At 44.3% G+C, this 72,089-nt stretch overlaps 1 long non-coding RNA gene across 3 annotated transcripts; it reads right to left on the bottom strand.

Annotated features, from left to right (window-relative positions):
* Positions 1-19,180: 19,180 nt before the first annotated feature.
* Positions 19,181-48,690, bottom strand: LOC132244661 (uncharacterized). Of its 3 annotated transcripts, none has more exons than XR_009456363.1 (5): positions 48,440-48,690; positions 43,566-43,663; positions 30,924-30,977; positions 21,964-22,113; positions 19,181-20,403 (listed from the first exon to the last, which is right to left on the bottom strand). It is a non-coding gene; the product is annotated as an uncharacterized LOC132244661 (long non-coding RNA). The 3 variants fall into 3 exon arrangements; XR_009456364.1 differs by having other exon boundaries at positions 21,964-22,092; XR_009456362.1 differs by lacking the exons at positions 19,181-20,403; positions 21,964-22,113; positions 30,924-30,977 and having other exon boundaries at positions 41,394-43,663.
* Between the last annotated feature and the right edge of the window lie 23,399 nt (positions 48,691-72,089).

Raw genomic sequence — 72,089 nt, 5'->3', positions numbered from 1 at the left:
TGTTCTTGACCTGCTGCTCACAAACAGGGAGAAATTGGTGGGGAATGTAGTAGTGCATGGCAGCAACCACAAGATGATTTTTTCAGGATCCTGAGGAAAGGAAGGAAGGTGAGCAGCAGAATAAAGACATTGGACTTCAGAAAAGCAGACTTTGACTCACTCAGCAAACTGATGGGTAGGATCCCCTGGGAGGCCAGTCTGAGGGGGAAAGTTGTCCAGGAGAGCAGGCTGTTCTTTAAAGAATCCTTACTAAGGATGCAGGACCAAACCTTCCCAATACACAGGAAGACTAGCAAGTATGGCAGAAGACCAGCTTGGCTTAGCAGAGAATTCTTCCGTGAGCTAAAACACAAAAAGGAAGCTTATAACAAGTAGACACCTAGACAAACAACTAGGGAGGAGTAAAAGAGCATTGCTTGGGCATGCAGGGATGAAATCAGGCAGGCCAAATCACAATTGGAGTTGCAGCTAGCAAGGGTCATGAAGGGTAACAAGAAGGGTTTCCACAAGTATGCCAATAACAAGAGGAAGAACAGGGAAAGTATGATTCCTTTATTCAATGGAGAAGGCAACCTAGTGACAGAGGATTTAGAAAAGGCTGAAGTACTCAATGCCATTTTCATCTCAGTCTTCACAGGCAAGGTCAGCTCCCAAACTACTGCACCTGGCAGCATAGTTTGGGGATGAGATGAGCAGCCAACAGTGACAAAATAACAGGTATGGGACTATTTAGAAAAGTTAGATGTGTACAAGTCATTGGACCAGATGCAATGCACCCAAGGTTGCTGAAGGAATTGGCTAATGTGATTGCAGAGCTGCTGGACATTATCTTTGAAAATTCATGGTGGTCAGGAGAAGTCCTGGATGACTGGAAAAGGGTAAATATAGTGCCCATCTTTAAGAAAGGGAAGAAGGAGGATCCAGGAAACTACATACCAGTCAGCCTCACCTCAGCCCCTGGAAAAATCATGGAGCAGGTCCTCAAGGAATCCACTTCTAAGCACTTGGAGGAGAAAAAGGTGCTTAGGATCAGTCAGCACAGATTCAGCAAGGGCAAGTCATGCCTGACCAACCTGATTGCCTTCTATGACAAGATTAATGGCTCTGTGGATGCAGGGAGACCAGTGGATGTAGTGTACTTTGATTTAAGCAAGGCTTTTGATACGGTCTCCCACAACATTGTTGCAAGCAAGCTAAGGAAGTACAGGTTGGATGAATGGTCTGTAAGGTGGATAGAAAACTGGCTGGATCATCGGGCTCAGAGGGTAGTAGTCAATGGCTCAATGTCTAGTTGGCAGCCAATATAAAATGGAGTACCCCAGGGCAGTGGCGGCGTGTAGCGTGTGCATGAGGGTGCATGTGCACCCCCTGAGAGTGCTGGTGCACCCCCTGACAGGTCACGCTCCCTGCTTAGGCAATGGGCAGCAGTGGCAGGCAGGAGTGCCAGTGCCCCCCCTCTGAGTGCCGGCCGGGGAGTGGGAGCACCAGATACTCTGCAGCCACTTCTGGGAGCTCTGTGGCTGCTTCCCGGTTGGCGCGATCTGCCGTGGGGGACCACCCCCAGTCGGCGAGATCAGCCCGCCCAGTCACTGACTGGTCACTGGGAAGGGCCCTGACTAAGGTGGCACCAGTAACCCATGCCAAAGGGGTTGGTCCTGGGGCTGGTTTTATACAATGTCTTCATCAGTAACCTGGAAGATGGGATGGAGAGCACCTTCAGCAAGTTTGCAGATGATGCCAAGATGAGGGAGTAGTAGATATGCTGGAGAGTAAGGCTAGGATTCGAAGAGACCTGGAAAAATTGGAGGATTGGACCAAAAGAAATCTCATGAGGTTCAACAAGGACAAGTGCAAAGTCCTGCACTTAGGACAGAACAATCCCATGCACCAGTGCAGGCTGGGGGCCAACTGGCTGGGCAGCAGCTCTGCAGAAAAGGATCTGAGGGTTACAGTGGACAGTAAGCTAAATGTGAGCCAGCAGTGTGCCCTTTTTGCCAAGAAGGCTAACGGCATACTGGCCTGAATCGGTAGGAGTGTTGGCAGCAGATGAAGGGAAGTGATTATTCCCCTCTATTCAGCACTGGTGAGGCCACATTTGGAGTACTGTGTTCAGTTTTGGGGTCCCCATTGCAGAAAGGGTATGGACAAATTGTAGACAGTCCAACAAAGGGCAACAAAAATGGTGAGGGGGCTGGGGAACATGACTAATGAGGAGAAGCTCAGGAAAATGAGCTCATTTAGTGTAAAGAAGAGAAGACTGAGGGGCAATTTAATAGCAGCTTCAACTACCTGAAGGATGGTTGCAAAGAGGATGGAGCTGGACTGTTCTCGGTGGTGACAGATGACAGAACAAGGAGCAATGGTCTCAAGCTGCAGCAAGGGAAGTTTAGGTTAGGCATTAGGAAAAACTTTCTCAGTAGGGGGTCTAGTAAAATACTGGAACAGGTTACCCAGAGAGGTTGTGGGATCTCTATCTTTGGAGGTTTTTAAGACCCAGCTAGACAAAGCTTTATTTGGAATGAACTGGGAGGGGCTGGTCCTGCTTTTAGTAGTGGGTTGGACTTGATGACCTTAGGGTCCCTTCCAACCCTCATTTTCTACGATTCTATGATTGTATTTTTGGAGGACACTCTCAATCAATTAATTAACCATTGCTCTTGCATTTGAGGAAACTGATATGTAGGCTTGGCAGAATTTGATGATTTTTTTTTAAAAATTTCAATAGTTAAAATCTATTTTTATTTTTTAAGCATTTCTTTCACCTTTTATTGATTTTTATTGATGTTTATTAGCTTAAATTTTTAGGAGTGGGCATCCAGCCCAGGGCAGGAAGCAGCTCCCTGCTCCCCATGGCTGCTTAGGGGTTAAGCCCCACCTGGCAGGCACCAGTGGAGGGGTGGCCTGGCCTCTTGACAGCCATGGCCTCCCACCCTTCCAGGCAGCACAGGGGCAGCAGATGGGCCCTGGAGCACCTCCATGTAGCCTGTCCCAATCACGATGCCTCTCCCCATGTTGCTAGACCTCCTGCCTGGCCCAGCCCCTGCATGCTGTCAAGCAGCCAGGTTGCTCCTCAGCTAGTGCCCACAAGGTGGGGCTTGGACCCTGCCCCAGATTTCCTTACCCCCATCCCAGGGGTTTTTTTTTTTACTTCCCCTTTTTGCAGTTATTACTGATAGATTTTTTTCCCATTGGTCTGTGACAGGTGAAATTAATGTTTATTGATAAAAATCAAATCCTGCCAAGCCTCCTGATATGTTTCTCAGTAAACTGATATTATGTAAAAGACCAGAGTTCACCATTCGATTAAAATTGATCAAAAATTCTTCCCAAGTCTTCTGTCATCCCAAAGAACAACCCAAATAGCCTTTAATACTGCCAAGAAGTTCCCCATTAATTTCTGAAAGAGTGCAGGTGTATTTCCTAATACAAAGGGCATCCTGCTAAAAAAGGGTAAGACTCCCAGTTTCATCCAGATGGCTGCTTCACACCTATAGCCTCTTGCTTGGAGTTACTTTCTAAGTTTGAAGTTCATACGTGCTTGGTTAAATTGCTACAGAGCATTTTAGGAAACTCTGGATATTCCCCACCAGTATGTTCCAATCAGCAATAATGAAAAACCAAATAAACTAATCATGCTGTGTTCCCAGGGGCTTCTAATGCATGTAGGAAGTCTCCTGGAATTCTCTAATGGTTTTTTTATTCTAAAGAAAACTAATGATTTTGCTCAGTCCAGCAGTATGAAAATTCAGTGGGTTAGAAGGAATTCTATGAATAAACAGTGAAACATATTGTATTTGGCATTTATAAGCATAGTGCTGGAGAGGCAGCCATCTTGCTGAAAAATGGTATTTGTGATACCGTGACATTACATTTTATTTAATATAGTAAGATTTATTGATTATTTGTAATGGGTCAAAATGTTCATTAGTGAGTGTTTGGCATTCCCAATCTTCAGTCTGTGTGGCCTTTTTTAGCAATGTCAGGATTCAGAAGAAAGGAGCATAATTTTTCCTTTATGGTTTTGCCTTCAGTAAACTATTGCATGATTTTGCATAATCAAACCTGAATCTACAGAACAGAGATCTGTTGCAAAGACTTCCATTGTCTTCAGTGGATTCTAGTTCAGGCTTTCACTCCTTAATATTCAAAATGAGTTGTCTCATTGGAGCATGTGGCAAAAGACAAAAGGTTTGCACTTTTTAATCTACTGATTTACATGCACAATAAAACTGCATAAGATCTGATCTTTTGTAAAACGGGACCCACTTAGAAGACATTGTATGCTTGCCATCTTTTTTCTCTGGATGTGATGTTGATTCAAAGAATGGACTGGGTTTTAATGGGGGAAAAAGGCTGTCTGTGTATTTAAGAATGTTAGATGTTATTTCTCAATATAAATAATATGTCAGTATGCATTACATTGAGCATTTGAGTGGACAGGGAATGGTCTACTTACGGAAACTATTGTAATAATTTTTTTCCACTGAAAATGTCTCAATTTTGAAACTTTGACTTGCTATGTAAATACCATGAAGGCGTTACCAGCAGGGTGAAATTGACCCTGTGCAGAGGCCAGTGTAAGGGCTGAATGCCAGTTCAGTTTGGCTTAAGCCTATTTTTATACTCCTAAAAGCACTGGAAAGAGAATGCCAAATGCAGAACCCTGATCAACCCCTGATTGACCAATTGCTTTTAAGCCTACATCCTTAAACAGAACTTTTTATGATACAAAACATGGATGAGATGCATCACTTTTCAGTAAAAGGGCTGCCTCCAGAGCATTATGTCCAAAAATATGAAATGTAATAGTTCCATTAGGTATAGATGGGACATAAGTGATAAAATAGGCTCTGTGTTGGCACTTCTGTACGGAGTGAATTTCATCTTTAATGGTTTAGGAAGCTAAAACAACTCCTAGAAAATAAAATGAATAAAACTGGGAAATACAGACCTGAGTATATCCAGTAGGTCTTTCAGCAAGTTCTAAGGAGTTCAGTTCCAGAAGGAAGCACATGGATATGGAGACTAGAGAACAGACAGAATTAAGTATGTAGTGGAGAGAAAAAAAGAGAGACCGGTTATGTATTACTTGATTTTCAGTTACTTAAAACTCTCTCACCAATTTATTTTTTTAGCTGGAAACTTTACAAACTGTAAGCACATCGAAAAACATATGCATACTTTGTGAATGCATATGCAGCTAATTACATGCTCAGATCATTAGTTAAAGGAATTCATACATCCCACAAACCAAATGCTTTGGGACCAAGGGGTTTACAAGCTATGGAACCCATATTACATTGGCTAAACCTTGTAGGAGATGCATGGCAGCAAGAAGAAAAGACACACATGTATCCAGCAGCTCTAGATCCTGGCCTGCTCACTGCCAGCCATAGCAGGTACATGCTTTCAGTTACAAATGCAGTGGAGCAATCAGTTCAAAGGGAAATGTGCCTCAAATTAAAGGGGTAGGATCAGGCATATGGAACTCTGCGATCCCCCCTGCTTACTTACAGCACTGGGTACCTTGCCCAAGCCCTGTGTAAAATTAAGTCTACGAAAATAGATTCCAGTCCAAGGAACATTCAGACTTCTAGGCTGGGCAAAATTGGTGAAAGCTTCTGACAGGGAATGGCTGTGGTACATCCCTGGAAGCAGCCTTGGAAAAATTTTAATAATTTTATTAAGTGAACAGCCCTAGCCAATTCTTCATAGACATTTATTAGGGAGAGTCTGCATGGCCAAGAAATCTTCACAGTGAATGAGGTATATCTGGATTCCAAAGGCTGCAGAATGAGTTGCCTTGATGAATATACTCTGTTTTTAAGTTGCCTAAATAAAACTAGCCATAAGTTACATTCCAACTAATAGACCGCCTCTTCAAATCATGGCTAGATGTCTAAAGAAAACCAGTTTGATTTTTCAAAACTGCTAAGACCCTGAAACTCCTGTTGATTTCAGCGGGATTGGCAGGTGCTGAGCACTTAGGAAAAATCAGACTGCTCCTGGTTAGATGTGTAAATATGGCACCAGGGTTTGAAAACATTGGTGCCGAGGTTGGGGTTCCAGCAAGCTGGTACCTATCAAGCATTTGCAGTCCATAGCCACCTTACAGAACTGAATAATTTAGATCTGGTGCTCTTGGTCTGGCTGTTATATCTTGCCTTTTTGTTTCTCCACCCTCTCCATTTTAATTACATCCATTTGTTAGTCATCCTGCTGTGTTCTTTGACCCCACTTTCATCCCTCCTGGTTGTCACTTTTTTCCTTGAGCACATGCTCTTGCTAGAAAGAGAAGACAGAGTGAAACATTAGACTGCATGTTAAGATGATTAAAAGGCATGTAAGAAAACCCAGGCTGTCATTTTAATCTCCTGCTAATGTCCATTGGCATGTCTTTGAGATACGGTACCGTGCTGACAATAGTGATGGACAGAGTGTGAGATTGGCCCCCTGAACCCAAGGGCCTCACAGGAATAGATTGTGTCTAGACCTGGTTTGCATCAAGGGCCAAACCGGATAAACTGATTAGCCAATTAGAAATAGTTCAGCCAATGGAGTATAAAGACCAAGAAAAGCTGAAGCCGGAGGTCATCTGGATATCACAACTGATTAATAGTATAGCAAAGATGTGGGATTTAGGAGAGGCCAGTTTTGAATGGGGAGAGGAGAAGCTCGAATACAAACACTGATGACAAATGGAGGGTTTTTTCCTTGTCTTTACCCTAGTACCTGAGTGAGGAGAAAGATCAAAACATCAACCCTAAACATGGGCAGGAGTGATATTTAATCCTTCATGTATCTGTTTCCAACAAATCCTTTAAATGTCAAATAATTATAAAAAAAAAAAAGAGGCTTCCTACTCTAGAGGCCTCATTTCTGATCTTTACCAGTGTATCCTTTTTGCTGGTTTTATTTCCACTAGTTCACATTATATATGGATTACACACCAAACATGTTTTTCATCACGAAACACCCAGATTTTCCATTGTAGGCATCATTAATCAGGGATCATGTGAAGCATAGTAGTTTAAAATTATGTATTTGGAACTCCATACAAAATAAGTGGAACCAGTGCAGAGGTGATAATTTTTAATAAATGGAAGAAAAAAACAAACCTAAATTCCCATTGGAAAGGCAGCATTTTTATATACCCAGCTCTCTAAATTCATGTTTTAAACAATTTATGTAGTCAAGGGAACTGGCTTCTTAATATCCAACACCAATATCCACTCTGTACAGAAGGCCACATGTGGGGGGGGGGGGGAAATCAGTCTGACTGTCCTAATGAACTGCATGATTGACAGGATAACATTCACTAAGTATAAGTGTAAGACACAGAAGACAACTGCATTTCTGCCGCAAGAAACATGTAACCTAAATATAATGGGATAAATTCTGCTATCACTTGTTTACCTGAAGTCAGTAGGATGGTGTGAGGTGTAAGAATCCATCTAAGGTGTAATGAATTATAATGTGCAAAACAGAAATGAATACACACCTTCCTCACTCACCTTTTCCTCACTTGCTGCTGCTCCCCTACTCTCCTGCTGGGCTATTTGCTGTCCATTAACATTCCAGTGCAGTCATGGGAATGTCCTGGCCTACTGGAGTCATTCAGCAGCACAGCAGGTGTGTCCTACCTGGACATTCAGTAGCTGTCAAGTGATTCATTGTCAAACACCTTTAAATGGTGGAGAATAACATCACCACCATGCAGATGGAATGACCTATTTGAATGTATAAGAACCATGTCTGGGATTTCCAAAGAAGTTCAAGGGAGTGAGGTGCTTAAATGCCACTGACATTTGGTAGAGGCTTGAGTGATTAATTCCCTTAGGCTTCTTTGAAAATCTGAGCCTACACTTTGATTTAAACACCGGGTTTTGAACTGTGGTTCCCATGAGCATAGTAGGACATTCTACTAGTCAGGCTTGAGTTCAAAGCTGTCCTTTCCTACCAAAGTTCTGCCTCACTGTGAAAAGATCATCCCAGCTTTCCCTATTTCACACATCAATTAAGCATCTCTTAACCCTCTTGTTTCTCTGGTATAACCATCCCATTCCACAAAGCTTTTAAGTGTTCTCTAGTTCATGTTTGACTAGCACTGTGTCTTGTCAAGCAAAATTTTCATGTCCTTAATTTTTCTTTCAGCCTCTTGATGTCATTAACTAAAGGCTTTCAATTATCTCATATTCATTAGTTTTTGTATCATATCCACTAAAGCGTCAAGATGAGGTTCTTCATTATATTGCATTGTAGGTAAAACCCACATTTATAATCAATGGATATCCCGGTTGAAGAAAAGTCAGAGAGGGAATGAAAGAGGGAGTGCACTGTCTGCAGGAAGCACTCTGTTGTGTTAAGAACATAAAACACAGCCAAAAGACCTTCATAGTAGTTATGAAACATAAAATCATAGAAGACTAGGGTTGGAAGGGACCTCCGGAGGTCATCTAGTCCAACAAACAGAACCATCCCCAATTAGATTATCTCAGCCAAGGCTTTGTCTAGTTGGGTCTTAAAAACCTCCAAGGATGGAGTTTCCATAACCTCTCTGGGTTATGAGTTCCAGTGTATTACTACCCTCCTAGTTAGAAAGTTTTTCCTAATATCTAACCTAAATCTCCCTTGCTGCAACTTGAGACCATTGCTCCTTGTTCTGTCATCTGCCTCCACTGAGAACAGTCCAGCTCCATCCTCTTTGCAACCATCCTTCAGGTAGTTGAAGCTGCTATTAAATTGCCCCTCAGTCTTCTCTTCTTCACACTAAATGAACTCATTTTCCTGAGCTTCTCATAAGTCATGACCCCCAGCCCCCTCACCATTTTTGTTGCCCTCTGCTTGGCTGTCTCCAATTAGCTCCATCCTCTTTGCAACCCCTTTTCAGGTAGTTGAAGCTGTTATTAAATTCCCTCCCAGTCTTTTATTCTCCACAATAAATGAGCCCAGTTCCCTCAGCCTCTCCTCAAAAGTCATGTGCCCCAGCCCTCTAACCACTTTCTTTGCCCTCCTCTAGACTCTGTCCAATTTTCCATATTCTTTCTGTGTCCCAAAACTGGACACAGTACTCTAATGTGGCCTCACCAATGCCAAATAAAGGGGAATAACCACTTCCCTTGACCTGCTGGTAATGCTCCTACCAACGCAATCTGGTATGCTGTTAGCCTTGTTAGCAACAAGGGCACACTATTGGCTCATATCCAGCTTATTATCCCTGTAACCCACAGGTCCTTTTCTGCAGAGCTGCTGACCAGCCACTCAGTCCCCAGCCTGTACCGGTGCATGGGATTGTTCCATCCTAAGAGCAAGACTTTACACTTGTCCTTGCTGAACCTCATGAGATTTCTTTTGGTCCAATCCTGCAATTTCTCTAGGTCGCTCTGAATCTTAGCCCTACCCTCCAGCATATATACTACTCCCTCAGCTTGGTGTTATCTGCACACTTGCTGAGGGTGCACTCTATGCCATCTCCCAGGTTATTGATGAAGACATTGTACAACACCAGCCCCAGGACCAACCCCTGGGGCACTCCACTTGATATTGGCTGACAATTAGACAGAACCATTGACTACTATCCTCTGAGTCTAAGGATCCAGTCAGTTTTCTGTCCATTTTACAGTCCATTCAACTAACCCATACTTCCTAACTTGCCTGTGAAAATGCTGTGGGAGACCATATCAAAAGCCTTGCTAAAGTCAAGGTACACCACACCTACTGGTCTTCCCGCATCCACAGAGCCAGTCATCTCATCATATAAGGTAATAATTGGTCAGGCATGACTGTCGCTGATTTCCTGACCTAGGACAAGTCACTTACTCTTTGACTCATTTATGCTACAGCTACCATTTAAAGAGGCTTTAAAGAAAGTGAAAGTGTAATGTACACCTCATCTGAGGTCATTTTATCTAGCCTGAATGATGAAAATTGGTCTCCAGTGTAAATGAGAATCAGGACCTTTGTCTTTGTGCTTGTTCTCAATTTTAAAATAGAGATATAGTATCTACCTTTGAAATGCAGTCAGAGGAGTCCAGGGGAAAAGCACTGTAGAAATGCAGGTTATTAATAATAATTACTTCTTCCACTGATAAGGAGAGCTTTACAGAAGGGTGTTTCAAGATGAGAACAGGTCAGGCGCGGCGCATGGTTTCAAATCAGAGACACATTGCTACAGATCAAAGGTCTACACACAAACCTAGTGACCTGTTGAACTAGCATAGTTAAGGCACATCAGTTTGAATAATCTACAGAACACCAGACAGTTATGTAGCTAGCATCATGGCTGGCAAAGTTTGATTCCCCAGTCCAAATGACAAGGTACCCATTTATATCTGGGGGTAACCTACAGTGCCAAGTCCAGAGTAAGCCTCAAACTCATATCTCTATAAAGCAATAGCAACACACCTGACTACTCTGCCACCAAACTCCCCAATATACTTCATCACATTAAACCCTATGGAAAAACTCTGTAAGAATATGATGTGCACCAAGAGTTTGCCTATAGCCTGAGTTTGGTAAGAGACCTGGAAGTCTTTGGCTGACCTGTAGCCACTATTGTAATTTTTGGTTGCTGGTCCTCCACCCCACTCCTTGTGGTGGTGTTGGTGGTCATTATCATGATTATCACTGACATTTTGTAAAAAGCAATAGAATAAGTAGAAGATTCATAGCAGTGCTGCTGTCTGAACAGTATATCTAATGTACCCAAGTGTTAAAGAAAAATGTATTGTTTCTACAGTCCCGAAAACTAGAAATACACACACAAACAATTAAGCTCATCTCAGGGACTCTGTCTAGCCTTTTTCCAGACACTTTTGAACACTCCTTTTGTTATTTGTATGTGTATCAGGCTAGAAAAAGCAATCTTGAGCTCGTTCTATTTGGATTTCCTGAAAAGATGTACAAACTTCTGAAACTTCCAGAGCTATTTTAGGTCTAGGACTAATACACAAATAGTAATTCAGGTTAGAGGGAAAGAAGGTTTCTTCCTACTCCTTAGAGTTGATCTGCTTTTCACCGTGCTAGTGTGGCATTTCCACAATCATTACATGTTATCATTTCAGAGAGAATAAAGCATTTCCCATAAGATCTGGATTTGTGTGTGTCTGTGTGTGGAACTACTCAAGTAGAAGGAACAAGGATCTGGTGGAAAATTATCTTAACCTTTTTAATTAGCATTTTTCAGCTCAGAACAACTGAAAACAAACTAATGCCCAAAACACAGCATGAGCGCAAGACCCATATCCAAAGGTATTGCTAGTATATAGACTTTCATAGCAATAATTTTTATTATGGTAGCCACTACAGACCTCAGGAAGTATGCGGGAACCATTTTGTTTAGTGTTATTAACTTATCCAATGAAAAAATTATCTGTGCTCCAAAGAGCTACTGCTATTTTTATAGCATCAAAATAAATCATGAGCTTTCCTGTGGTGGACAGCAATGTGATCTCTCTGTAATTTCCAGTCAGACCTATCTCCCTTCTTAAAGACTGTCATGATCATTGTCCCTAAGGTCATCTGGGATTTCCTCATCATTCCAGATCCTTAACATGCGGGCATTGAGCTGTGACGTGATCTCCTCTCCCTACTACTTAAAGATTTCAGTTGGGACTCCATCAGCTCCAGATGCTTTATCATTCTTCATTGGCTTGATGGCTTTCCTCACCTTGCCAAGGGTTGGAGGGATTCTGAGATTCCAATAACTCTGCACTGAAATCAGAATCAATTACAGTATGTACCACTTGTTCTTGACCTCAGACCTGCCACAGAAGACAAGAACTTTCCATCAGCTGAGGTGATAATAGAGTCTGCCTTTATGGGTGCTTGTACACGAGAGGGGGGGCTTAATCCTTAGGGTTGCATTCTGTGCCCCCTAAATTGAAATGGTGGGTTTATGGCAAGTAGGGCTGTGCAAAGCAGCACCGCTCTGTTTTGCCTTGAGTTTCAATGGCTCAACGGAAAAGCGTTCCATTTCAAATTTCATTTTGTGGCAGTGAGGCGGCCCCACAGGCTCCCGAAGGGGAGAGGGTAGTGGGTAGTCCCCGTGGGCCCCAAACCCCATAAACAGCCCCCCCCTCCCCCCAGTGGGGGAAACTTACCTCCCACTGGGCAGCCAGAGCCAGAGCAGAGACCATGGCTGTGGCCGTGGCCACACGAGCTGGTGTTATGCCGGCTGTTTAATCAGCTGTTTCCCAGGTGGGGGACAGCTGGACCAATCATGGCAGCCATTCCAGCCACCGCAGGAAGATTTAAAAGCCCTACTGGAACCTGGGGGATAGAGGAGCCAGAGAGGGAGCGTACTGGCGTGGAACACACCAGACGCGCTGGGGCTCCTGCACTGGAGAGGAGCAGTGCAGCTGGTGCAGCACTGGCAGGCAAAGCAGGAGAGGCATTTGAGCCCTTGTAGGAGGCTGGGGGAAAGGAGGCAGGTTCACATCCCTCTCCTCTCCAGGTGTCTATTTCTTTTGAAAAAAAATAAAAAAAAATAAGAGAGAGAGAGAGAGAAGAGGCGTAAGAACAAAATGCCCTACTCAGAGGCACTGCAGTAAGTGCTACATTACGCATATATAGTTTGCCAGCCTTGAGGGAGGGAAAGCTACTCGTCAAAGCAGGAGGGGTGGCCAGATAAATACCAAACAAGCCCACTCAGACGTGGGATTTCCCTCAAGGCGAGCTGTGGTCGAGCCAGCAAGACCGAACCACCATTGTGCTGATGCCCATCCAGTTGGTGAGTAGACAGGGTGTAGGGGAGGTGGAGCCCCGTGCAACTTCACACCTGAATCGTGAGTACTACCGTTTCCCAGGGAAGCCCTCCCAGGAAGAAGATCTCCATTGAACCCTCTCTCTTTATAGAATAACATCAAGTCGTGGCAGGAGAGTTGAGGGGCGGGGCTACACACCCAGAAGGTAGTACAATACTCAAGGGCCCTTTCATCACAGTGGTGCATTGGCCAGGAAATTTTTTGGCATCAGCAGGACAGAGATCCCAACCTGGGGGCAAGCGGAAATGCAACCACCAGCGATACCCTATGTGGAGCTACTTATGCAGGCTATTCAGGCCATAGGGCAAGTGCTGGAGGTGCAAAAGTTGCAAGGGGCACACTAGCAAGAGTGGATGCAGCGTAATGCTGCCCTACTCAAGATGCCCTGAATGACACAGGAAGATGATCCTGAAGCTTACATAGAAACATTTGAGAGGACCGCTATCCAGACAGGGCTGGATTGCAGTCAGTGGTGCCACCAGCTAGGTGCTTTGGTGATAGATCAGGCCCAAGCCACCTACCAGGCCCTGTAGAGGGAGGACCCCTGAGACTATGAGGCTGTCAAGGCGGCAATCCTCTATAGGCTGGAAATTTCCCCCGAAAGTAACAGACAGGCGTTTCGAGCATGAAAACCAAAAGAAGCTAAGTAGCCCCGTGGCTTGTTGCAGTCTCTTCAGGATTCGCTTAATAAATAGTTACCGGTCGGCCGGTATAACCGGGAGGGGGTGATGGACCAGATCTTATTAGAGCAGTTTCTCTTGGACTTGGAAGAAGACACCCAGAGGTGGGTGTGGAGACACCAACCACAGACCAGCAAGGAGGGCCTCTGCCTGGCTGAGGCCTTCGCTAACTCAGAAAGTGAGAGAGGGTATGGACGAGGCCCCATGGGTCTCGAAGGAGAGCCCGGCGAGTGAAGGGGAAAGGCAGACTGGTCCACGAAGAGAGGCATCGAGAGGTGTGTTGTGATATCACTGTGGGCGAATGAGACACATCTCCCAGGAATGAGGTTTGGGCCTGAGAGAGCTGGGCCACGGGCCAGCTGTATATACTCCACGCCATGAGAGAGGCAAAGAGACGGAGAGGGGAGAGCCCATGGATTGTAGTTTTGGGCTCATCGGACAAGAAGGAGGATGGAACCGCCCCGTGGCAACCGCCTGGATCTGGGGCAAGGCAGTCAGAGCAACCCTGGATATGGAGTGTTCCCAGTCCCTACTCCACGCAGATCTTGCCCCGTGGACAGGGGGAAAGAAGCCAGACCCATAACAATGACATGTATACTGGGCGGCGAGATGCATTTTCAGAGTTGTTATCTGCCGTTTAGGGTGATGGAGTTCTGTGGTGAACCGCAGGTCAGACTGACACCTGCCTTAGCCTGTGAAATGATCCTCGGAAGGGAATGGGGACCGTTCAACACAGTGCTGGAACAGGTGCGAGCTACAGAGGAAGAAAGGAAGCGGCTCCGGAGGGGAGAAGGTTGGGCTGGCAAAAGTCCATCTCACCAGAGGGAAGTGGCATCAGGCAGTATTAACCTGGAGCAGGTGGTTAGTGCAGCTCAGTTCCGTTGGGCCCAACAAGAAGACCCGGAACTCCAGAGGCTATGGACTGAAGACTCCGGGGAAGGCACATTATGAAGCCATTCCAACTTTGAGGTAATCGGGGGGTTATTATATTGGGTCCAACAGGGCGAGGAAGGTGCCTCAAAAGGGAGACAGTTAGTGGTCCTGTCCTCACTCCGCCGCTCCATGTGGAGATTGGCTCATGACTCCCCAATGGGAGGCCATTTGGGATGCACCAAGACCCGGGCTAGGCTGGTCCAAGAATTATTTTGGCCATGTCTGCAAGAGGACGTGGAAAGTTGGGGGGCCGCTTGCCCGGAGTGCCAAAGGGCTCAGGAGTGGAGGCCACCTAGGGCACCATTGCAGCCCATGCTGATAATAGAGAAACCATTCTCCTGAATCACGCTGGACATAGTGGGCCCTCTCCTGAAGTTTCACAATGGTTATCAATATATATTGGTTTTAGTGGATTATGCCACCTGGTTCCCAGAGGCAGTCCCATTTAGGTCTATTACAGCAACGCGAGTAGTGGAATTACTTAAATGGATAGCACGGGTTGGCATACCGCGTGAAATACTCACTGACCAGGGGACGAATTTCATGTCTGGCGTGATGAAAGCTCTGTGTAAAACCCTTGGCATCACCCAGTTGAAGACATCGGTGTACCATCCCCAGACGAATGGTCTAGTAGAGAGATTAAATGGGACAATCAAGTGGTTGCTCAGGCGTTGCTTGCAGAAAGACCCACGGAGGTGGGATACCATCTTAATGTCGTTGTTGCTTGACTTGAGGGATGCCCCCCAAGAGTCAATGCAGTATTCCCCATTCCAGTTAGTATACGGCCACAACCCTAGGGGGCTATTACAGGTCATCAGGAAAGAATGGGAACGGCCAGTAGGGTTAGGAATATCTGTGGAAAGATACTGCCAAGAATTGGATCACCAAGGCCCAATGGGTCACCGGCCAAAATTTGAGGGCCACCTAAGAGCAACAAGAAACCCACTATAATAAGAAGACAAGTACCTGGACCTTCCAGCCCAGAGATATGGTTTTGGTGTCGCTTCCAGCGTCCTCGAGCAAGCATCTTGTAATGTGGTAGTGGTTTGACGAGTGGGTCTGGTAGATTATAAATTGCTCAAGCCGGGCCACCACTGGGAACACCAAATTTATCATGTGAACCTTCTTAAGGAGTGGAAAACCCTACAGGGCTGGATGGCACAAGAAGAGGAGGTGGGGGAAGACCTGGGACCACCCTGCCCTGGGTTAAGTGAATCCACAGGTGAAGAGTCAGTGCAAATGGGCAAAGAGCTGGATAGCCAGCAACAACAGGAGCTGTTGGACTTAATAGAGGATTTTTGGGCAGTGTTCCAAGAAACCCTGGGACGAGTGACGGGAATTGAACATGAGATCAGAACTCCTCCTGGTGCGCTGATTAGGGAAAGGTGGAGGCTGATACCCCAGCGTTGGCATCAGGAAATACGACAGGAGATAAAGGAGATGCAGAGACAGAGAATTATATGACCATCCCGGAGCCCTTGGTGTAGCCCCATTGTGCCAGTGGCCAAATCTGACAGGTCACTGCACCTGTGTATAGACTTTAGGAAGCTAAATGCCTTGATGATCTTCGACACCTTTCCTATGCTGCACATTACCCTCCTCACTGAGAGGATCGGCGAAGCATGGTATGTATCTAATCTTGACCTGGCCAAAGGGTACTGGCAAATCCCGATGCGCCCTGTGGATAGCGCCAAGACCACTTTTGGAACCCCTTGGGGTTTATTCAAGTTTATACAGACGCCCTTTGGCCTAAACGGTGCGGCGGCCACCTTCCAGAGGCTGATGGACACCTTGCTTGCACCACGCACGTCATATGCAGCAGCATATATCGACGATATCATTATATTTACTCCCAGTTGGCACCAGCACCTTAAAGCCCTGAGAACCATCCTGGGAGAACTCCAAGCAGCGGGTCTGACCGCCAATCCCAAGAAATGCAAGTTAGCAGAACGAGAAATGGCATACCTAGGGTTTTGGGTAGGCAGGGGAACAATACGCCCCCTGACTGACAAGATCAAAGCCCTAAGACGATTTCAGGAACCTCGTACTTGTAAGCAGCTACGCTCCTTCTTGGGACTCATTAATTATTATTGATGGCTTATACCGCATTTTGCAAGTCTCTCCGCACCCCTCACAGATGTGCTGGGAGGGGGGCCCGCAGCACCATTGAAATGGACACCAGAAATGAGAAGGAGCTTCAAAGAATTGAAGGAGGTGATGCACTACAATGTCATAGTGCACACCCCTAATTTTGATGCCCCTTTTATTTTACAGATGGATGCATCAGGCCGCTCCCTAGGGGCGGTATTACTTCAAAGATGTGGGGGAGAAGAGCGCCCGATCACCTTTGCCAGTCGGAAGTTCAGTCGCACCGAGACCAGGTATGCCATGGTCGAGAGGGAATGCCTGGCAATACACTGGGCAATAGAGTATTTTAAGTATTACCTGATGGGACAAGAATTCATGGTAGTGACGGATCACGCCCCACTACAATGGTTAATTCAGAAACAAAGCGTAAATGCCTGTATCATTTGTTGTGCCTTGGCGTTGCAGCTTTTCAAGTTTACAATTATACACCGCCCAGGCAAAGATAATTTCATAGCTGATTTTTCTCTCCAGATGGGGAAACCCAGACCAGTCAGAGGAGGAAGCGTGCCACATTCATGAAGAGGAGCATCCACAACGAGGGGTCGAAACACCACAAAGCAACTTAAGGGGGGAGGTCTGTGGTGGCGAGGTGGCCCCACAGGCTCCCAAAGGGGAGAGGGTAGTCTCCATGGGCCCCAAACCCCATAAACAGCCCCCCTGTTGGGGAAACTTACCTCCCGCTGGGCAGCCAGAGCCAGAGCAGGGACTGCGGCCATGCGAGCCAGCGTTACGCCGGCTGTTTAATCAGCTGTTTCCCAGGCGGGGAACAGCTAGACCAATTGTGGCGGCCGTTCTGGCCACTGCGGGAAGTTTTAAAAGCCCTGCTGGAACCTGGGGGATAGAGGAGCCGGAGAGGGAGCCAGAGAGGGAGTGCACTGGCGTGGAGCACGCCAGACGCGCTGAGGCTTCTGCACTGGAGAGGAGCAGCGCAGCTGGTGCAGCACTGGCAGGCAGAGCAGGAGAGGCATTTGAGCCCCCTGTAGGAGGCTGGGGGAAAGGAGGCAGGTCCACATCCCTCTCCTCCCCAGGGGTCTATTTCTTTTGAAAAAAAAAGAAAAAAAAGAGAGAGAGAGAAGAGGCGTAAGAACAAAGCACCCTACTCAGAGGCACTGCAGTAGGCGCTACATTATGCATATATAGTTTGCCAGCCTCGAGGGAGGGAAAGCTACTCGTCAAAGCAGGAGGGGAGGCCAGACAAATACCAACCGAGCCCACTCAGACATGGGATTCCCCTTGAGGTGAGCTGTGGTTGAGCCAGCAAGACTGAACCATCATTGTGCTGACGCCCATCCAGTTGGTGAGTGGACGGGGTGTAGGGGAGGTGGAGCCCCATAGAACATTGCGCCTGAATCGTGAGTACTACCGTTTCCCAGGGAAGCCCTCCCAGGAAGAAGATCTCCATTGAACCCTCTCTCTTTATAGAATAACATCAAGTCATGGCAGGCGAGTTGAGGGGCGGGGCTAAACACCCAGCAGGTAGTACAACACTCAAGGCCCCTTTCATCACACATTTCAATTCGAAACAGCTCTTCCGTTCCGTCAAAATAGAAAGGCTGTTTTGACCATAGTGCTGGTTTTGCAGCCCTTTGTTTCATTTTGATTTTGCTGTTTTAACCTTGGAATGAGTCAAAACAGTGTTGAAACAAAATGACCGGCGAAATTTCACACAGCCCTAAAGGCAAAGGGCTCAATCCTTTTTTTTTTTTTTTTTTTCGGCAGAGTCTGTCTGAGGCTAGGGGATAAGTTACTAGCATGCTAAGTGGCCCATAAGCTGCAGGAGGCCCTGGTTCTTCCCTCTGCATATGGCCCCGGTCCTGCCTTGGGGCCACATGGGCAGGCTGCTAATGGGCTGGGAGTTGCCCAGCTCAGTGGCAGCACCCAGCCTGATGAAGGCAGGTGCTTGCTGAAGGCAGAAGCTGTGAGGGGCCCGATCCTTTTTTCTGTGGAGCCTGTGGACCTCTTCTGCGGCCGGGGGATGGGGTGGGGAGGAGCAAGCAGACTAATAGCTGCAATCCATTGTTGCAAACTAAACTGCATTGGGATGTAGTTTGGTTTGCAACGATGCAAACTCATAAAGAACCCCCAAAACTCCTGCATGCGTACAGTGTGACACCATTAAGCCACACAAAGTGATATTTTCATCACATGTATATGGCAATGGTGTCACGTGTCCAAGTGCCCTATGGTGCCACTCCATGTTTAATGAGCCAAAGTTTGTGTGTTTAAATTCTTTTGACATCTATTGCAGTGTATACAGTGTAGGTACACACACCTAAGTACTTCAGGTACTACGTGCAGGCACAAGGAACAAGAAGTCTTTACTCTTTGCCATGAGTGACTGGTGCCTCCTGAATCTGGGGGGGGCACCTGCAGAAGCCGCCAATGGCGGCAGCCCTGTCAGGGGTGGGCACCAGCCCTACCAACAGCATGGGTGTCGGCCATCAGGCAGGGCACTGGCCCCGTCATGGGGGGCGCATGCACCCCCATGCACCCACTACCAGTCGCCTATGCTCTTTGCCCAACCACTCCCCAGCCATCCTGGCACAAACACCTTGATAGTACCTGACAGGTGCTACACTAGCCAACAGGCACTACTTGCTCATATGTTTCTGTGTATTGTTTCTCAGCTGATGGAGCTGAACCGACTTCCCAATACTACAAATTTCCTTTTTGAAATGCCATTGCCTATGCTGCTCCTGTTTTTTCCACAATTTGTCCCAAGGTTTCAGTTTTTATGCACTTAGTGGCCTCCCTCTAACCACTGAGTGGGGATTGTAGTTTCCTAGTGGGCCTTAGCCCGTGATGCCTGCATAACAAACAGACCTGTTTGAAATGGCTGCACTTCCTACAGCAAATCAATTATTCAAGACAGGATTTGGTCAGGTCCTTAGCTGTGGCAAATCAGTACATCCTCACTGAAACCAATGAGCCCCCTCCCCCAAGCATAGCAAGTGTAAAACAGTTTATCTCCATTGAAATCAAGGGATTTGTGCCAATTTACAATGGCTGATGACTTGGCTCAGTGTCACCGTGATGTGAAAGTTAAACACTAAAGGGGGTTTATTCTAAGAGGCAGTACTGTTATGGCTGCTTCAAATAAGCTGTCACAAAGGGTTAATTCAGTAATCATTTCTCTTTTCTTACCAAGTTCATTTCTTATCATACAAAGGTAGCTGGGCCAGTTTGGAGTTACTAGAAGACCTTTCGAATCCAGCCTCTTGAGAGTTGCCTACACTGCCAGGGAGACTGGGCGCTCAGATAAGCTTAGCATCAGTTTTCCAGCTTTGTGCGTGTTGAATCATCCCAGACTGGCAGAACATGATCCCTGATGGCACAAAACCCAGACAGAGAGGGAAATGGTGCTGAACCCATCCATTCCACCACGTTTTGTTCTTTCGAGTTCATCATGGAAAAAACGACACAGTGGCTCACTTACAGAACTGGATGGCTTAGAACCGTTGCTTAAAACTTGGGTGGCTTTGGGGGAAAGTTGCTGAACGAAAGAAAAGGAAGTTTCTGTGCACAGGAAGTTGGAGTATGGAGAAATAATACAGGAGCTTTCAAGAGAAGAGCAGATTAATATCAACAACATGTCCATATAATAATGTTCTCATGCTCAAAGGGGGAAATAGATGACAGGATATAGAAAATATGACAAACCACAAATTAAAAATGAGGACTCTGGATAATGTTTCAGGTTTATGAGGACTGATCCTCTCTAGATCAGTTCCAGAGCTTGTTGAAATCAATTGAGATCTTCTTATTGCCCTTAATGAAGTTTGGATGAAGTCCATTTTTTCCCATGGGAGATGATATCTTTGTTAATGGCACAAAGAATGGATGTAATCGGTTGTACAATAGCAGGAACTCCCATGTACCTGGGAGAAAAGAAACATGGCATTGAGAAAAATGGATTAGAAATAAATTATTGTGTTCGGTAGTTTGCAAAGCAATATGATCTACATTAAACAGCAGTATTTCCTCACAGCCCCAGGAAATTTCTCTGTCTAAACAGCACCTGCCACTAATGGAGTCCTGTGAAAATCAAAACAGTACATTGACTTCATAACTATAGAAATCTATATTCCAGTGTAAAAGGTAACTATATTGCAGCCTACATTGAAACTAGTAGTATCAGATGCCAGTGAAAAGAATGCAGTGTAATAATTCTGTAGGGTTCGTGTCATGAAGATGGGAAAATCCTTCAAGGCCTCTCTAATCTAGCAATATTCATAAGACTGACATCTTGCTCATCTTCAACCCTGATGCAAACCTGTACCAGTCTTTCTGGATACATTTCTTCAGGCACCTTGAACAGACACCAAAGTTTAGACATAAGGAATTCTTTTTTAACTTCCATGTGATGCATAGACTGGCAGACTGGAGATGTATTTTGGTTTGGTAGAGCTGAATTCTGTGTTAACAGTTGTTTCCACTTGCGTCTTCCATGTGAGACATAAGATCCCAGAAGATGACTGTTTACTTGTGAGAGCACCAGAGTTGAAATATCTCATCTTTTTGCAGCTATAGGTTGAAATCCCAGCCCTGGAGCCTCCTGACGTACATTAGATAAATGGGATTCCATACAGCTTACTGTGGAGAGTAGGGAGTTGGGAAAAGTTTTACAAACTGAGGGTCTTCCCACTCTTCACGGTCATTATGGATCATACAGAAGTTTGTTTTGGTCTTCCTTGGCCACATGTTTTACCTTCCACATGTTACCCTGCATCTCAGCTGTGGCTGAATTTTAATGCCGTGTAATTCCTATATGCTACTAGGTTTTTATTACTATCATATACATTTCTGTATATAGTGGTGTAAGGCTACCTGGTTTGCTACAGTGGAAGGTCCTTACTCCAGATGCTGTTGATCTGCTGACCGTCGCATGACAAAAATTATCAACAGGAAAACACATCTACAGGGGAGGGTTGCATCATTAGCAGTTTGAAGTTTCACAGAAGGTGGGAGCATTTATATGACATAGTTGGGTATGTCTACACATTCATTAATGTGCTGTAGTTACTGCACATTAAATTTAGTATTTGGATAACCAAGTACTAAATCAATGTTCAGTAACTTGCACTACTGCACAGTAGTGCCAGCTCATGGGATTTTAGTGACGCTTACTGTGCAATAGCCTAATACTACTGTGAAGTAGCATATTAGTACTGTTTTTGCCCGGCATGCTGTTGTGCAGTGTTATTAGGCTACTGTGCAGTTAGCGTCTCATGTAGACTCACCCAGTTTGTAAAGCAGTTAGGGACAGATCTTCAAAGGCATGTAGAGCCCTTGATCCTGTTTTGGAGCCCAGCCCCCACTGATTTACCTTTGACACCTGAACCTTAATGATCCTGCAAGAGAAAACACACCTCATACCTGTCAGTGAGTTTATTATCCCTTCATTTCCCTTTTGCATGATGGGAGAAAATTCCAAATACCTGGGATGCTCTCAGGTCCCAGACAGCCGCCATCTGTGCTGACAGAAGTAGAAAGAGGAGAATGAAGCTTCATGGGCATAGAAGCCCTTATGCTGGTTGATCCAAAATCTCGAGAGGGTCTGCTTCATCCTGTGCGAATAAAGCCAAGAACTGCCAGGAAAGCACAGTGGTCAATAACCCCTGGGCAGGGGGGAGAGCAGGGGGCAGGGGAGGCTGTTTGTTTATTGGTTTGATTTATGCATTTGACAAAAGAGATCCAGAAATGAGAAGCCACAAATGAAGGCCATTAGGCATTCACTCTTAAGTGAGCCAATTATAACATACAGCTTCACCCTGTTCTGCTCTTCTCCCAAGGCTAGCATGCCTGTCTGCCGATGTTCTCCCAACATAAGTCTGTCACTCCTACAGATGGACAGCTAGTCCTACTACACAACTGATCCCTCCAAGCCTTTAAATAATTTGATGCTGATAAAATTTTGGGGCTAATTACTTAATAATACAACTTCGTGCAAACCAGACACCCCTACCACACGCCATGGGAGGAGAAGATGCTTTGAATACATCATCCTGCCAACTGAGTTTATTATTCTTTCATTCAAGATAAACTGCAGCAGCCAAATGTGAGCCTGTATAAATTCCAGCCTCAGAAGTCCAGCAGGCACCCGGCTCCTTGTTAAACATGCACATGCACACATAAATCCAACTGGGTAAATAACATGACATCTTCCAGTTCCCAGAAGATCCTTCAGGGGCTGATGTTTTCCCCTGTTACCTAGGGTGGTCTTTGAAGCAGCTGTATAAACCAAGGACCTGACACTTGAGTAAGTACATGGACTGTGTAGAAACAATAGGCAAGATAGGACTTCTGGGTGAACGCAAAGCTTGTTGTCCTGTGTTAATACAGCTTTGTCTTCTATTTAAATAGCACATGACAAATAAGCTACAGGGTTTGGAATCTAATCTCCTGTGTTTACCTCTCCCTGGCATTCACTTTTCTACTCAGTTGACAAATAATCCAGGGAACCAAGAGATATGGAAAGGATATAGTCTCATGCTTCAGAACTAAAGCCAGCTCCTACCTAATGGGCTGATGGAGAAACTTTCCTCGTGGGTGGGTCATACCCTTAGTTTCTCGTCGCAAGGTTTCTTGCATCTTCCTCTGAATGTTCACCCAACAATTGTTTATCCCAAGCTTCTACTAAATAGAATCCAAGAGAGCAATGATAGGAAGATCCTCAATATATGCATAAGAAGAATTATAGGAACAAGAGAGACCTAACAAATGAAGCAGGTGGCTAAATAGATCACAGATGGAAATGACTGTGCAACAGAATCCATCCATCTTAGTTACATACTAAAAAGCAGGCTCCTCTCTTCAACTCCTCTTCAACTAAAAGAAGGAACAGAAGACTCCCAAGGATCTCTTGCTAGCTACTACTTTGTAAGGGTCCTAGGTGCAGGTCTGTATTCATTTCTGTGGTACTCTTCAGGGTGTCACAAAGAATCATGCTTTGCCCTGCTTCTCTTGCTCTGTGAGCACTACACTAGGAAACAAGGCAGGGAAGCCACCTTAGGAGCACCTCCCATGACCATTCTGGTGTGTTCTGCCTCTAGGGTACTTGAAGAGTATCAGCAGCAGTGGCACCCTAGATAGCACCCCTGCTTCATTTCCAGATTTGGTTAGTGCAGAAGAGAGCAGGCAGGTGGAGCCAGCCTTCTTGGCAGTGTTCTCAAGAGCACTGCAGAAGTGTTATGGATATACCCTACATTACAAAGTCCCTTCTTTTTTGCCAGAAGGAGGGCACAGTGTCCCTGCTCTCCATTTCGCAAGAATCCAGGTCTAATGCCAGTGCTAAGCATGTTGATAGTCATAACAGGCATGATTCTAACAATCTTGCTAATTGAGCTCCAGAGATCCAGGGTTTAGACTAGTGTTTCCCAAACTTGTGATATCTGAGGCACACTTTATTTTCTGGCAGCACACTTCACTCTTAGACCTGAAAAGGCCTACACACACACACACACACACACACACACACACACACACACACACACACACACACTTTTTTCAAAACACATAATGTGCTCTATTACCTTGCCAGAGGAAATCATACCAGTGCTGAGATGTACTGTTAAAAAATGACACCAAATACAACCTTTTCAACCTCAAGGCAACCCTCCATAACTTTTTTGAGCTTAGACAGCTCCTGCAGGATCTCACACACTAGTGACCACCCCCAAGGTCCCTCCAGGTGGGGCTTTGGGAGCATGGGAGGAGTAGAGGAGATGACCTGGGCTGCCAAGTGCAACTCTGTCTGCCTCTGCCTGCCCACCCAACTTGCAGGGCCAGGAATATGGCAGGGGCTACTACAGGCATGGTCTGGGGGAGGGCAAGGGAAGACAGCAGCAGTGGTGGCAGTCCCCAGCAGAGCATCCACAGGCACCATTGGAGTAGCTGGAGCTGGTGCAGGGTGCCAGACATAGTAAAAGAGCTTTTACCTCTTCCTACAGCAGGCTTTTGCAGCACACTCCTGTTCCTTTCACACTGTTTGGGAATCACTAGTTTAGACATTGCTCACATAACAACAGGATCCCTGAGTGCATGGGACCAGAAGGCAAGGTAGCAACCCTTTTTCCAGTATCCCTATCACTGACTGTTGATCTTAAATGGATAACTCCAGAAAGGAAAAATATTTTAAAAACTGTGAATAGGATGTTCCTCAGCTTTCCCAACTTCAGCACAATAAGTAGGTTAGTTGTCATCAGCTTCTAAAATAGATTTCTCTTTTCTGGCTTGAGGACAGAACTGCTTTTTATCCAGGGTGATCTTAGTGAATAGGACTGAATAGGACTGAGTCACCCGAAGAGTTGTAGACTGAAAACAAAGCTTCCCTATAGAGAGGTTTTGAAGCCTGCAATTTTGAGATGGGAACAAATAAAAGAGGTATGTGAGAGCACCATTGACCTGGATAAATGCCATTCCTCACTACAGGAAAATGAGAAAACACAAAGCAAGGCTTCGAAAAAGAATCCAAAAAAATCTCTTGAGGTCACAAAATTGGACCACTCCCCACCATCCTATCTGATACTTTACACAATGGGTCATCTTTTGTTTCTGGCTAGTTGATATGCAGTGCTATATCCTTATCTTAAGGCCCTGATCTCTTTCTTCAAGCCCCCTTCAGTGCTGCGAGGTATTCAGAAAATCCCTAGAAAGGTCCTGAGGATCTTTTTAAATCTAGGCTCCTTCAACCAGAGCAGGTAGCAGATGCTATACTTTTATAGTATATGATGTCCATTCCAGGACTGTTTCATTGGGCTGATGCCATTCACTAGGGAAAGTCATCATATCAAGGATGCTTTTTCAACCAAACCTTCAGGTAAGTTCGAAAACCCTGAACTAATGCTTATATGATATTCTTCAAGAGCTCTCGATAAATCCGATCCCCAGGTCAGCACTCTGTTCCATTCTATTCTGGTTCTTATACCAGGCCTGTCAACATGCTATCTGAACGGCAGACTCTGCACATCACCTCATTCTCTATTTATATCTTCAGTGCCCTGGAATCTGGGATTACGTTTTGTGGCACAAATTTTCACCTGAGCATTGGCCTTGTGACGCTTGCTGCTGGAGCATTTTGCACCTGCTTGTTATGCCCACATGTATTAGCAGGTAGGGTAGCTAGCTACCTTCATTCTTGCTATTCATCACAAATATAGACAAAGTTCTACGCAACCTGGGTCTGCAAGTCTCACCATATTCTAAAAATGGCCCATCTTTAAAAGCATGATATGAATGCAGGTAAGATGTATAATAAAACCCAACAGCATTCCATTAACTTGTCTTTTTCAATACCAGGCATAACAAGATTATTGTTTTTTCTCATGTTCTGATTTCCCAGTCGGTAAATCATTATCTATTATTTCTGCAGTTGTTATACTGGCTTCTTTGCAGAGCCCTTATAGTTAAACATCACCTACATTTCTCTTTGATATTGCCCAAAGGAACCAGCATCTTGAATTAAACATTCTGATTAGGCCTTTCACTTGCCACTCCTCTAGAGTTATGTTATATATACTGTTACTTCATTGAAATTTTATATCAAACAAAATGATGTAAATAATCATGTGGCTGGGGTTTTAAATATACCCAGAAGGGTTTTTAGGACTAATGGCATTAGGGAGGGTGAGTAGGAGCTACAGTGCATCTTACTACCTGGACTTCAGTTGAATCTGCATTTCCTAATCAGCCTTTGTTGTAGTCTCTAGCCTCATTCCAATCTACAGCATTTCTTGTGGTCTCGCTCAGAGCAGGTGTGATGGAGCCTTGGTGTAACTCCACAAATTTCAATGGAATGACACCAAGAATTAATTTGGTGGTACCTATTCCCTTTATCCCATGGCCAAGGTTTCTTGTACCAGTGCAGATGGTGGGAAACAATTCTTCCCTGGCTGTACATGGAAGCAAGTCCAGACTTCTGAGGCTATGTCTACCTGGTAAACTTGCTATTCCTGGTAGAGGTACCCTCAGAGAGAGGTAGCTAGCTTCCTTCCTTTCCCTATGTCCTTGTGACAGGTATTTAGCAGAATTCACAGATTTATTGGAACCTGACAGGGTGCACCATTAGCACGTCTGATATAGCCTCAAACATGCAACCTCTAGGCTGTTAACTGTGCACCTTAACACATGTGCTACCCCAGCCCCCCTGCTAGTTAAAGTTGGGTGGAAGGCATGGTAAATTTGCACCTACACTGGCCCAGATGTTTGGGACCTCCCCAGGTGGCATTAGCTTAAAGCAGGGACTTTGCCATGGCTTTCAGGCTCTTACACACTTTTATAGAATGGGGGAGGAGATGCAAGCTTCCTAATCCTGCTTGCAACAAACCAAAATCTTGACATGGCTGAGTGCCACAGGACACAATACATTTGGGATGACACAGTGATCAGTGCACAGTGCTCTGCTACCTCTCTGTCTCCGGGAGCCACATTTAGACTGCCCAGGAGCTGCATGTGATTTGCAAGTTGCAGTTTGGCTGTTCTTGTTATAGCGTCTGCCTATATCAAAAGCCTTCATGATGTTCAGGGAGAGGCAAATCATACAGCTCAGGTGGGCGCTCCTGAATCCTCTTTTGATCGCCTAGGTCATGATGACATCACTGAATAGTGATGGCATTCTGAACTTCTTCCCTGGTTAATTTGCTGAAGTCAACTCATGATTTCACGGTCCCACAGGACTCCAGCTGCCTCATTCCATACTTTAGGAAGGTTCACCCCGCTGCTCTTGCTTCTATAGTGGATGATGGACTCTGCACTCTCTCTGATGACAAGTTCTGTGCCTCTTCCAGGTGAGTCCTCTATCCACTGGTACCATTTGGTGACCACTGTGGGTGATCATCCCTCCACGTAATTGCTTGTGATGAATCATCGCTTAAGGGATGTTGTGATTTATGCCAATAACCTGATGAATTTGAGATAATCTCTCAGTTCTAACTCTAATAGGACAGATGAAAAAGACAAAACCAAAAATGCATAGTGGCAAGAGACTTGATCCCCTTTCCCTGTATGCAGCAGGAACTGTTGGAGAGGTAGTAAGTCAGAATGGCACCATGCTATGGAATGTGCCTGGGATCAGAGGGAACTCGCCTGTTACTGCTACGTAAACACAGCAGATCAGCAGGGAGACTATTTACAACATGCTGCAGATCAGCAACACCAGAAATATCTAATAAATCTTTGGGTCAAGCTCTCTGAACACCAGCAGTGCCACTGGAAATTAAAGATTGCTCGCTAGCTTTGCTTGCTTTCCTTTTGTTCTTAAAAAAAACAGGTAAGGGTGAAGTCTGTGCCCACTCTATGGCAGATTTCATTTTCTCCCATATTCATCTGCATAATGAGGAATTGATTCTCTAAAAGGTTATTTGGTTTGGAGTTTCTTGTTCTATTTTTTTTTCTTTTGTTCATTTAACTAATATCACCACCACAATAGCATCAAAAGCCTTCAGTCAAGGACCTCTAACCGATAGTGGAAGGTGCTGTACATACACATAATAGAAAAAAAAAAAAGTCTGCTCCAGAGACCTGGCAAGCTAAACATAATGTAAAATGACACTGATGCTACCTCATGCCCTAAGGCATAGTTTTTACTTTCTTCCTTTTCTCTTTATGGTGGTACCCATATTCAAAGCTGGTCAGTGCAAAAACCACCCTCTACAATTTTGTTTGACAGACTATTGCAATCATAGACAGATATACTGCAGAGAATCATCTGCAATTGAGATGTTTCTCACCTCGTTCCAGTTCCAAAAAACATGGGAGCGTGTGGAAAGGGACACAGAATATGTGTTCATTGCAGGCCACAATGTGACGTTTGGTGCAAAGTCTGCTCACAGGATGGAAACATCTAGTGGTTGCAGAACCAGAGCTTGGTTTCTACTTAGCTCTCTAGATGTCCCATGTAACTCCTTTTCTGGAAAACAGATTATTGTTGTTCCTCATTTGTTTGCTTTTGAGACAGCTCCAGCTGTTTCATGTAAATAAACTCTTCTTAAATTCATCACATTAATTTTCCTTTACTCCAGGGCTTAACAGAATCTCCAGATATGGCAGCATCCACCATAAAATAGTGGCAAAAGGAATAGCTGCTAAGAGGGTGGCCTTGTGTTTAAGCTATTGCACTGACATGTAGGAGACCTCTCTGTGTTGGCTTTGCCACAGTCATCTTGCATCACATCAACAAAGTAACGTGAGGCTTCGGCCCTCTGTTTTTCATCTGGAAAAAGCAGGGATAATAAATCTCCTTCTCTGTGGATAAACTCATTTGAGGAAGATGGTTAGTAGGGTCAATCAAAGTATGTGGCTAGATCATAGGAGACATTGCAGGGAGATAAGTGAGGACAACACCCATCATGAAAGGATTTTATGGGAAACTTCCTGGGGGAGGAGAAGGGACAGGGATCAACAAGCAGCATGAGAGAGGGAAGTGCAGGGGCTGACTGAGGACAGGGCGTGGTAAACTGGACCAGGTTAGACTTCTGCCACTTCTGTGTTTTCACTGCATGAGCCTAGGGCAACCACAACCAATATGGCCAGCTGTACTCCCCGAACAGCACCAGCAAAGTAAACACGTGTGCGAGAGGAGCGGAGATGTGTTTACTGTACGCAGCCAAGTACAGTGGACTTCAGCAGATAAAAATATCCAGTGGAAAAACACATGGGTCTAAGTAAAACATTAACCAGCATGGGCTGCCGAGGCAGCAACATGTGTATGCGTTGCAAGTTGCCCTTCTACTCAGGGCTTTGGAGTTTAATTGTGAATGCTTCGGCCTTTTCCTGCTTAGTGGCCTTTTGTCCCCCCCTCAGCCCTGCTTTACAGCTCCGAAGTAGACCTAGTTCATATTACAAACTCATTCAATCCAGAAAAAAAGAGGACAGCACAGTCAGTTTGCCATCCAGGGAGGACCACTGCTGGTGGCTCTTGTCAACATACACAAGTTCACAGCACTGGCAATGCACGCAGTGTTCCCAAGAGGTAAAATTCACTCCTGAGTAAAAGCAGCACAAGATCCACTCCACCATTTTAGCTCATGAAAAATGTCAAGCTCAGAAAGAATTGGTGAATAGCTGGTGGCATATGGTGCCACTCAGCACAAGGGTGCTATAATCTTGGAAAAATCTCTGGGGCAAGCAGTAGCTGTTTCTTCATATTTAGAGGACACCCAGCACAGTGGGCCCCCCAATGCTGCTTGCAGGCTATGGGTTCAAGTAACACATAATTATTAATGATATGGCGGATGCACTGGCTTGTAGTCACATCAGGCCAAAGATGCTGTTCACATTGCTGCAATTAATGGAAATGCACTCACTGGGCACATCCAGATGAGTATGCACATACAATTTGTGGCACCTCAAAGCTGTTTAATGCACTGCAAACCACACACAGCACACATGCACCTGTTCACTGCACTGCTAATTTGCAGCACAATGCCAAAATTTGACCCCAGGAGATTCCAGTGTCAAAAAACCCCGCTGCAAAACCAAATGACACAATGCAAGCAGGAGCAGCGAGCACTGCCAGAAAGGAAGCCAAGCCAGTCAGAGCCATGCTCTGGCTGCAGGCCAGGCTCCAAGCAGCAGGATCGGTGATGCTGCTGCCTTGGGAGGCCCCTAGGACCCCAGGTAAGGCTGCTGGGGCCAGCACAGCTGCTGACCTCAGCCTCCCCTACCCCACCTGAGTCAATTTGCTGTCCCAGGGTGCACGTGCAGGGGCATGTCCTGGGACAAAAGCAGTGGCACAAATGTGCCACTCCTTGTGCCGCAGAAAATGCGTGCCCCTGCACATGCATGCTTATTTGGATGTGTCGACTAAGTTAGAGCCACTTCAGGCAGCATTGGATTTTGGCCCTGGTTGAACAAAGCACTTTAGCACGTGCTTAACTTTAAGCACGTAAGTAAACAACTTCAGTGCAACTTTTTATATGCTTGAGTATTCTGGCAGAAAGGGTGCAGTGCATACATTAAATGAGGGACTGCCATTTTTACATGGTTATTCTTACGACTATAACTATACTCCAGATGAAAATTTCCACTGGCAGTTGGCTAGAAAGCACTTCAAGTATTTTTCAGCTCTTTTTTTTTAAAGGAAAAAAAAAGTCTTATCTCCCTCATTATCACCCTGACATTTGCTTTGGCTTTGAGTTTAATTACTCTTGAATTGAACAAAGGTTCAGATAGGGCTGAGATAATAGGAAGCTAGTGAAGTCTGATGTATATAGGAAATAGTAAAGCTGAAGGTGTTAGACCATGCAAGCTGACCCTCCGTTATGAGAAACAAAAGCTGATAAAGGGGAGAGCTATTAATCAATCATCTGGGAAACAAGGATGTGTAAAGAATTGTCAGATGTTTGCATCTGCATGCCACCTGGGTAGACGCAAACACAACAGAGCCCACTTAGACAAATACCTGTGCAGTAGAGCAAAGCCAGGCAAACAGAGGGCAATCCCTGAACAGAGGGCCCTGAAAAAGGAACATACAAGGGACATTAATACATTTCCAAAGCACCCAAAACCCAATACACAATTGAAAATTGCCCAGTAAAAGTCTACATGATTTACTGTGGTAGTCTCTAGAAGTCTCAACAGTGATCAAAGCCCGGTTGTGCCGTGAATTGTACAGAATAAGTTATGGTTCCTGTCTCAAGGAGACTACGGTTTAGCTAAACAAAGGGTGCCCAACAACATGGAACAGATAATAGCAGATTTGTGATCAGAGCTGTATCCCACACAAGGTAAGAGCTGGAGATGCAGTTGGTAAAGGCAGGTCCAGCCCTCACTGGCATTGGGGTATGTTGTATCATTGCCCTTCTTTGGCAGCTGCAGTGTGAGATGGCAGCTTTCTTTTGTAATCAGGTTCCACAAGCATCTCGCTGCTGCTGGTTGCTGAGAGAGCGCATTGGCCATGCCTGCTCCTCAGTCAGTATAGCCTGGCTTCAAGAATGTCCTGGCCGTCTACCAGGCTCCCAGAACAGAAGGGTCTGACAAACTTGGACTGGAAGAAGGCAGCACAAACCAAGAGGTGAGTATAGATTGACGGGGGCTAAACTAACTTTACAGTCTGCCCCAGGGACCGCAGGACCTGTAGATGTGTTGCCTCCAGAACCAGTTGGGTAGGCACCAGTCTGCTTTGTTCCTCTTCTTCTTTTATATGACCAAAATGGTGTCTGTATCTTTATCTTTGTGAGCTTTGGCGTTTTTGTCAATTTGGGAGCTCCTGGCCATCAGAGACGTTACCAGGGATCATGGAAGTGGCTCTTGTCGATCCCCTTTGTTCCCCTGATGATATGAGGACAAAGTAGGTAACTTCTGCCTTCTAAAAAAAATCTAGATTCGGGATAAAAAAAATAAAAATTTGGAGATTTCATTATAGAAAACTCCAAGTGACGTTTTGGTTTGATCTTATCAAAATTAAACAAATTCCACCTTGTCAAAGAAAAACATTTTGGTGGGCTCAGAACATTTCATTTTACCTTTATCAACATGATTTTTCTGCTCTAGACTATTAAAGCATAAGAAGTAAAAATGTTTTAACTATTACATCATGACCTATCATTATATGACAATTTAATAGTTGAAAAATTATTAAAATTTTACATGAAAAATTATAATTTAAGCCTTAAACATTTTGGTAAAGTTGAAATGAATTCTTTTTCCCTTTTCACCTACAGCAGGTAGGTGAACTCAATTAGCACACACAGAAACAACCAGAACAAATAGAAACATGGGGCTAAAAGGGAACACCTGGATCAGTAAGTCCAGTCCCTTCATCTACAGGCAGTCATGTAATAGACCAGTGGTTCTTAGCCAGGGCACCATGGCACCTCTGAATGCTGTGAAATCCTTTTAAGGGTGCCACAGGGAGTTGTTCAATAAGAACACTGTAAGGGGTGCAAATATGTACACGTGATTCACAGGATAAACCCAGAGATTTCAAATAGGAATCCACAGTGAGAAAAATATCTTGACCTGCTGTCATCTTTCTGAGATCTTTACAAGAGAAGAATTATTCTATTATTTTTCTGTAGTCAGAAAAACAGTGACATCTTAGAGCTGGCATTTCCTGAGAAGTGCCTGGAGTCTAAGAAGGTTTAAGAACCACCATAATAGGCGTCAAGTCCAAAAGGGTCCACAAGAATATCCTTAACATCCTATAATAAGTTTAGCATCTTTTGTAAAACACCCCTTTCCCCAAAGCCTCAAAACCTACCCCATGCTGGAGGAAGAGAGCAGGTGAAACCACAGATACTGCCAGTGCCCTAGGTCGTGGCAAGGGTACGGAATTTGTTAGGTAAAATATTCAGGCAAGTGATCCTAGGAAGTAGACTGTGCCACTATAAGAGACTGGGGCATAGGCAGTCTTTCATAATGGTTAGATTACTGAGGGAAAGCAAAGGCCTGGGGCTGGGTCAGAGGGCAGGGACCATATTACCAAAACCAGAGGAAAATCCAGGGGCAGAGTTCACAACACAGTCTAGGGTCAGGGTCCAGGAATCAGATATCAAATACCAATATGAGGGGTAATCCACAGGGTGAAGTTCAAGAGTGGAGCCAAACCTGGGTCAGGAGCTGCGAGATAGATCCGGGGGAAATCCAAAGCCAAAGTACAGAAACAAGCCAAGAACAGGGTCAGGAACCAGGAAAATCAGAGTGCAGGAACGATGAGGTGTGCCACACAACTGTTGACTGGCCAGCAAACCCAGGGCTGCTGTTAAATAGATAGGCAGCACTCCCAACACCCATCAGGATGCTCGCTGCTCCTAAATTGGGGCAGAGTTCATTTGCTGAGGCTTAATGCAGCTGTGGCTGCTGAGGTGCTTCACCCAAGCTGGTCTGCCTGCCCAGATTCCCTGATAGTACTTGGCCCAGGCTGCTCTGCCTGATCAGAGTCCCTGACAGCCACATGCTAAAGAGGGAGGTAAGATACTAAAACAAAACAAAATCCAACAATCCTTGACAATTTGACCTACAGGAGAATTCCTTCCTCAAACCCTGACCCCAAACTTGGAGGTAGTTTAACCCTGACCATGTGAGCAAGACCCACCCACCAGTCACCAGGGATTTCAACATATTCTCCCATCTCTGATGCTTCTGAAGAAGGAGGCCCATGAGGGATGAAATACTCCAAAAGTTAAGTTCCTTCCTAGCCACTGCAGGCAACCAGCAGATATCTTGAAGCATGGGATTATGTGGAAAAATAAACATGGTGCACCAAGTATAGAAAGCTCAAGAAGAAGGAGAATGGGCATGGAAAGGAAACCTAATCCAGAAAGGGCCATCACACCTAAAAGGCCCAACTTTGCACTTGTGCACACCAACCATAACATTCCCTGTAATCCAAGCCATGAGCACATCCTCAACAAAGATATCAAGCTTGCCTGAAGAATCTCAGGATATTGCAAGCCTGCCTCCCTACTGGCAAAAAATCTCCAATACTTACTCTGTCCCTACCACTAGGAAGCTGAGCCTCACCTTGTGAGCACTTTCTCTTGCTACAGCCACCCTGCCTGCACCATCAATGAAGTCAAGGAGCTCCTCTACTACCAGATACCCAGTTCATGTGCAAGAGGGCCATATGGTGGTCAAGCCCACTTTCAGTCCCCTTTGGGGATTACTAGCATATCAAACACCAAAATCCTTACCACAAGGTTTAATTTCTAAGTCTAAGATCACCTCCACCCAAGTCTTTCCGTTAATTTATCAAGCTGCATCTTGAAATTCTGTCCCCACTACCTGGATTGTAAAGCCATTCCAAAACTTCATGACTTAGGTGGATAGAAGCCTTTTATTAATTTTCATGACCATTTTATACCCACTCCATCTGGACCTGGAATTATCCTTTACCTTAAATAGGTCTTCTCCTTTCTTTTTATTTATCCCACAAATATATTTAATAATGAGTAATTAATCTTATTTTAGCTGGAATAGAGCAGACAAGCACCTTATAAGATAATTAAGAGAAGGGCGAACCATAGTAGGCTTTCTCTACATTTATTGCCATTGGAATTATTCTTTCTTGAACATGGGTGAACTGGATCATACACAAGATTCCAACTGGGACCTTACTGGTGCCTTATACAATGGTTTTAACAAGTCCCTGTCTTTGCTAAAAAAATATTGTCCAATACTTCCTAGGATTGCATTAAGTTTTTTCATGGTCATGTTACACTGGTAGCATTTGTATGATGATCCTACAATCAACTGATATACCTAAATCCTTCTCCATCCCCTGTTGCCTTCGATCCACCAGCCCCCAGCTCATAGCATAAGTTTTTGGCACAGGCACCTATACAAGATTAGGAATGTTGTGCTATTAAATTTCATACTGGCCCAACTATTCCCAATGGAAAGGTTTTCTGAATTCTTCCTGTCTGATAATCCAGTCCTCCTCAGTATTGACAACACCTTCCAAATTTGTGTCACTTGCATATTTCATAAGCACACAACCTGATTCCTATGCACATTCATTATTTCATTAATGAAAATATTACATGGAATGGGTCCCAAAGCCAATTCTGGGGAGACACCACTTACAACCTCTCTTCATTTTCATAGCTCCCCTTTTAATGTAACCCGGTGTCATCTTCACTTTAGCCAGCCTCAATCCCTATCTTTTCCACTTTGGATAATACTTTGTTGTGAGACACAGTATCAAGTACTTTGCTTAATTTTAAATAAGTTGGGCCCACTGTCTTTGTCTTTTTCTAATAAGTCAGTTATTCTACCATAGAAAGACATTGGGCTGGCTTGACATAATCTACGTTGGATAAACTCTTCCTTTTTTCCATTTACCTCCATGTTCTTGATTATTTCCTCCTTCAAAATCTGTTGTAAGATTCGGGCCTATAGTTGCTTGGGTCTTTTTTACCTCCTTTTTTAATATAGACACTATATTTGGTATTCTCTGGTCCTTGGATACCAGTTACAAATTGACAGATTAATTGAAAATACACATGGCTATTCTTTCAGTATCCTGGTATGAAGATTATCTGCTCCCTACCCGCATTTTCATCTCAGGAAGCAGTCTAAGCTTTACTTCCACCTTGAATGCAGCAAATTCCATTGCTTCCATTAGCTACTCTGCCTTTTTATTTATGGGGCTGCAGGACCTTTTGCTTGTAAATTAATTTAATTTTAATTTTCTTTACAAGTTCCTACTTAACGAGGCTGTGGGTCATTCTTAAGTTACTTCTGCACTCCGACCTCTAAGATGGAACTCTCCTTGCTAATTAATTCCCTTCTTCATTCCTCATAGGTGTTCTGCTTACTCTTAATATCCTGTAAAGGGAAGAAGGAGGGGTTTTCACCACATCAGATGCAACATGACAGTTTAATAACCACAAGGGAATGTCAGAAAGGAAGGCTAAGATTTTTGGTTTGTATAGAAGGGGACAGACATGGAGTGGAGACGTAGATTTGTCAGTGATCAGCCCTGGTGTGGTGGTCAAGGATTTGCCTGCAGGTAATATTACTCAGTGAGAGACAGTAAAGGGAGAAAAGTGGGGAAACAAGAACAAAGTCCTGTGGGACCTCTCTCAAAAAGATAAAGAATGGAAATGAGGTGGATCTACTGAATGAAACACTAGGTTTCAGGGGAGACCCAGGAGAAGATGGAATCATCAAAGCTGGTATAATCGAATAGCAATAAAAGGTGCATTGATCATGGTAAAAACAATCAACAGGTTGTGAAATATGAGGATGGAGCTCAGGATATGATATTTAACTAGAAATAAATCATTAGAGATGATGGTGACACCAGTTGAACGGAGTGCAGAAGGTGGGGAGTTCTCCCCAAGGTTAAACATACCGTGAAATCTTTGCGGATAGCTTTGCCTTGGGGCTAATTGCTACTGACTAGGATTTGCACATATCCCAAGCACTGACAAAGGCCAAATAAACCTTTAGCAACTCACTTCTATATAAGAAGATGCCTCAAGGTAAAAATCTCCACATGCAGAACCTCACCAGAGTCCTAAGGATGCCATCACCTCCTCTCTTTCAATTTTCATTTTGCTCTACTTTACTGCTGTCAGGATAGCTTTTCTAGCTGTCATGATAGAACTGTCCAGCACTGAAAGCAAGGGTGGAAGAGACATTTTAGATTTCTTACCTGTTCATTCCTTTATTCTTATTTTGGGTGCCTGACTATCCATCCCCACCCAAGCTATTTTTATGGGGTGCTTTCCAGTAAAATTACTCTGTTTTCCGACGGATTTTGTGCCAGTGCCCTCATCTGCTCTGTGTGCATATTAAAAGAAAGACAGAAAGAAAGAAACCATCCAACTCATTCAAGATTACTAGCCGGTTTCATTTGTAACCAAGACAGTGTCTTATGCCAGCATCCGGACTGTTGGTTCTCAGTATTAGGCAGCTTTGGGAGGACTCCACTCCTTTAGTTGTTCTTGTGGCGACACAGAACATTGAGGGATGGATCCGGTGCGCCTCTTAAATTCCACTACTGAGGGAACAACCTATTGTAGCATTGTCAGGCACTCAAAATAGGAGAACGGAAATGAATAGGTAAGATATTTTAAAGAGCATGAGTAATATAATGAAGAATGTTTTCAGACACAGTGGCAACGTTGCCATGACCCTGTCAGACTGAATTATTTTAAGGTTTAAGAAATAAAGCCTATATGGGCTTGTCAAGGTCCATTTAAGGGAAAACAGCTTAGACTCAGTTCTACAGGACTGATCTAAAGTCCCGTTGAAAGGCAATGGGAGAGGGGAAGAAGGAATGGGGAGTGTTTGCAGTGACTTTAGTGAGCTTAGATAAAGGCAAGCCCTTTGTGATGCTAGGACTGAATGGCCATGCTGAACTGCATGCACTGAGCATGGGCCTTGGATGAGAACCACTGTGAAATGCCAGGCTTTGTAGATATAAGCCATGGAGGTGTGGGCTGTCACTTGCAGAATATGAGACTTGAGAAGCAGAATGAGTAGCAAGACTGCCTTTGTCCCCGTTGCTGCTGATTGATGAGAATATCTGGTTTAGATTGGAGCAATGTAACTGAGCCAGTTCCTTAGGTGATGCAAGTCAGCATGGAGCTACGCTGTTATACTAGCTGAAGAGCTGACTCTGAAACTTTGCCTACATAACATTCAACCATAGTACTTCTAGCACTTCACCTTCATTTTTGCTAAAGCACTTCTCATGCCTTAGACCAGATAGTTTTGGTGAGAGAGTCTCATTTATTTTCCTGTTGTCCTAATGACTGTCGGAGTGGTTTGTTTTTCCCCAAGCATTTTTCCATCAGCATATAGAACAGACTGCCAACCAGCTCTGGTTACAAAAAAAAGAAAAAAAATTCCATTTGGGGTTCTAAGAAATCCTGTCTGGGGGAGTAGCCCTGGGCACTGACACATGTGCCTGACACCTGGTCTGATGCATTGTAATTAGCTCTGATTAATTGAGTCCGTTGGCACTAATTGGCTGCTGGAGTGCGCTTTGGTGTCGCATCCGTTCAGTGACCCTATGCTTCAAAAGGGTGGCAGGGGCGCTTTAACTAAAGCTCATCAAATAAACTTTAGTTAAAGTGCCCCTGCCACCATTTTGAAGTGCAGGATGATGAATATACAAGATGCTTAGGTTGCTTTAATTAGATAGGCTCCTGAGAGCCACTTCAATTTAAACGCCTCCCCCCCACCACACACACGCACATACCCCAGAGCATGTGTAAAGATTCAGGGATGCCTTGTCCTGAAGAGGTGTGACATGGTTTAAATCTCCTTTGTAAGACACTTGTGTGAGAGCTTAGAGATTGCAGCCTCTGGCCAGAAGAAATTTGTTCTACCTTAATTCGTACATCTCTCCTACAGGAACTGAAAAGGCCCTAAAACTCTGACTCCTACAACAAGTATCTCCTGGAGGAGTTAGCAGCAGGAGTCCTGACATCGATGGGAATCACATGGCTCCATTGCAATGCAGCAGTGTGGATGTTTCAGCCCAAGCTACAAAACATTTTTCCAGCTTTTCCTAGTCTAGCAAGGCAAAATGATCTTTGTTGTTGCTCATCTTTCAGTAAAGCCACCCAAGAGCAGCCAACTCTTATGACAGAAAGAGTCTGTTCTTTAAACAATAAAGGGCATATATAAGAGGTGTTTGGGACTTATACAAGAGGCAACCTAGTAAAACTATTCTTCTGTTAACACACACACTAGTCTTTGCTGCCTGACTTCCTATTCACACACCTCCTGTCTTCCCTTCCCTCACATGCAAACACACATTGTAAACAAGCTCAGTTGCTAAGGTCCATGCCTCACAGTCCCACTGGAGTAATCCATGCTCTTTGACACAAATCCAATTGCTCTACAGTTTTGCACTGCCTTAGCACTTAGTCTGGACTGCAAATAGGCCCATTAGTAATAGGTGACCTTGACAGAATATGCTGTCTCCCCTGCACACAGTCTTCCTCCTCAGAAAGCAATTGGGAATGTGCTTTCCAGTGACACCACTTGCCCAGAGATGACAGGTCAGATAACCATAAATCTGAGGAGGTCTTAGCCCAGTGATCAAGGCTGGATTACAGTTTTGCCTGTCTGGATTCCTCTTGCCTCTCCTCTGTCTGTCAATATTTAACAGAACTGCAGTCAGCCTAGATACATAGGAAGGTTACGTGGACCTAACCAACTTTATTTGATAGAGCTCTGCAGTGCTGCATGAAGACAGCGTCCATGACATCTACTGTCCTTCCTCAAAAGGTGTTTTAAGGCAGGGCTCACAAACTTACCTGGGGCCTCAGGTCAGATTCGGACTGCAAGGCTCCTTGCAGGGCTGGGCCAAATATGGGACACAGGGCAATGGTAGTAGCCACCACAGCCATTGTGGCAGTGAGGGATCAGCAGTTACCACAGTGGCTGGCATCATAGCAGCAGTGGGGCAAGAAGCCCCAACCAGGTGGCCACTTACTGTGGCACAGGCAAGCAAGCAGTGGCAGTCTAGGTGGCTTCAGGGTAAGTGGGACTGTGTCAGAGCAGCCTTTGCTCACCTGACTGCTGGCAAAGGCCATGTTCACCAGGGCCAGAGTGCCCCAGATTCTGCAGCACGGCATGCCCACTGCTGGTCATTCCCCCCAAAATCCATCAGGCTGGATGGAGTGACTCCATGGGCCAAATGTGGCCCATGGGGCTTATGTTGGACACCACTGACTTAAGGAATACCAAAGCCTTTATTCTGTACCTACTTGGATGCGGGGGAAAATCATGAGGTATGCACAAGAGAAGCTGTAGAAATATAAATCAGTGGTGCTCAGTTGCTCTTTGCTTTGAAGTATTTTCTTGCCAGCAATTAAATAAAGTCGGGGAAATATCACAATGTGTCATTTGGCTAATTTCACCTAACAGTAAGAAACTGAATATTCTTTTTATTAAATGTTGACTTAAAAAAAAAAGCAACCTTACAACTGCCAAGTGGTGTCAAAAATCTGCAATGACCAAAATTGTCTAATTTGTCCTTTCACATCCTTTCATGTAACTAGAACTATTATGCTTGGGTTTCATTGGTTTTCATGTGCCATTTTTCTCACAGTTGTGCAAACAGATCTGGTTATTAGTTGCCCAGGTGATGAAGGACATTGAAACCTATTGTATGAAGCCAGAAACTCACGACCGCACAGTACTGCATGGAAGAGTGGCATAGCCTGGGTCTGATGAGACAGGCAGCTCTAGTGGTGGGTAGGTGAGAAATCAGACCCCAGTGAGTGAGATGTTAGTGAGTAGCAAACTGGAAAGCTTCATGCATTGTAGACTAGTGTTACTCTTCTTCCTCCGTTTCTTTCCCAAAAAGTAGCTTGCAGTAGGAGTCTAAAACTTATTCATTTCCATTCTACCCTTCAGTGCATGCACAATGATACTCAGCTAAGCTGCTTGTATATCTGCGGATCTGCTGACCCCTGCAGAAGAATTCCCCTCTATCTGCCTTCAGGTGGAACCCACACAAAAAAGGAGCTTCGCTGCACGTAGGTTGGGGTAACAGGTTCAGTCTGAACAACAGAGACATACTGGCTCCACTGCTATTCAGATCTTGTGCACCCAGGGAGAGAAGGGGCAGTATTTTGGTATTAGTAGGATGTATCCCAGTCTGAATTTGACTGTATGTCTTGCTCTTTCATGTCAGTCCCAAATACAGCCTCCTTCCCACTAAATTATACCACAGTTGGGAAGGACATGACCAAAGCCAAGAAATTTAAAGCTGAAATTGACGTTTATGTATAACTTCCGCCATGGCGTACAAAGTTGGCTCAGTCCTTCACACAGAGTGGTCTTAGCTATGCATTTCCCAGCTTTCACTGGTTAGGCTTTAAACATTTAATTCCTTTGTGTTTTATTTAGAAGGCAGCTTTGTTTCTAAAATGCCTATGACTTACCAGACCCATTCCTCTCTAGATAAATGTTTGTGCATTTGATCCAATGTTTTATGGATCACATTTCCATGACATTGAGTTAAGGGGGAAATTCATTCCAGACAGAAAGAAAATGATCAGCCTGTGAACGATGTAAAGAGGACCAGTGGAAAACTCTCCCCATGAGGCCAAAGATGGCCCTTATTGTGAGTGACCCTCAACGCTAGTCTCTTTGGGCCCTCCACAAGGATGGGGCCAGCTGAAGCTCCAGGGATACACAGCCCTTGTGACAGTTTCTTGTACTGGGATTAACTTCCTCTGAAACGAACAGTTTACACTGAAAAGTACTTTGAAGTTCAGAGGAGCCATTTTGGTCCATTATGTAAATGAGTTTTGGGTCATGGTGCTTGTAGGCTAAATGCCTCAGGAGGCATGCTTAAAACATGTCAGGCAGTAAGGGAAATAGTGCCCCCTGTGAACCTGAGTTTTATAGATCACACCTATTTTTAACTTGTACCAGCACAAAAAATAGCTCCGAAGCCATCAAACCTCTGTTTATTTTTCAAACGTGTAGTTCAAAATAGTCAAAAACAATGTTGTTGGGTTTTTTTAAAGAACAAGTTGAGAAAAAAAATATCCCAAAGTTGAGGCAGTTTGCTAGGAGCAATTTTAAAATGACACCATTTTGAAAGCCTGAAAATAGGGTTTTATAATTGGAAGTGCCAATGTGATCCTAAGTATAGCAGGCTTTATTACATCTCAACTACCAGGTACTGAGGTGGTGTTCCTTGAGCCTGCCATTAGTGATGTCTGTTGAGCAGGGCACACAATTATTTTGTTACGAAAATGCTGGCACAATTTTTCGTGATGGAAGGTGCTGGAGCCTTTGATCCCCAACACTGAAGAGACCTTTCGAAATGCCAGAGTGACTTATGTTTCCATGAAAATCAAGATCTTGCAAAGAGGAACTGGGGAGGCTAGTCCCAGCTGTGTCTTGTTCCAGTGAAGCAGAGATAAGAGCAAGCTGCCTCAACAAAGCTAGATACACAGTCCCTACTATGGAGAAAGATCAACCAGCAAAGACCTCTCAGACCCAGTTCTTGCTTTTCTTTCAGGCAGGAGACAGGCATTTTTTTTCATTTGAGGTTTGTGAGCCTCGTTTTGAAATGAGACCAAGTGACTCAGGACAAAAATAGTCAATGTGAATGAGTTGGGAAGAGGAAAGAAAGAAAATTCCTTGAGTTGACTATTTTAACATAGGCTGCATTTTTTGAGTAGGCGAAAGGACACCAGAATAGAAGGGAGGACTGAGTATCGCAGTGTAGAAATACCTCAAGCTGAACTCAGAAAGGCCAACAGTTTCAAACGTGGGTGCCTAAAGTTAGGAACCTAAATCTGTCTTTGAGGACACAGGCAAGCTCTCTCATTTTTCAGTGGCATGCAGCATTCATTGCTCCTGCAGTAGGCAGTGGGAACTCAGAACCTCCAGAAAAATCAAGTTACTGATTTAAGGAGGAGGTCTTCAAAGGGGCTTGAGAGAGGATTTGGGAACCCAGGTTACTATGAGGCTCCTTTAGAAGTCCCAGTCATAAGTGCCTAGCTTTGATTAGCCAAATGTGAGCATTTTGGCTAAAGTTTGCCTGTTGTGAAATGAGGCAATATGCTTTCCATCTCATTAAAAGAATGCTGCTTTTCACTCTGGCCCATTGAGGTAGAGGCTTGTCAGAGATTTCAGTCAGTACTCAAGCAGCATATAGATGCTGTAACAGAGTGCAGGAGCACTTCTGTGACAGCCAACTCCTGACAAAGCACCAGGGATTGAACCCAGCTACTTTAGTGCCAGAAGCATAAACTGCTTGAGCCAGAAGCATGAACTACCACTTGAGCTAGAAATCCAGGATTCCACTTAGGGGCTGTAACAACTCCTATCTTCTCTAAGTGGGGCACAGTGGGGAAGACATGTAACACACTTGCCAATAGGTTTTGTGCAGAATTACACCTGTAAGAGGTTCTGGCATATGCTATTTGGAACCACATACAGAAAGGCTCATTTATGCAGTACTAGCCAGTTACAACTAGGCACTAAATGAAGCAGACCTCAGTAAGACTCATTTCCTCAGAGTGATCACTGAACACCACAAATTACACTTTGTCCCTCCTTATATGATCAGCTCCCCAGTCAGTGACAAAGCCCCTCATTTTAGGTAGGCCTCCATGCCACAATCATCTTCCTGCAGGTACAGGGATCCATCCCAGAGCTGATTATAACATCTTGGCTTTAGCTATTTGCTCTTGCAATACCTACAGTTTGTAATTCAGATTAAACAGTTTGTAAGTACCTACATCTTGTAATTTCAGATTAAACAGAAACACCTTTTGAGGGACTGCAGCATTCAAGAACATGCTTCTCTTTTGCCTAGAGACCTTTTTATTTTCTCTGCCTATGCACCACTTAGCAGAGCTGTTTTATGTCTGGAATGCAGCAGGGTCCTGTGGATTCAGGAGGAGGTTATGCTGTACCTCAAGACAGGTGTGACAGAGGAAAAATATGGAGAGGTGATGTAATGAGAGAAAAAAGTCCAAATAGATGACCTGGCACCGACAAATTGCCCTGCTGGTGCAGCCAGAGTGACACTTTGGTTCAGGCAGCCATAACAGTGACCTTTCTCTGTTTTAAATGGGAGGACCATCAGGTCTAGTCTCCATGTCACCTCAAACAACTGTAGTTAAGTCATCGGTGGCAGCAAAATCAGTTCCAGGTCTCCAGGTGCTGTAGATGCTGCCTCATTCCTCTCTCTGGTACCTGCAACTACACAAACAAAATATCTTTATACTCTTTGTCCTTTAAGATAGAGACCTGGCAAACAACCAGCATGGAGTAGACAAGTGCCTACACAATAAACCTTCTAGCTCTCCAAATGCCCCTCTCTCTAGCCTGGGGGCAGGACAGTAGAACTGGGTGTAACAGTCTCTCTGAGGCCCCAAGGCCTTGAAAAAGATTCCTTATAGCACTTGGAGGCCCCAGCTGACACCAGGGCACTACTATGCGGAACCCAGTACAGAATTCAGGCAAGGAGATGGTCCCCACTGACAAAGAATCTGCAGTCTAAATAGAAAACTAAGAGGTACAGCTTTCCCTGTACTACAGAGAGGAGCTGTGGCACTGAAGGGATAAGGGACTTGTCCAAGGTTACTCACTGAGTCTGTGGCACAACCCATGTATAGCACCCAGGACTCCAGGGTACTAGTGCAGTGCTCAACCAACCTCTCTAAATGTTTGTAGTACACATCTAATTCTGCCCTCAGGAGAAGGATAGAGGTAGAGGAGGTCAGAAACCATTTCCGAGGCTTTCCTTAGGGGCAGATTTGAGACACTCATGCCAAGTTAATTCATAATGCTGGCCAAAATAATCCCATTGTCATGAGGACATATGCCCATGGTGTCTGAGAGGAGGATAAGTGCTTCATCTCTGGCATTCATCTCTGCTTATGAAATGAGCCTTGTCCTCCCCTCTCAAAAAGGCTCCTGAAACACATGTTGTGTCTTAATATTTAAACCTGCCCATAAATCCTGGTGAGTCATCTTGCCACTCATAGCAATACAATCTGTTGCCAGACAGATATCTGCAAGGTGTATAATTGCATTCAGAGAGGGTGCCAGGTGGTGACAAATGGGCCAAGCACTATCCTGGGCAGATTTAGGAATAGGAGTCAGAGCTGAAGGGCGTCGCCTCACAGGAGCTGGAAAAGGATCAACTCGGAGCAAATGCTGGCGCCACATGTAGAGGCCTGGCTGCAAGTGGCAGAAGTCTGTGGGCACTGGATGCCTCTAACATATTCCAGTGCCCTCAAGACAAGGTAAATTGGTGGTTGAGGCAAAAATCAGTAGTGTGTGCAGTTATCCTGCCTCCACAAAATTCTTGGTAAACCGATTTTTGTTTGTTTGCGTTATATAATTATTTTTCTTCCCACTTTAAAGCACATTTAGCGTGGATGCCAGATCGACAGCATTGGAGAACCAGGAGCTAAATTTATCCCTCAAACAGATACAGCAGAGTCTGCTATGATGCAAGTTTCCTTCCCTTTCCTTTTTCACTTCCTACTCCTCATCCCTATCCCTGGCTCTCAACTCTGCCCTAAAGGGGCCAGCTCTGGGAGCAAAAAAGTGTGGCAATCTTCGTGTTCATTCCTCTCTTCGCGTCTTTGCCAGCAATGCCTGGCACGGCTAATCGCCAGTTTGAAGAGGGTCCTTATTAAAGTAGAAAGGGAATCAGGTAGACTAAGGGTCTGAGTCGGCTCACATTGAGCTCAGTGGCAAAGTTTCAGCAGTGACACTGCATTTGATTTCGGCTGTGTACGACTGGGTCCTAAGTAACAATATTTCTAGGAACATAAAATTTACTATGCCAGGTCAGCCCAGCAATCCCTCTAGTGTGGTATCTTGGCCCTGACAGTGACTGGTACCAGATGCTCAGAGCAGTGGTGCCCAACCTTTTGGCCATGCAAGCCAAATGAGTGCTGCGGTGTCAGTCCACAGACCAGATCCAGTCTATTGGCCTGATCTGGCATGCCCTGGATCAGGCCTACTGGCCAGGCCCTGGCCCAGCCCCCACGACAGCCAGATTGCACATACAGGATCATGTCACTCGGTCCATGGGGCTTGGAAATTCAGTGGTGTGGGAGCAGTGGCAGCATTAATAGTCACTGCTCCCCTGCTGCTAAATTTCCAGACCCTGAAGGAACCCCATGGGCCAGATCACACACCTCTGCAAGTCAGATTTGGCCCCTGAGCCAGGGCAATGAATACCCTTGCCTCAGAGGAAGAGATAAGAACCCTGCAATAGGCAACAATGGGGTGACCTGCCCCCTGGGAAAGTTTCTTTTGACCTCCATTACAGACTGGCTCCGATGCAAAGAGGGGCGAGTTCCCAACTGAAAGCTCTTTTTTTGCTTGCCTGCTTATTTCTTCTTAGCTTTTACTATGGCAGCAGTGGAACTGTTACAACGTTCACGTAAGTGTCCAGTGCTGCTTTTTCAATTCTGTGAGGCTCTTGGCCTCACTGAGAGTATGTGGAGGTATGTTCAACAGGCCAGTTATATAAGGTCTTAAAAATATATATTCCATTCCTTAAAAATGAAAATGACTCTGCCTTTCAATTTCCTTAAATATCCCATCCTTCCTAGGTTATAAGGAAGCATAAAAATCAGTGCTTCATCAATAGGAATGATTCCTTAACAGGAATTATTCTGTGCTTTTTAGCTGGTTTCTTGTCTGTCTCTCTCCTCATGACTGCATAATTATGGTAAGAGCTTCTTGTGAGGGACTCTGACTATGACTTTTTCAAAAGTCCATGTAAATCATTCCAAATCAGGCCTACTTTTATTCATTATTTTATTAATATAGTCAAAGAATTCTGGGATATTGGTGAGGGAGTTTTCCTTTGCAAATACCCAGAGCCAGCCTTAGGGAAAATGGTGCTCTGGGTGAAGTTGTATTTTGGCACCCCATCACAGTCAGTGGCACTGCTACAGCCAGAGGCAGGTGGGTAGGGGCACAGTCCGGCGGGGAGGCAGAGCAGCATGGTGCGCCACGCAGGCGGGTGGGCATGCACCACTGCTGTCGTGCAGGAGTAAGGCAGGCAGACTGGAGCAGGTGCCACCCTGCCCACACATGCCCGGCCCAGCTCCTCCTGAACAGCAACTGGAGGCTGGGGGTGAGCTGGGCTAGGCACTGCTCCTCCTGCCTGGGGTAAGATTGGCCAGGGAAGGGCAGGGGGACAGTGCTGCTGTGAGCACAGGCTTCTCGTGTGTGTGTGTGTGTGTGTCTGTTTGGTGCTCCCCACCCTGGGCATGTATTTGGCACCCAAATACCATCTTGGTTGGTCCCCTTCATATGATGATCACTTAGATGATTAAAAACAGAATTATTTAAACCCCTTTTAAACAATGTACCTTGTCCCACAAGAACATGCACTAGTGTAATTCACAGCATTTCCCCTGCTGTCTTTTTAAAATATAGGTAACAGAATTTGCAACTTTCTTAGTTTTCCAGTAAGGTACCTGATTCATAGAACGGGGGCCCAGATTCCTGGCTCCCTATTCAGACACCTAACTGAGGTGGTCAAATTTTCAAATATTCCTGGCATCTAACAGCTGCTGTAGAGAACTGAGCTTGTTTGAAAATCTGGGCCAATACGAAGAGTGGGAACATCATCAACTGTTATACTGATTAAGAGAAGAAACAGTGATGGTCAGGACAGAAAACTGATCACTGATTGCCTGGCATGGGGAAGAGTTTTCCCTCATTGGCCTGTGAATGAATTATTGAGCTAAGTCAGGGTTTTATACCTTCCTACTGACTAGTGCTGGTGGCAGGACACTGAGTGCATAGGCCACTGATCTGTGTCCGTCTAAAAGTTCCTGTGCTCAGTGAAGGTCTTTGTGAAATATTCAGCACACCTTCTCATCAAGTAGAATCACTGGATGGCTTATATGGAGTTGACTGGTAGCATCTACCTCATTCACAGTCTTAACTCATTTTTACTTCCTGAATGTGGAATGGTGTCCAGCAGCTGAAGAATTAACTTTGCCTTTCACAATTCACTTTTTTAGGGATATCTTTCACTTCAAGACTCATTTCCTTCCTGGTTGAACTGGATGAGCGCAGACACTATCTTCTTTTCATCAGCCCTTGGGATTATCCTGGTCCACTTTTTAGAAGCTGACAAATCATATTCTCTGGCCCTTTGCCCCTCTTACATTCAAACCCCTCTACTAGCTCATTTCTTTCTGTGCCTTCTTACGCTTCCCAAGATACATGTTATTATCTTTGTTCTACTCATCAGTATATCTGATTCATTTTCTTTATCTATTTCTTATGCAAGTCTTCAGGATTCTGATGTGGCAGCCTGCTAAAGGGTATTTGTTAGAGACAGAGTGACTTTATCACAACTCTTGTTGGATGCTGCAAAGGTCTCACCAAGGTACTATCAATGTTGGACCTCCTCCAGTCAGGAGAACAAGCAAGCCTTCAATCAATAACCCCAGTAAACTCTCTCCCTTGGAAAAAAATGAATGGCTAGAGATAGCTTCCCATTGTTCTGAGGTGTTCCCTAATTATCAAAAAGTATTCTATCCGGTTTGGAAAGAATTCTTTATGAAAAGCCCAGCTGAGCCAAGAGGTAAGACAAAGACCCCATTCAACTCTTGAAAAATGTACACGAGAATTAAATTAACCTCCAGTATCCCATATACAGTACCTGTACCAGGGTGACCAAGAGGAGTTGCCAAAGACTGTTGTAGATGCAGAAACAATAGAATTTCCTTCCGCTTTCAGAGGAATGTGCACTGAGAGTCCACAGTTGACAGGCTTATTATGTGGGACAGTGGATGTGCCATCTCTTGAATGCTGCATAACACCAAATTCCACAAACACTTGCAGTCAAAGATCCTATTGTGCCTTTTGCAAAAATGGTTATTGGCTTCAGCATCTGGGCCAGTTCTGACTCACTAAAATTGGGTGAACACACTGGCAGCATTGAATCCCAAGCAACAGAACACCAGCAATGAAAGCACAAGCACTTACCAACTCAGCTAAAGAAGAAAATCCATCTACTGTGGCTAAGTATCAGCTTCTTGCTGAGGCAGGGAATCCCATGCTGTAAGACTATATATCACAGTGGTTTTTATATGTCACATTCCATCCAAGAGGTGGCTGCACATCAGTGTTGGGCGAGGCACTATCTAAATATATATTATTTGCATGGCAGCTCTGGCTAAGAATACAAGTGAGGGATGCGGAGTCCACTGCACTGTACAAACATCGAACAAAGTCAGCCTTTGCCCCAAAGACCTTACAGTCAGCAAAGCAATCTGGGAACTTTTAGTTTAAAGGCACATTACACAAGTAAAGATTAATTATTAGCAGCTTTTTTCCTTGTGACTGCAGACACACCCACTCTCACACATTCACCAGCAAAATGGTTATAATTAGTTATTGAACACTGACATGGCATTTCACCAAGAAATTAAAGAGACAACCCCAAATGACTTCAGTCCAGGTGGAGTTACATTACGGGAATGGCTTGAATTAATCAAGCAAATTCAGAGTTAACGCTGAGTATTTGGGCTGACAATCAGATTTATTATGTGGCTTTCTCCCCTGGTGTTGGCCAGGCTCTTGCCTTCCACTCCCTCTTTTTTGGCTGAGGAATATGAGGGTGCTTCATCTTTTCTTTCTTCTTGATGTCAACTGGGCCCCCTCCCCAAACGTGCCCATGTGCGCATGCACACAATTGGCTCTTACGAGCAGGATCCGACCACCAGCTACCTGCACTCCCACTTAGACACAAGTGAGAGTGAGAGCAGACAAACTTCACACCTGTGCTCATTAGAGGCTGGCTGCCGCTTTAGCAGATGACCCCTGTGGGGGCTTGTGTAACCTTCAGGAGAGGGATGCCAAGAGGTAAAGGGAGTTTAGGAGGAACACAAGTGAGTTTGCTACTGACAGCTATCAGCCTCCCACTTCGGCCCAACCCCTACTCATCTGCCATTCTGGGATCTAATCCACATTTTCAGAACTGCTACGAGCAGCATAGTACTATGTGCTAATAACTGAGCTCTCCCCTGCCCCTTGCATTCCTTTGGTTATCTGATGGACCCACATCTAGGCCTGATGAAGCAAGGAAGAGAGCCCAGAGCCAACAGACTTATATTTTTCTTTCCTGTGTGGGATCCACACTTTTTTCACTTTCACACTTTATCATGCTAAGTGCAGGAGGGTGGTGGGAAGGAGGCAGGGTTGCCTCATGTGGTACATCAGGGGCCTCTTTGCTCTCAGTGTTCTGCTTCTCACCAAGAGTGCCGTCTACCATGTCCTCATTGACCCCATCTCCTGTATTTACCTTTGTTGCAAAACTTGATACAGTGATCACCCAGCTGTCATGATGCCAGCTATTGTACTGAGTGGTGGAAAGAGAGGATTAATACTATTGCACTAGTGCTTCAGTACCCAAAGCAGGGATTAGACTCCCATCATATAAGGTATTACACAAACAAATGACACAAAGACAGTACCAGCCCTAGAAAGCTCACAATCTAGGATTCAGATAATATCCAACAGGTGAGTAAACAGACAAGTGAGGCAGGGAGAGGCGGGAAGGCCAAACAGCAGTGGAAACAAATGTATTTGCATGAGTTTAGAAGCAATGGCCTCAGCCAGGCCAAGCTGGACAGTCAAACAGATCAAAGGTCATCCAGAACCTAGCAACCCACAAGGCAACAGCAGTTTTACTTCAGCCGATTTCTGTAGCCAACAGCACACAAGTGATCCTTGGGGCAACTCTCACATTTGGCCACCTTTGACTCTCTGGCATGAATGGCTACATGCCTGTTAACAGCTAGGTCCATAAACTGAGCCTATGGCACAGTTCCAGAGCCTGCCTATGAAGCTGTACCAGGACACTTTAATCACTCTGCCTCCATACCCCTCTAGAGCAGAGCCAACCAGGAATTACTCCTATTCATTTTTTAATCTTTCCAGCTGCAGGCACTGTTTCTCTCATGATTACATGGTTTGGAGTTCTTTTAGATTATACAGTATTCCCAGCAACCCCTCAGTCTTGGCATTATCAGTTAGCTACAGCCTGATTTTTAAACCTACTTGGGTTGCTTATCTGTGGGTGCATCTACATGTGCATTTAAGCATGACTAAGTTAAATGCGCATTAAGCTAATGTGCTTTAAGTGATCTTTTTGGCAGGTCTCTACATGTGCAGAGACTTGGGACAAAAGTTAGTGCACTTGGCACTAAAGTTAGTCCCAAGTCCCTGTGGCCCTGCCATGTGCCCCTGTGGCTACCAGGCAGAGCTCCAGCCTCCGGCCACATGGCTGCCAGCACTTGGCAGCTATCTAGGAAAGTCTGATCCCTGGTCATCCCCTTCCCTGCCCAGGAGCCACATGCCCAGTGCAGGGGCAGCATACAGCAGCTCCCTCCTTGCCCACTCTGCCTCCCGGTGCCAGGGTTGCTCCAGCCGCTGCCCCTGCCCCTTCCAGTGACTGCCAAAGCCCCCTTGCTCCAGTCCAGCCCCTGCCAGTGATAACTAGGGCCCAGCACTCCTGCTGGCCATGGTGCTGGCCCTGTTGGCTTCAGCAGGACCCGCCTGCCCAGGCCCCAGGACAGCTGTGCACCTACCAGCAGGGGCCAGGGCACTGGCTGTGGGAGTCCCTGCCTGACCCCTACCTCCTGCACTCCCCACTCCAGCCCACTTGCCCCACTACTCACACGCCCTCTACCCCCTGATCACCCCCAGCACCACTCTCAGGACATGTTCATTGGTGAAACAAAAAACATTTCTCAACAACCAGAACCCTTTCCTCCCTTCCCCCTCAACCAACAGAACCCTTCCACCACCCTTCCCCCACACCAACAATAAAAAACCCATTTACAAGTGGGAAACTATATACAAGGGGAAAACTATATACAATATTTTGTGTCTTCAAGCCCAGATTTGGGGGGGAGGGGTTAGGGGGCAGGTGCCCAGTACCCCAAACCCTGGATGTTCCCTGGGGCTGGGCTCAGGGCAGGGCAGATAGTACCAGGTCACATCTACATGTACATTCATGTGCATTAACTACTCATGCCTAAATTTGATACCTAAATCATGCTTTTGTAGGGTGTAGCACAAAAACAGCCACCACTACAGTGCAGCTGACTGTGGCACCACAGTCGGCATAGCGGTAGCCCACACTGTCCCAGGTGTCTGTGGCTGCCCTGGGCACAGAGATGCCCTGCTACACCTCTGACAATGCTGTTTAAATCTAGCATGGATTCTAACAGGGAGTAACAAAATACTTCATGGAGAGTGACAGATGAAGGAGAAAAGGAAGGTTTCACATTGAGCTGTAGAGTGAAAAAGAGATTTATTGGCTTGGAGGGAATGACCTGTCATGAAGGGACAAACAGGAGTTGAAAGAACCACCCTTCAGTTTGTGGCTTCATGAGGTGTAGGACCACCTTCAGGAAGCCATTTTAAGTAGGTGGATAGTTCTGTTTCCCATACATTTTTTAAATGCCTCCTTTCTTTAAAAATAAATAAATAAATAAATAAATAAATATATATATATATATAACCTATTCCTTTTAAATGTTTCAGCATTACATTGTGCCATGGTTTAGATCCAACATGGCATGAAATATAAAACCCAGAGGCTACTTCTGCAAGATGGACAAGACTGCCCATGATTCAACTCACCAGTTGGCACGACAGCACATGTCAACAAGGAGTGTACAAAAGATATTGTTGCCTTAAAACAAACACTATGCATCTACATGTTGCCCTACAGCAACCTTCTTACCATGCCATGCTTTAATACTGTGCTGGTTATTTTTAGCAGCTGCTTTGCCGTAGTGACCCACTATAATGGAGGAGCATGCTGCTACAGCTAAGTAGATGCCAGTAACGTGTAGACACCTGTAGACACTACGTCACCATAGTGTGTTGCTATGGTGATGTAGCGTCACATGCAGATGCACCCACAGACTGTCTGATTACACTTAGGGGGTAGATGTTCAAGGACATAGTTGGATACATAACTCCCATTCACTTTCAATGAATGAGTGACTTTCAGTCAGATGCCTAAGTACTATTGTGGCTCCAAACATCTGCTCTAGAATCAAATGTTTTAAAGTACAATATTTCAAATTGAAAAGAAAAAAAGCAGTTCCAAATGGAGAGACAAGAAGAGCAAAGCAAAAAGACCAAATGTATTTGCATGAAGCAAACTGGTGATTATTTAATCATTCATTCACAAGGGTTGAAATTCATACACTTTGGAAATGTTTGCATGAGCCCAAAATGTTTTGGATTCTTATTTGATCTATATGCAATGAAAATATTTTATTTCCAGAAATAGAACTGCTCCCTGATTGTCCCCCTTAATGCCAGCAGACAACTTCCAAAGGATGACCTCCCATGATGTCATCCTTTTTTCCCCACTAACCCAGAAATCTAAGCTGTTCCCTTTCCTTCAACCTTCCTGATTCCCCTGAATGCCGCATTTCAATTCCATGGTGTTTTCCTAGGTATACCCAGCCACCCGTGGCACTTTTTGCACTGGGGTAACATTTGTTTTTGAATTCTAGTCCTGGATAATAATAAAGCCCAGTACACCTCAGTCTGAACACAGAATTAGTTCTAGGCAGCTGTACTCAGTCCTAGGAACACAAGAATTTAGGATGGAATCTAATATCCTGCTTCTGGTGGTACCTTCTCCCAGCTATTCTAGAGGAAGATAAATTCTAAAATCCCATCATGCATCTGCCCGCTTGTGAAAAACTATAGCATGCGGGGAGAGAGGGAGGATTGGCCACAAAATGTATATGCCTCCTTTGAGTGGTCAACTTTTTTTTTTTGTCAAAATCCTATTTTCTCTGCAGTGAAAAAATGGCTTCTAAACTAGAATGAAAATAATTGTGGAATAAACTTTGTTTTCATCAAAAATTGCTAGGGGAGTGGGGTTAAAATACAAAAAGAAGGTGGTGGGAACCAGGAACCTGATTTTGAGATCAGTGGGAATCAGTCTCATAGAAGCTTTTACAATCCCACCTTCAACCCCGCACTGTGGGGGGTGGGTGTATCCATCTCTGTCTATAGATGCAGGGCGCATTTATATGAGATGTGTTAATGTGCATTAGCCTAAGTTAATGCATATTACTGGCATGCATCTACACATGCGCACTCTTAATGTTCATTAACTTAGGCTAACTGCACCTAAATTTGAGGGCTGCTGCCCCAGTTGCCCTCCCTTCAGTTATGCCACTACATACTGGACACAGTAACAGACATACTGAATCAGACCATTAATTCATCTACTCCTGCTCCCTAGCCTGCATCTTCTACTTCAGAGGGAGGTGCAAGAAAACCAGCAGTAGGAAATTATAGAATAACTTAGCCATAGAGAAATTGCTTAGAGGATGGTTTGTGCCTTCAACCTCCATTTCTTTAAGTCTTTCCTCTTGTAACTCTTCCTGTTCTCATAATCTACATCAATGTCCAATATTTTATAATCCTCCTAAACCTGTGGCCTCATTGATGTCTTGTGATCATAAGCCCCACTAGGTTAATTGTATGTTGAATGAAAAAAAGAATGTCTTCTACCAGTTTTAAAGTAGAAGTACTTGTTCTCCATTCTCTACATCATCATCCATTTTCTACAGATCAGTCAAAGACTTCTCTCTGTTTAAGAGCCCTACTCCTAACCTGTGCAGTCTCCTTTAGTAAGTGATATCAAATAATACATAAAGACATATTTAAAAGGTTTAAGAAACTAAGTGATTTCACTTTTTAAAAAGCTACACACAAAACTTTTTTTGGCTCCATTTTAATTCAACTTTGTCTTGCTTGCATTTAGTGGTTTGGCAAATCGTGTATTTTTGGATCAAACACCAAGCCAGTAAAGACAAAGGGTCCTGGTATGGTAAGAAAGACAGAGAAAGACCTCAAAGAGGGGTATTTATTTAAAAAAAATAATCCAGCCCATCTCTATTTGTATTGAGTTTGGCAAATGAATGGGTATGATTTTCATTTTTTGCAATGCTTCATTTAAAACATTTGATAAAAATAGTAGATAACAAAAAGTCAATTCATTTTTATACCAATGCCTTTTTTTCAGGTTGTTGCTCCAGTCCCAGATGACAAATATAGAGCATGAGGGTGGCATGTTGAGAAAGCAGAAAATGTTTTCTTTTTCTTGCTTCCACAAATGTGAATCTACAACCAAAACCCAGACAAAGACCCCACATGTGGTCTTCTCCCACTCCCATCTCCCACCTTCTGCCTTGCTCACCCTCCCACCCCCAGCTTGGAATTTCCTCAGCAACTTCCTGCCTTGCATTCAGTTCTCTGCAAAATGCACCTCTTCTTTATATCTTTTTAACTGGCATCCTACCAAAAGCAGAGGTTGAGGCTTTCATTAAAAACTGCATTGCTCAACATTTGGACTTTCCTCCCTATCTTGGATTTTTGTTTGTCTTTTCTGTCCTAATTTAAGCCAAGACACTGCAAAATGTTATACATAGGGCAAATATCCTGGAGCCAATAAGAATCAGGTGTTCTCAAAAGAATAAAAGTGACTTATGTAGGTAAATGTTTTGAGGGTGGGAGCTTTGCTGTGTGAGCTTCCAAGTAAGTGTTGAATAGTCTGGGCAGTGGCCTAACTAGTGGGGAGTGACCAGGCCAACTAGATCAGTCCCTCTGTCCCTCTCAGGACAGAGTCACCTACCATGACCACCCTGCATCTCTTCTTAGGGGTGGCAGCTAGCTGCCTCCCCTCATCCAGAGCTGGTACTTCTGCTAATGTCTTTGCTGGTGGTGTGAGAGGTGCATACTTGTTGCTCATTTCCAAGGGAGGAGTGACCCTGGTACCCTGAGCACCACTGCAGGGCGGTGGGGAGGATGCAAATGAAAAACCAGGCTGCTGCTGGCAGCCACATGATCACTCCAGTGGTGAGGTAGCAGCCAGATATCACCACTGATCCTGTGCCCCAGGCACCTGGCCACATCATTACACTGCTAATTCTGATCAAGGTCACCCACTGGTGTAAACGTATGTAGCCCCAATGCAGCTATTCAGATTCCCACCAGTTGGAGACCCAACCTAGTTCTATTGGCTGCCAGAAATTGTGTTGTAAGGGTCATAACATTGTAGAAGCAGCAGGCCAAATTAACAGAGCTTGGGCCAAAGGCAGACCTCCATTCATGACCCGGATGTTGCCACTGCTTCCCCTGCCACCGAAATGCAACAATGCACTGACAACCTGCTCCCCTCGTTGCCCAATGCCACTGAATCCTCCTGCCACTCATGTCATGGCTTTGCAAGCTAGATGAAATTGCTTGGTGGGCTGGATCCAGCCTGTGAGCCACAGGTTTCTGACCTATGATGTACTGAACTGAATGTTACATCATTGGTTTGAGTACATGTATATTGTTTAAAACAATGAAAAATTAATTGCTTGTCAGCTATCTCTGAAGAGAAGCAACCTTACATTCAGATGCTAGTGTATATATAGAGTATACTTCCAGAATGGTGCATGTTTATACTATGGTAGCCCTCGAAGGCTTCCTATGTTTGGCAATGTACAGACACAGAAAAGAGATGATCTCCACTCTGCCAGGGTTAGCAGAGATCTAGCTCTCTTCTTCAACCCTCTTGAGTGAAAACTCTGAATGAAGAGGAAAACCTTACAATTTGCCTTGAAGTTCACTGTCCAGTTGTCCAAACCAGTGAGCAAGTTTACTGAAAAAGTTTACTAAAAATGTTGCCCAAGATTTTCCAGGGTAAAGATGGTATCAAATGAGTCAGCTGTTGTAGCAGCACATGGAGAAAGATGCGGTTTCTCAGGCCCTAGTGAGGATGCTAATCCTGCTGAGTGTAGAAAGAACCATGGAAGTGCACCTTGAGCCAAGTAATCTCACATCCAGACTGTCAGATTTTCTTCAGAAGCCTTCCAAACGCTGCACCTATTGAGTATAAAACAACGAGTACACCAGGGCCTCGGACAGCGTAAATCCATTTTTGGTAGTGTATTAGGACCATTATTGTCAGTTCTGTACATAGTAGATATAGAATGCACCAGGGAATCACTGTTTTTGTACACCAGTCCAGATCTGGTAGTATACCCTTGCATTTCAGGGCAATCATCTACCATTCTTGAGTTATGCTGAAGAACATGGATACATAATCTAATACCCTCCACAATAAAGCAAAGGACTTTCTCATCAATCACATCTCTGTTGGAACAAAATATGAGGTTACAGAGGGAGAACAGAAACAACACAGTGATTTATTTTTACTTCACACAGCTTACATTTCTGATACTCACAGATTAGACCTGGAAAAAGCAAAATTTTCCACAGCATAATTTATTCACTCAAAATAGATAAACAAAAACCACAGGTCTAGAAATGGGCGTCCCAACCCTTCTCCACTATGCAGAGGATTATGTTTTTCTATAAAGGTATTCAAGAGTAGACCTTGCATACTGTGCAAAAGGAAGATCACATTTCCTTCCACCCTCCAGGTTCCTTTTGTTATTAATAATTACCAGCCAACACTTAGCTCTGGAGTCACATGTCTACTGGTGAGAGACAAGGCTCTGTGTCTGATCCCGGTCCTCCTCTCCCATTATTGTTTCATTGACTACTATTGACTTTATAGTGCGGCTGGAGACAGAAATGAATGGGAGATCAGAATTGCAAGACTGGTGGGGCAGGTTTCCCTGGCCAATGTTGCAACAGGCAGAAAAATAAATAAATAAAATGAAAAGCACTGTTTATCAACTACCTGGAACCAGGTCTCTTTCGGGTCACTGTGCATGTATGTCAGAGATTGAGGACAGTGGTTTAGAAATTAAGTTTTTGTTTCAAGTATTGAAAGCTACCTCTCATGGAGCATTTCATTCCCCATGATGCATTTCATGTCTCAGCCTGAACATAAGCAATTGCCTGAGATCCACAAGGCACTTCTCCTCCCATCAATAACCCACCTGGACTGTGAAAGCATTTAAGAGGGTCTCCCTCACTTGAGTTATGAGTTGAATGAGAGAGCAGAGTTGACTTTGGGTTAGAGAAAATTGTCCTTGAAATGATTTGCAGATAGACTTCACAGGGCTAGATCCTCATCTGGCGTAAAGTTTCCATCAACTAAGAGTTTCCCATATTTACATCAGCTAATATTCAGTCCCAAGATCTTCCTTGGACCATTGTTATGTGGCAGAAGAAACAGTCATTTCTTAATGGTGAATCAGACCCCTTTAATGTGATTCGCATTCACAGAGACACTTGACGTCTCTTCTGAATAGTGGGGTCCTAATGCATAGCACTAGCTAACAAACTACACATAAGCACAGATACAGCTGAATGGCATATTTGAGAAGCCACAAACTGAAAATACTGAGGCATCCTTGGAATGTTTAAATTATATAGATGACAATTTCCTAACTCAAAAAGTGTTATATTCTCTTTATTAGAATTCTATATTAGACCTGGTCTTTAAAGATGAAGAGGAATTGGTCCTAGAATAAAATAAGTGGCTGCTTAGGCACAACTGATCTGAACTTGAATACATTTGTTCTGTGCAAGCTAAGTAAAGCCCAAACCAGTAATATAGATCAGTGGCACATTAAAGGGGAGAGTTTAGAGGGAAGGGGAAAGATCCACAGGATCTTGAATGCTTATTGATCAGTGCTGTTAACCAATACTACTCTGAAAGGGAAACTGGTAGTCTCTGCTACACCCCATTAAATGGTAGCATAGAACAAGAGCAGTTACTTGTTAAGTGCCTGTGTAATAAGTTACTTGTTAAGTGCCTGTATAAGCTGAAATAAAAATAAGCTAGAGAGAGAAATTCAACAGAATATTTGGAATTCATATCATAGGTCATGGGCATTTTTGTAGTATGAAACAAGCAGCACCAAGGGAAGCTCTCTCATCACCCTAAAAAAGTAAAGATTAACAGTAGCAAATCTCTATTCAGAAGAGTGGACCAAAAATTGAGCGAGGGTCACAAAGACAATAGTTGTCTCATTCTGTGTCTCTAGAGTAAAAATATGGGATGCAACCAGCCTGGCCCATCAAGATTCTAGTGGCGATTATACACAGCGGTACTAGATTTAGCAAGTGGAACTCCACAGATTATAAAAGATTTCAGGGATGCTGGAAGGGAGCTGATGAAAAGGAAAGTCTAAAATCACTGGAGATGAACTGTTAGCTTCATGAAGATTTTCGTTCTGTGAAACAGTGGGGCCACATCCTGGATAGAGAAGGATTTCTGTGAACAGGATGACAAGATATCTCCCAAGTAGTGGTGGTGTGGGGGCACCAGTCTTCTCAGTTGGAAACTGCTAGGGCAGCCAGAAAGGCATTGAGTAATGCGGGTATGGTAGGCTGAGAAGGTACTCACAAACTCGGCATGTTGGAAACAAAATTCAACCAAGATGAGAAAGAATGTAAAAACAAGAATTCTGTTGCATCTATACAACAGAATAGTGAGAGTTTGGGTAGCAAGCCAGAAGAACTGGAAATTCTCACTTATGGAGAAGAAATTTGAAATAATTGGCATTACTGAAGGCTGGTGGAACGATTCATATGACTGGAATGTTAAAGTCATGAGTTATAACCTATTTAGGAAATAGCGGGTAGAAAAACTGTGCAAAGGGAAAAGGACATGGCTCAGAACCGCGGGATCTTGAATGCTTATTGATCAGTGCTGCTAACTAATACCACTCTGAAAGGGGAAGTGGTGGTCTCTGCTACACCCCACTGAATGACAGCATAGAACAAGAGCAGTTACTTGTTAAGTGCCTGTGCAATGAATGGAAAGAAAACCTGCATTATAGGAAACTGGCATGGGAGAGAATTGTAGTGAAGAGCAGGTAAGGTTCCTCAGAATACCCTCAGAGGCATGAGTTTGAAACTCACTCTGGATTTGTGGCAAGGGCTACCCACAGCTGAAACAGCTTTGCAAGGATAACTGAGGAGTCACAGGCTAGGGACAGAAGTTACACATAAACTGGCTTAGGTGATCAGAAACTGGTTTAAACCTGTAACAGAACAGAAGCTCAGTGCACACAAACCAGTTTCAAAATGGCTGAAACTGGTTTAAGATAAACCTGGTTGAATGTAGTATCAGACTTAACCGATTTGGATCAAACTGGTTTATGAAACTTCTGTCCCAGACCCCTTCCTAGTTCAAGTTAAATTGCAGTCTCCCAGCATCCCAGCATGCTTTCCAGCCCTGGGCTGGGCTGGGCTGTCCTGTCTGCTCCAGAGAGCAGGGCTAGCCCCAGTCCTCTGCTCCCTAGCTGGAGCAGTGAAGGCTGGCTGACAAGGGGGTGGGGAGGGAACAAGCTGGGCTGGGGTGCAGCCCAGTCTGCAGTGGAGGGGAACTGACCTCCCCCACCCCCCGGACAAACCCCAGCTGGGGTCTGGGGCCAGGGAGGGCGGTTAAGCACCCCTTCCTCTGCTCAAACTTACTGCTGACTGCAACTATGAACTACAAATCCCAGAGGCACCTAGAAGCAGGATGAGGAAGTGATGAGCAACCCTGCAGAGTCCTGCTGCTGTCATTCTGAACTGCAAATCCCAGAGACCCTGGAGGCAGCAGGAAAAGGAAGTGAACACACAGCCAGAAAGCCATGCTCTAGCATCCCCTGGCTTCTGACCTGAGTCACTGCAGGCATGTGGCTGCATTTCTTGAATCTAAAGTAAATGTCTGTTCACTTCTGTTTCAATTTAATCTGTGCATCTTAGACCAACCTGCAAAGACTGAGTAGATTCAGCCTCAGGCTTTTTGACTGTCTGTACCTAGGCAAAGGAGCCAATGTGCTGCTAGGTGCATCATTCCCTTGTGTGTCACCAGCTACAGAAACTGGCCCGCCTCAACCATGATTATGGGTCACCTGGGCTTGGGAGAACTTTTGAAGCAGTTTCTTTAGTTTGGAAAGTAAAAACCTGGAAATTTTATGCAGCCAATGGTAAAACAACAGGGTTTTTAAGAAAAAGATATACAAGTTCCTAATGAAAGATATACCCAACATGTCATGATTTTTTTGGACTTCACCATGCCAAATAAAGATGAATTAATCTCTGGACTGAAAGTTGATTATTGCCAGAGATCCAGTGATCACAACCTAATTATATTCAACATGGGCAAACTGAGGACTATACCATCCTATCACATATGTATGTGGTGCTTTAAAATGACTCATTTCCCAATGCTGAGGAAAATTAAGAGAAATTGAGATGATTTTTTTTGTGGAAAAAGTGAATAGCAACACAGGATTTTTTAAGCTGAGTTTTAGGTTTCTAAAAAATTAGATTCCACAAACCAAAAAAAACCCAAATGTTAGCTAAAAGCCTGTCCTGGATCAGCAGTGAAGTCAGTCATATATTTATTTAACTACACATATATTCCTGCTATTATCAATTAATAACATATTTATATTACCATTTTCTATATTTAGGCCAATGATAATGAAATGCTTTCTATTCCAACAGAAATAATAGCAGATATCAAACAACCAATAAAGCTAGAATATTTTATCTCAGTAAGTACAAATAAATGGCATCTCAGGCGTTTAAAAAAAGAACCGGATAAGGACTTCTCTTTATCATTATTGTTCATTTTCAGTAAATCTTGAAACTGGGTAAGTTCCAGCGAAACAGAAATCTAATGCTGTGCCAGTATTTTAAAAGGGTAAACAGGATGATCCATGTAAGCATAGGCCTGTCAACCTGATGTTAATCCCAGGTGAACTAATGGAATGGTTTATACATGATTCAATTAATAAGGAACTAAAGAAGTCAAAGAACATGGAATTATGGATAACTAGATCTTGTCAAGCTAACAACATTTTTTATTAAATTATAAGTGTTGGTTTATAAAAGTGAACAAGTGATGCAATAAACATTTAGACTTTTGTCAGATACGACTTGATATTGCACAATCATTTGATTAAGCAACAAGATGATACAAAAATCAACAACATTACATAGATTTAAAAAACTCAGAGAACTGGGGGTCTCAAAATGTTGTTGGGAGTAGGGAATCATCACAGAGTGGGTATGTGCTTCTCGTGACTACCCCCTGCGTCAATTTCTGGTCCCAATTTAACATTTTTGGATGGGGATGATCCTGCCTGAGGCAGGGGGTTGGATTGGTGACCTCTGGAGGTCCCTTCCAGCTCTACTTCTTTATGATTCTATGATCTGTCCTGGAAAAGACTATAAAAAAGCATTGCTGACAAAGTTTACAGGTGACATGTAAAATAAAAGTGTAGTAAATATAGGAGACCTACGGACAAATTACTGATATACCTGGATCACTTGGTAATTTAGGCACATGCAACACTATACCTTCCAATATTGCCATGCTTCTAGAAACAAAAAATATAAGCCATATTTACAGGATGGGGAACTCTATCTAAGGAAGCCATAACTCTGATAGAGCCTTGAGGTCATGGTAAATAATTAGCTGTAGATGAGCTCCTGTTATGACATTCTTGTCATAGGGCTAATGCTATCTTTGGATGCATGAACATCAAATAGGAGCAGGATGGGTATATATGTCGTTTATATTTGACACAGGTGCCACGCTGCTGTGTCCATTTCTAGGGACCACATTCTTTGTCCATTGTGGAAAAGTGGGAGAGGCTTCAGAGATGAGTCATAAGAATGATTAAAGGATTGTCAGACCCGCCTTATAATAGACCCAAGAGCTGTATCGTCTTAGCTTATCAAAGGGAAGCTTAAGGGATAAGTTGGTTAGAGTCTATAGGTATCTACAGGGAGAAAAAAACTGAGTAAACAGATGAGTAGGTAGCATAGCAGACACAAGTAAAACACAAAAATCCACTGACTGGAAGTTAAAGCTAGACACATTCATACCAGAAATAAAGGTGCACATTTTTAAATAATGAAAGTAATTAACTGGCTTAGCACAGGCTGTGGTAGGTTTTGCATCTTTAAATCAGGATTGAATATTATCTTAAGAGCTATGCTGTACTTCAATCAAGCATGGATTTAGATAAGGCCCAAGGCCTATCTCATACAACATGAGATCAGACTAGGCGAACACAATGGTTCCTTCTGGCCTCAACACCTAACAATCCCCCATCACCTCTACAAGTTCTTAGCTCACGAAGGTTGTGAACGTGGCTGCACTCCAAAACAAAGCAGAAGAAAAACTGACCAAAACTGGCTGTCTGTACTGACCCTCTCTGGGTCTATAGGGGTGTTCTCTTGTCTGTTATGTCAGCAGAGGTAGAAATGAGTGCATCAGCACATCAGTCTCAGAGACCGAGCTGATGAGCCAACAGAACTTGAAGAGCCTGTGAGACAGGAACCTAGAGGAGGAGCCATGACCACTGATACCCCCTTCAGTGCAATTTTCCATTAGGTGTTTTTGAGAGAAAGTGCTGTGTCAAACCAGAGAAATTCAGGCTTGGCAAATAATATGACACAAAGAAGTGGGACACCAGCTTAATGGCTTGGAGGTAGCCTAGGAGTCGACATGATACTAATGTGAGCCTGTTACCTTTGTCATCAAGTAGAAAAATATGCTGCTCAGTCCATTAAGAGAGCTCTCAAGTGTGCTCCAAGCAAGGGGTAACCATAACAAGACAGGCTAAGTATCTAGAAAAAGGGCAGAAGGGTTCAAGCCATGCTGCTCATGTCTGTTTCAGGATGATTCAGATTTCCTCTGATTTTGACACGTGCACCACAAGGCCTTATCTCTCAGTCTGCAGTGCTGAAAATTCAAGGATGTCAGTGAAGAAATGCAATCAGCTGTATTGATAAAAATAGATTGGCGAGCTTTCACTGTATGTCAGTACACTGTGGTGTATGCATAGAAGCTTGTTACAGAAAAGAGCAAAATGACATGGGTGTATAATGGATTTAGAGGCTCAGTTACACACACACGTTTCTTTTTATCTCCTACATTGTATTAAGAATCCATGCAGACTTTGTGAATGATAGCAGGCGGGGTCTTGCTGTGCAGTTTCCATTCCATTTCTGCAGGCCATTCAATGAGACAAATTCAGTCAATCAGAGTTTGAAAATTATGATTAAACCCAGAATTTGCACAAATGAACAGGCACCCATACTCAGAGACATCTTTTTTATTCTCCTCTTCTTCCCCCGCCCACCCCCCATCTGCTTTTGATGTTCTCGTTCTCGTCTTCTTTCAGGCAGCACTCTCTACCCCAGAAGGCAGGCAGCCTATCCACCTCCCTGCCCCACTCCAAAATAAATGTTATAAACAGAAGAAGGTACAAAAGGGGATTGTTAAAGAGATAGACAGTTTGTAGCAAGTTTATTTCTTTTTTTACTTTTGAGAAGTTTTTTTGCATGTTTCACAGAACAGTGTCGTCTGTTCTATTCAGGTTCTTATACCACGTCTTAACCTTATTATAGTCCAAAACATTACTTGTAAGAGAATGTCTGTCACAAAGAGCAGACAGAATTGGCCTATACACTGAAAACTGCATGCTCCTTTTCCTTTGGTTTATTCCTCCCCTGCCAAAATCAAGAACAGAGGGTACAGCAGTGGTTTGCAAACTCGACTCCTGGGAACCCTGGGGTTCCACGATAGGTCATCAGCGGTCTGCAAAGAGATTGGGGTAAGAGCAGAAAAGGCCGGGAGGTGGTATGTCACCAATGTGGGGCCGGGTTGCCTAGCTCCATGTCAGTCTTTATGTTAGAGATAGGGCTTTCATGGCAAAGGAAGTAATATGAAAGGGTTCTGCGACTTTAGGAAGTTTGAAAACCACAGGGTTTTGGCATTAATCAGATACTTGTCCAAACAGGTTGGCAGATAACTTTCTGTTAGAGCAGAACATTTTCCTAACAATTAGGTGCACATCCTGTGCCAGCTCTTCAGCTGGTATAAACTGGTGCTGCTCTCACCAGCTGGCACATAATGAGTACAAATCTATTTACCTAAGTCAAGCTGAAACAATTCACAGCAGTGAGTAACTTGCCCCATTACCTTTAAAAGGTAGAGCAGCCTCTCCTGAGTGCACAGATGCCAATTTGCACTCCCATGATGTAAGTATGGATCTGACCCTGAATGCTCAAAGGTATTTGAAAAGGGCACTTGATATTGTTGTTTCTTCTTATGTGCAGTTATAGAATACTAGAATCACAGAAAATGAAGTTTGGAAGGGACCTCAGGAAGTCATTTAGTCCAATCTCCTGCTCAGAGCAGAACCAGGCCCAAATAGATCACCCCAGCCAAGGCTTTGTCTACCTGGGTCTTAAACACCTCCAAGGATGCAGATTCCACCACCTCTCTGGGTAACTGTTCCAGTGTTTTACTACCCTGCTCATGAGAGAGTTTTTCCTGATATCTAACCTAACTTCCTTTGTTGTAGTTTGAGACCATTGCTCCTTATTGTCACCTGCCACCACAAAGAACTGTCTAGCTCTGTCCTCCTTGGAACCACCCTTCAGGTAGTAGAAGGCAGCTATTAAATCTCCCCTCAGTTTTCTCTTCTCCAAACTAAACAAGACCAGTTCGCTCAGCCTCTCCTAAGAAGTCATGTGCCCCAGCTCCCTTACCATTTTTGTTGCTCTCCTCTAGTTTCTGTCCAATTTTTCATATCCTTTCTGTAATGAGGGCCCAAAACTGGACACAGTACTCCAGATGTGGCCTCAACAGTGCAGAATAGAGGGGAATAATCACTTCCCTTGATCTGTTGGCAATGCTCCTATCAGTGCAACCCAGTACGCCATTAGCCTTCTTCACAACAAGGGCATGCTGTTGGCTCATATTCAGCTTATTGTTCACTGTAACCCCCAGGTCCTTTTCTGCAGAGCTGCTGTTTAGCCAGTTGGTCCCCAGCCTATAGCAGTGCATGGGATTGTTTGTTCCTAAGTGCAGGATTTTGCACTTGTCCTTACTGAATTTCATGAGCTTTCTTTTGGTCCTATCCTCCAATTTGTCTAGGTTTCTCTGAATCCTAGCTTTACTCTTCAGCCTATCTACTTCTCCCCCCAGCTTGGTGTCATCCACAGACTTGCTAAGGGTGCACTCCCATTCCAGGTCATTGATAAAGACATTGAACAAAACCAACCCCAGGACTGACCTCTGGGGCACTCCACATGACACCAGCTGCCAACCAGACATCAAGCCATTGATTACTACCCTTTGAGCCTGATGATCCAGCTAGTTTTCTATCCACCTTACAGTCCATTCATCCAACATATGCTTCCTTAGGTTGCATGCAAGAAAGTTGTGGGAGACCGTATCAAAAATCTTGCTAAAGTCAAGGTATAGCACATCTACTGGTCTCCCTGCATCCACAGAGCCAGTCATCTGATCAAAAAAAACAATCAGGTTGGTCAGGCATGACTTGCCCTTGGTGAATCCAAGCTGACAGTTCCTAATCTACTTCTTCTCCTCCAGATGCTTACAGATGGATTCCTTGAGGACCTGCTCCATGATTTTTCCAGGAACTGAGGCGAGGCTGACCAGTCTGTAGTTCCATGAATCCTCTTTCTTCCCTTTCTAAAGGATGGGCACTATATTTGCCTTTTTCAAATAATTCAGGACCCCTCCCAATTGCCACAAGTTTCCATTCAGAGCCAGTGGCTCTGCAATCACATTAGCCAACTCCCTTAGCACCCTCAGGTGCATTGCATCCAGCCCCACATCCAGCTTTTCTAAATAGTCCCTACCCTGTTCTTCAACCACTGTTGGCTGCTCATCTCCTCCCCAAACTGTGCTGCCAGGTGCAATAGCCTGGGAGCTGACCTTGCCTATGAAAACTGAGGTAAAAAATGGAATTGAGTACTTCAGTCTTTTTCACATCATCTGTCACTAGGTTGCCTCCCCCATTCAGTAAGGGACCCACTCTTTCCCTGAGTTGTGTGACTCTGCATCAGATTTTCAGTATGCTCCAGGGAGACACATACCTGCTTGTAATCATGCACTGGTCAGTCTCTTTTGCTGATTAAAGATCAGCATACCACTTTGTCTCCACTAATTTATATCTCAAATCTACAGTTACAAGCAGATTCTACCAACTACACTGGTCGTCACTCAGTGATAGATCTGTTACTGTTATAGCATACAGTCTGAATTGCCTGCATACACACAGAATATCCAGTGCACAGCCAAACCAAAGCAGTTTCCACAGCTGGAAGAGAAAAGATACAAGCCTGGGTTAACATGCAAAATAGCACCCTGAGAAAGTAGTGCTCTTTCTGTGTTAGAGGTACAAATTCACCACCAATCCTCCTTCTTAACTGACAGATACCAGAGAATCTTGAAGCCCTCAGACTTAAAAAGTTGCCTGTGAGGCATTCCTTAAACTCCATCCAGTTCTTCAGCCCCGATATTGGATTGTTTTGCTGTTTTGTTTGCTAAGCAAGCATAGGCACATCATGGTACTTCAGCTATTCTGTACACCCACACGCACACCCACACACAGACCCCCCCCCCCCTTCTACCCTGATTAAGATGTGAGTGGCCGTCCATGTAGAATGGCTGTCCTCAGTCCATAAAAGTGTCCAATGTTAACAGACTGAGGCTGGGGAGTTTCAATTTTTATAAGCCCATTAACACTAATAGAGAACATAAAATGCATAAACAAGGACAGCATCTCTAACCACTCCTGGCTTCTTGACTGGACTGGTAATGGATCACATGACAGGACAAGAGGTAAACTGCACTGAGGTAAATTGTGGTAAACTGGAGAAGAGCCATCACACTTTCTCAAAACATATATTTCCTCATAGCGAGGGACTGCCACCAACAACAATTTTGTTTATTTCCTTTTCTTGTAAACCAGAAAATAATGACTTCAGATGCAGATTGTCAGGTTGTTATGTTCATGAGTTCTCCAGGCTGCCAGAGTCAAAGAGAGGATAATAGGGGAGAGGAGTTGTCTCCAAAAGATTGTCTTCTTTTGGGTCTCAAAATAACAGGCTACCAGTTCATTAGGCCTATCATTGCTTGGAACAGGAGGACTGACTTCACATTGCTTTGTACAGAGGCTTCTTGCATGGGATTAAAGGACTTGCTTGTGGTTTAAGTCCCAGGTCTCAGGTCAGAAAGTGATTTAAAAAAAATTAAAGTTTTTGGAGATACCCACCTCTCCAAAAAGCCCATGCCCGTATTCCTTTTCTTAACAAGATGCTTGTAAAATCCCTTGCTTCTCAGAAATAATCTGCTAGCCTGACAATGATGGTGTTCAGCACTAATTGCATTCGTCTTTCTCTGGCTGGGAATTCTGTAGGCTTTCCCTGTGTATATGGAGTGATTATCTGACATTCAAACGTAATACACTGGTGAGCCATTGTAAGGATCATCCCAGACCTTCCCCTTTGTAAGTCTTTGCTTTATACCTCTGAATAACTCAGTGTTCTGTTTAATAATAATGCTTTGTATTCTACAGTTCCATCCAGGCAAGGATCTAGAATCACTTTACAAACATCAAAGCTGCTGTCAACTTGAATTGTACTTTGGCACTGATTACTTTTTAAAAATTCCATGTTCTGACAGATCCCTCTTTAACACGATGTTCTGAATTTTTTTTTTCAATTCTTTGATCAAAAATTTGATCAGGGTTTTCCTGCTTCTCTGTAGATGTTTCTAAGGGTCATTGCCACCATGGAGAAAGTGAGCATACAAGGGAAACAATGAAACAGCCTATATACAAAGTCCTATCAAAAGCAAGAAGGGAACTGAATGAGGAAAAAAAAAGACAATTGTTATTTGCTAACTTCTTTTAGCAATAGCCAACTGAAATTGCATTTTAAACTATGGCAGACAAATGTGATTTTCCAGCTAGCAGTATCCCCTGGAAGAGCCACGTTGTGAATCCATCTGTGAATGGTTACACACATTGGGCTAGACTGTTCCACCTATTAGGCTTCAAAGTGGACTGAGGCTCCTACCCTTGAAAGACTCTTTCCCACTGTGTTGAAGTCCACAAAGTCCAGTAGGATATCTACTTTTATAACATACTGTCTCATCTTAACTCAAGACAAAAAAAACAGCAAGGAGGAGAAGGATCCATATACAGTATCTTTAGCATTAATAGTTTTTCAGGGACTTGAACAGATTTGCACTTAGATGCCTAACTCTGCAACACCCTGCAGATTCTTGTATAAGTTGTAGTGTGGATGATTTGAAGGGTGACACGAGGAAGCTCCATGTGCTTGGAGAATTTCACAATAGCACCAAGCACACACTGTTCTTCATGGCTGCAAGCAAGAGCATGGAGCACACAGCACATGTAATAAAGATCCAAGTGCTTGTAGTCCAAATAGAGTCTCTCTATTATTGCACAGAGCTCTGTGCATGAAACAAAGCCACAGATGCCTAATAGGTAGAATACATTCAGGCCCATAGTTCCAATGAAGTAGATACATAAGCTAAGGGTCTTAGGTTCAGAGAAGCTGTGCCAACTCACACCAGCTAAGAATCTGCTCATTACTCCATAGTATCTTACTACATTCAAATACTTGGGGTGTGAGCAGAGCCTGGGTTTTCTTGGGTCTGTTTAATAATTGTATTGCCACAGTTCAGCATGGCTATTTGTATTTCTAATACTTCATTCTTGCCTGAGTTCAGCTTCCACCTTTAGTTCTCCCAGTATTGTCACTGAGTCTTTCCTAGGTTCCTGTATTAATACATGGGCATTCTTTTCAAATGTATGTAATAATCCCCCTGGACCTGAGGAAACTTGTTTATATTCTTTTACAATAGTAGGTTGTGTCAAGCCCATTTTCTTTTGTTTCTTTAATTGTGCCCCATTCTTTGCTTGTTTTATGGCTTAATACCCATACAGCAGCAGCGTCCATGATTTAAAATGTCAAAGGGCATGGCTTTGTCTGTAATTTACCAAAATCTTCCATCTCTTGGCGGTTTGACAGAGCTGCGCGCTCTAGATCTCCATCTATTGTGCAACAGGTTTTATTCCGTTGACTTTGGATGAACTCTTAACATTGTGCACTTTGCCTGAGCTCCTGTGTCTGTTTTAAAAATGACACACCTTGTGGACTCCTGTCATTTAAAATTTTACAAATACTTCACCCTGATCTTTTTACAGCATGTTGACTATTGCAGCTAACAATGTTTTGTCATAGTTTTCTCCTTCACGGTTCCCTCAGGTGTGGTTTATTTAACTCTTTCTGTTGCAGCTTATTTCATTTGCTGGCATCTCTTGTCCCAAGTCTTATGGGACCTGTGCCCTGCCTCCAGCCTCTCATGTAATCAGCCATCCTGATCTTTCTCTCTGATGCCATTTGTACCATGGGTTGTTTTTGCATTTCAAAAGAACAGTCTCTTGGTCTTGACAATCTCACAGCATTATTGACTAATTATTGTCATTTTGTGCCTGCTTAACCTGGGAACAATCAATGAGAGGAAGTTGGTTTCTTATGTCCAGGAAGGTAGCAAGGCTTTAGGCAGGTTTACAAAGTCAGCATGGGATCAAGAACTCTGTACAAAACAGACATGCTTGCCACTCTACTGCACAGACACGAGACTTAGAGGTTATACAAAAGGTACCTCCATCAACTGAAGAAGTTGCACAGGAGGGACATTTGTGCCCAGCTAGAATAAATTGAACATACTGCATCATATGGACAATCTATACATTCCCAGGCAGCTCCTTTACAGGGAACTGGAGCATGGGTAAAACAAAGAAGTATAGTTGCCCAAGAAAGCCCAACAGCATTCTCGAAACACACTTGACTGAATGAAGCTGAGCAGCTAGACTAGCAGTGCTCAATGTTTTGGCCTCATGGGCCAGTGAATGGTGTGAGCTGGTCTGTGGACCAGATTGGACCCTGCATGCCAGAAGCAGGCCCCAGGACCCTGTACCGCCCCCCACCCCCCAGCCTCATGCACCAGGATCAGGCTGCCTCTCCTCTTAACTTTAGGATTACAGGATTGAGGTCCTGGAGCCCCAGGCCACCTTCACCCAGCCCCACATACCACCTCCACCTGGCACCATACACTAGGATTGGACCCAGTACTACTCTAATCCAGTGCACATACTAGTGGGGAACACTGTGGTCCAAGTGACCCAGCAGTGGGGGTTGGATTTGGTGGGCAGGCCAGAGGTTGAGCACCCCTGAGCCAGTCATTTGAGGCAGAGACATAATGAGGAATTTTGGTATTCTGGGTGAGGTAGGGGAGGGGTGCCAACACCAGAGAATCCCATCCATAGGCTGCTGCTGTTGTTTATTGATATTTTTACTGGGTATCCATGTGCTACATGCACAGTATTCTCAAATCCAAGTGTTTAAAAAACTTAGGGCTCCTATACATGTGTGGGGGGCTGCTCCAACACACTATAATTTCAGCATGTTAGTCTGCTGGAGCATGGTAATTACTGTGTCCAGCGGACTCCTGTGTCATGTGTATCAGTGTCCCTGTGCTGAAAGATGGTGGTGGGGCACTTTAAAGCTCATACAATAAGCTTTAGATCAAAGCACCCTGCCACCATTTTTCAGCATGGGGATGCTGATACACGTGACGTTCCAGGCACTTCTAATTAGCGTGGCTCCAGAGCTGCACTAATTAAAGCACCCCCTCTGCCTCCTGAAGCATATCTACAAACGCCCTAAGGTCCCAACAGTCACAAGATTCTAATAATTTATTTGAAGGATTTTTATTTGTATCCTGGTATTGGAAGCACTTGGGGACCAAATTCTCAAGCTTTAGTCAACAGCCACAATGGCTAGAAACTTACTTTAAAAAAAATGCAGGCAAAGATTCTTATATGGTTAGATGATTCCAGTAGCTAGATCTTTAAGGAAAACATCAACTCTTGTCTCAAAATAAACCCCTTTGCCTTTTAACCAATATGAAAGGAGTTATTGTTTGCTACCACTTTGAGCCTTCTAGACCTCCCATAGTAACTACATGTGTATCTTCAGTCAGCTCGGCTTTCTTCTGATTGCACACATAGCAGTTACCCATAGAAGATATCACAGAGTTTGAATGCCTCCCTACTGTACCCATGAAGTTTGCACACCCTGCATGCCAATTTCTAAAGAAATTAATCTGTGGAAGTGGTCATACTTGTTTCCTACCTCAGAGTGGTTTCTTCAGCATCTGCCATCTCTTTCCTAGGTCCAAGCAGTGAGGGGAGCCAGGTCCAAGATACTGCCACATACACTATGCAGAACCCTTTTGGCATGGTACACTAAGTGATAAGTAGCCTTCTTTCTTGAAAAATTCTGGGCTAAAATAACAAGGTTGAGCTGTATAGGTTGAAGAGTGCAAGGTTTAGGACTGAAATTAACTGAAAAGTCTGCAAGTCAGTGGAAAAATGAAGCAACAGAGGTGTGTGGGAAGTCCGGGACAGAACTGAGGGGCATTCAGTTGACCTGTTTATGTAATTTAGGATTGGAATACTGGGCAAGGGAAGGGCAGGGCAGGTCACGACTGATGTGTATTGGCAGAGATGCACTGTGTGTCAAGGATTGGAGGAAGAGTTATGACTTGTCAGTAAAGGGATGAATTGGCAGGGCAGTAGGGAAGCCCCAGCTGGAATAGCACAAATTTTGCAGAGCTAAGCACATTAGCAGGCCTGTATGTTAAGGGACCCATGACGGGAGGAGTGTGATGTTGGTGTCAAGTCAGGTGTCAACAGAGATACATGAAGAAGTAAAGAAAGTACTTTGACTGGCTGCCCACCGTAGCTTGGCTCCAGCT

This window comes from Alligator mississippiensis, chromosome 1 (genome assembly GCF_030867095.1).
Source record: "Alligator mississippiensis isolate rAllMis1 chromosome 1, rAllMis1, whole genome shotgun sequence".
NCBI classification, from domain to species: domain Eukaryota; kingdom Metazoa; phylum Chordata; order Crocodylia; family Alligatoridae; genus Alligator; species Alligator mississippiensis.
This window is presented reverse-complemented; position numbering and strand designations above follow the sequence as displayed.